We start from the raw sequence: 71,039 nt of genomic DNA, 5'->3' as shown, positions 1-71,039 counted from the left end.
ACAGCCCAGAATCGACCACCAGCAGTAAGTGTTCGACTTCTCGACTTCTTCCCTTGATCTGAAGAGTTAATACTAACTGATTGTCTTAATACAGGATTCATCAGCATTGTATCGGAGTTACCCGCCACACCCCGATCTGCCCCGGCCTTACCATACGCTGCCTAGCGCCGCCGCCAAAGCACAGAAAGAACAAATTGCTGGCAGCGAATCAGCCACGGGCAGCTGGGCGGCTGGGGAGAGGGTGCAAGCCGACGACTCCTCCAGATCATCCGTGGACTGGTCGGACGACGCACCTCTCGTTCCCCGGCGACGTCGGGATATGAGGAAACGCAAAGCCAGCGCCACTGACCTTGCCGGGTAAGTGTTTGTCGAACTATAAAAACTGTCGAGTTGTTTTGCTGAATACTGATGACAGCCCTGTCTTGCAGCCCCTCGTCTTCCTTGCCCGGCTCCCAGCGCCAAAAGGTAGCTGAAGTGCCCCCCACCAGAAAAGGTGCACCAGAAGCCGAGCCCATAGAGGTCGATAGGGCCGATCCGTCACCTTCTGTCGCAGACGATGTAACTATCGCCGTGGCAGGCACAAGGTCGGGGCAGCTCACGCCCTCGACTGAAACAGTGCCGCCGCCGGCAATAAGTGCCCCGGACATCGCCCTGCCAGAGCTGCCAGCCCCCTCATCCTGTATGCCAACTCCTCCAGCCACAAGTACCGTGACAAAAAAGCCGTTGAAGCTGGTGTGGAGGAAACCGACAATGATCCGATCCCAGAGGTAAGTAATGCCTTGGACCTTGCCCTTAGCCATGTGTAAAAATCACAGTAAAAATGTTGTGCTGTTGTCTTGAGCAGATCAACAGCTGCGGTGACACCCGAACTCGAGTTGGCTCCACCAGCCTCCGAGCCGTCTCCTGGGCAACCCAACGCGCTGGAGCCAGCAGGGGGGGCAGATGTAATCATGCTTGATTCGCCACTACCCGAGCTCCAGCACACAGAACCCGAAGCCCCCGGCAATGAGCAAGTCGAGGTCACCACTACCGTACCCGTCGGCGGTGCAGGTAAATGATCCCACTGCCTTCTGCCACAATCATTGCTATATTAATACTCGTCCTTTGCAGGGACCTCGCAGCCGTCAGCCTTGGAGGGTGCGGGTGCTTCTTGCGAGGCGCCCGGGTTGCCGACCCCTGTAGGGGAAAACACCGTTATACTCCAAGAGATGCACCTCCCGGGGGATGATCTGAGCCGCCTGCGCCAAATGATCAAGGCGATCGACTCATTTGCTCTGGTAAATCTTGACTAGACCGCTGGTAACTGTATGATTAAGTCGATATCCTCTGACGCCCAAAAACATGTAGGACATGAACCAAAAAACTTCAACGAAGCTGGAAGAGTCCACCAGGCGTATCGACGAGCTGTTGCAGGAGCGAGCCGGCTTCGAGCAGAATATCATCGAGCTCCAAGGCCGACTCAAGGAACAGCGGAAAACCCATCAAGGTATGTTGAATTCAATTCTCAGAGTCATACCCGTAGTCGATAACTTCATGATCTGAAACCTGCTTATCATCGCAGAACTTAAGCAGCTGTTAAATTATAAAGAAGAATTGCTTACTGATTTGAAGAACATGCTATATCGCCACGCAGATGAAGTCGAGGGTCTGCGGAAGGTGATGGCCGACACAGAGAAGCAACTCGTCGACTGCCTCCAACAGATCAAGACTTTGGGCGAGGAGAAAGAGCAGCGCCAGAAGGAACTCGATGATTTGAAGGTGGCAGCTCAAGAACTCGTAGAGATGGTGGATCCCCGGGAAGACGGTGCTGAAGATGGGCAACCACTACTTGATCGTCTTCGCGGGGCGCCACAAAAGATCCTCAATTTCGTCACCGAGGCTGCCACATCTTACGTGGGCCATGCCCTAGGCCTTGTAAAGTCCTTCTGGCCAAAGGCTCGGCTAGAAGTACTCGCGGAGGGTGCAGCTGCTGATTGTACTGATGAAAGCTTCCGCGAGTATTTGCTAGAGGTCCGGCCTGTAGCTGAAAAAATTGTTGGAAACATGGTCCAGGATTGAACCGCTAGTGCTTAAGACTTTTGGTAATATAAGAAACCACTTTTGTTCCTTTGTAGCCTTATGTGCAGACGAAGAGCCCCATCTGCTTTGGAGCATAGGCGTGCTACCTCTGAGTGCATCGACTCAGAGAGTAGTCGATTTAGCCCTTCACGAGAGCTCATCGGGTGAGCTAAATAAGATCCTGCCAAAAAGGATCCACTCGGACCCGGAACGCGCAGTCTGTGGCGCGACGACTAGGATGCTCATGGCAAACAGTCGAAAACTACCCGTAGGTGTAACCACCGCAGGAGTAGCCAAACGAGTTAGATAGAACCCGAGCCAGACGGGCCTAACCAGTTTGAAAGAGCACGATTAGCATCGCGATGACCCCTGTGCCACTGGCAAGTAGTCGATTTTATATAAAATTTAAGCGTGGCCAACAGCCGCCACCATTATATTCAAGAATTTACATTTCGGGTTGTGTGGCACAAAGCCGCCAAATCGACCCAGAAAAGTAAAACTTGCCATTTGACGCATACAGAAATTGGACACGAGTCTGCTTAGGGGTAGAACTGTCGCAGATGCTGGATGTTCCACGAGTTGGGTACATCCCGACCATCGGGGTGCCGAAGTTGATAAGATCCCGGTCTTGTAACCCTGTTGACAATGAACGGTCCTTCCCATCTTGAGTTAAGCTTATGCAAACCCGACTCGTCCTGAACGCGACGAAGGACAAGGTTGCCAATGCTAAACGACCTTTCCTTAATGTTGCGATCATGATATCGCCGGATTCCCTGTAGGTAACGGGCTGACTGAACGAGAGCAGAGCAGCGAGCCTCTTCGACAGAGTCCAACTCCAGCTGTCGTGCTTCGTCCACCTCGCCTTCTTTATACATCTCAACCCTTGGGGATTTCCACATGATATCTGCTGGGAGAATCGCCTCGGAGCCGTAGACAAGAAAGAACGGGGTCTGCCCTGTGGCTTTTGAAGGTTGAGTCCTGAGCCCCCAGATTACGTGTGGCAACTCGTGAATCCACTTCCCGCCCTTTTTGCTGTTGGCGTCGTAAAGTCTCTTCTTGAGGCCGTCGATAATCAAACCATTCGCCCTCTCGACTTGTCCATTTGCCCTTGGGTGAGCCACTGAAACATATTTGACCTCGATGGATGAGTTTTCACAGAATTCCCAGAATTGGTTGGCCGTGAAATTTGAACCCAAGTCAGTGATAATAGTGTTGGGGAAGCCGAAACGATGTAAGATGTCGGAGATGAAGTCGACCACCCTGTCTGGGGTATGCTTGGCGATCGGCTTGAACTCGATCCACTTGGTGAACTTATCGATAGCCACCAGAACATGAGTAAAACCTCCTGGCGCCATTGTGAAGGGCCCAATCATGTTGAGGCTCCAGCAAGCGAACGGCCAGGAAGGCGGTATAGTGATGAGGGTGTGGGCCGGGACATGAGTTTGCTTACCGAAGAACTGGCAGTTCTGACATCGACGTACCAGATCTTCGGCGTCGGACACGGCGGTAGGCCACCAAAAACCGGCTCTGTATGCTTTGCCAACCAGTGACCTTGAGGCGGCATGGTTACCACACACGCCCTCGTGTATTTCTCGCAATATGTCCAGACCGTCTTCTGTTGTGACGCACTTCATGAGTACTCCGGATCATGCGCCGCGCCGATAAAGTTTGTCTTCGACTAGGACAAACCCCTTGCTCCGTCGCATGAGGCTGGCGGCGGCAGCGCTTTTGGGGTCCATCCCGGTCGGTAAGACGAGATCTCGGATGAAGTCGATGAAAGGTCCTCTCCAGTCCTCACCGACCAGCAGTACCTCCCGTTCTGGCTGTACGGAGCCAGTGGCGGTGGAAACCAGTGGTGAAGGGCTGATGGACGGGTGCGTCAGCTCCTGAACGAATACCCCTGCCGGGACTTGAGCTCGGGTTGATCCCAGCTTGGATAAGGCATCGGCAGCAACATTGTGTTCCCGCAGCACATGGTGAATTTCTAGGCCAGAAAATTTGTTTTCTAGCTTGCGTATTTCTTGTACATAGGCTTCCATGGTCTCCTTGTTGCAGTCCCACTCCTTGTTGACTTGCTGAACGACCAAGAGTGAATCGCCATATACAAGTAGTCGCTTGATCCCTAGTGATATCTCCAAACGGAGCCCGTGAAGCAACGCTTCATACTCGGCTTCATTGTTGGATACCTCCCAGAGAATTTGGAGGACGTATTTGAGTTGTTCGCCTCTTGGGGAAACGAATAAAACTCCAGCGCCACCGCCATCGAGCTTGAGAGAACCATCGAAGTACATGGTCCAATGCTCTGGCTTGTCAACTGGATTTGAGACTTGATTTTCCCTCCACTCAGCCATGAAGTCGACTAGAGCTTGGGACTTGATTGCAGTGCGTGGCTTGAAGTCGATCGACAAAGCCCCCAGTTCCACTGCCCATTTTGAAATACGACCCGTGGCATCTTGGTTGTGTAGGATATCCGCCAACGGGTAGTCTGTGATCACGACGATCTGGTACTCTTCAAAGTAGTGGCGTAATTTCCTCGAAGTAATCAATATGCCATAGAGAAGCTTTTGGACCGCCGGGTAGCGCACCTTAGACTCCGAGAGTACTTCACTGACAAAGTACACGGGCTGCTGCACGCTAAAAGCATGGCCTTCCTCGGAGCGCTCGACAACAATAGCACTGCTAATAACGTGGGTAGTTGCCGCAATGTAAAGTAAAAGGGTCTCACCCGGCAATGGTGCTGTGAGGATCGGGGGCGACTGTAGGTGTTGCTTGAGATCCTGCAGAGCCCGCTCGGCTTCCTCTGTCCAGTGAAACTTGTCCTGACGCTTTAAGAGTTTGAAAAAAGGTAATCCTCTCTCCCCGAGCCGGGAGATGAATCTGTTGAGAGCTGCCATGCACCCTGTAAGTTTCTGTACATCTTTGATTGTGGCAGGTGCCTCCATATCAGTGATGGCGGTAATCTTTTCAGGGTTGGCCTCAATGCCCCGGTTACTGACTATGAACCCGAGCAGTTTTCCTGACGGAACACCAAAAACGCACTTGGTCGGATTAAGCTTCCATCGGTACTTCCTTAGGCTGGCGAAAGTTTCCTCCAGATCCGTGATGAGGCCCTCGGGACTTCGAGTTTTCACGACCACGTCGTCCACGTAGGCCTCCACGTTCCGGTTTAACTGATCAGCGAAGCACATCTCAATTGCCCGCTGATAGGTGGCGCTAGCGTTCTTCAACCCGAAAGACATCATCTTGTAGGCATAAGTCCCAAACGGGGTGATGAACGCGGTCTTGATCTGGTCTTCTTCCTTGAGAGCGATCTGGTGGTAACCTGAGTAACAATCAAGGAAACATAAAAATACGCAACCTGCGGTCGAGTCGACTACCTGATCGATGCGAGGGAGCCCAAAGTGATCCTTTGGGCAATGCTTGTTTAGATCGGTATAGTCGACACACATTCTCCATTCCTTGTTCTTTTTTAATACAAGGACGGGGTTAGCCACCCACTCTGGGTGGATTACTTCTTTAATGAACCCAGCCGCGAGGAGTTTAGCTATTTCCCGTTTGATAGCCTCCCGTTTATCGGGGGCAAAATGACGAAGTCGTTGCTTCTTTGGTACAGCCTGTGGGTACACATTAAGACTATGCTCGATCAGCTCCTTGGGCACCCCTGGCATATCCGATGGCTTCCATGCGAATATGTCTCGGTTAGCCCGCAGGAAACTGACGAGCGCGAGTTCCTATTTGTCACCCAAGCCCGCGCCGATGATGGTTGTCTTAGATGAATCGCCTTCTTGGAGCTGGATCGTCTTGAGAGCCATCTCGCCCGTCGACTTGACGCCCGATTGACTCGCCTTCTTCGTCGGGATGTCCAGCTCAGCTTGAGAGAGTTGCTGTGCGGCCGCGAGTACTTCAGCGGAAGCATCTGGCACGCGGGAAGTCGATGCATACTGGATGGCCTCTTGGTTACAATCATAGGACTTCTTCAAGTCGCCTCGGAGCGTGAGCACACCGTTACGTCCTGGCATCTTGAGAAGCAAGTAGACATAATGTGGCACCGCCATGAACTTGGTGAGCGCCGGCCTCCCCAGTATGGCGTGGTAGGAAGATTCGAAGCTGGCCACCTCGAACTTGATAAACTCGGTACGATAGTTCTCCCTCGTCCCGAAAGTGACTGGAAGAACAACTGTCCCAAGCGGATGCGCGGCATTGCCAGGAACAATACCGTAAAAAGGAGCTTTGCTCGGAGTAAGCTTGTTGGTGAGGTCCAGACCCATCTTCTTTAGTGTACTGGCGAAGATAAGATTGAGTCCGCTCCCGCCATCGATAAGAACCCGAGTAAGCTTGACTTCTGCGACCACGGGATCCAGCACCAGTGGGAACTTCCTAGGCTCGGAAAAGCTAGTCCATTGATCATCACGGGAAAACGATATGGGGGCATCCGACCATCGGAGTGGTCGTTGTACCGCTGGTTCAACTGATAGGATCTCTCGTAGCAGCAACTTCTGTTCCCGCTTGGAGCAAAAATCTTCGTCACCGCCAAAGATAACATTGACGGTCTTGGAGGCATCCTGGAACTTAGGCGTCTCAGATTTGTCTTCCTGTTCCTCGTCTTCGGGCTCTTTGCCCGTCGACTTGTTCTTCTTGCCGTTCCCAGGAGAGCCGAAGGTGCGCTTGAGCTGTAAGCAGTCGATCGCTGCGTGTTTGGAGTTGACACACCACGGGCACTTCTTCTGCAGGAGTTTTTCAAACTGCTCGTGCGTGGTCGACTTCTTGCCCCGCGAAGGACGGTCCACAGCCGCGACGAGATCGTCTGGCTTGCGTTTTCGGGAAGAACCCGAAAAATCCCGCTGGCCTTTGTCAGCCCGGTTGTCGTTGTTGCGCTTCTGGTTGAGGTTGGTATGTCTTTGAAACCTCTCGCGCATCTTTTCTTCTTGTTCAGACCAGTCGTGCATCATGTCGCGTAAACCTGCAACCGTCTTTGGCCTGTTACGCCCAAAATCACGATATATACCTGGGTCAGTGAGGCCGTTGTAGAAGCAGTCGATAATGTCCTCTTCTGAGATGTTGGCGATGGTGGCCCGCACATCGAAGAAATGGCGGGTGTATGATCGGAGGAGTTCATTGTGCTCTTGCTTGCACTGGGCGAGGTCATGCCGGGTTCCTGCTCGAGATATGGCCCCCTGGAAGTTGTCGATGAAGACCTTCTTAAGGCCTTCCCAGGAGTCGATGGAATCGTTGGGGAGACTTTCCAGCCAAGTCAACGGTGCAGGCTCCAAAGCCATTGGAAAGTAGATGACCTTGGTAGTGTTGGAGCCGCCAGCCACCTCAATGGCAGTAGAATAACAGCGGAGCCATTGTTGGGGGGCCTGCTTGCCGTCGTACTTGGTAATGCCAATTGGCTTGAAACCCTCCGGGTACTTGTAGTTGTTGAATCTCGCAGTGAACGTGGGGAAACGATCGCTGCAGTCAGCATCGTCTCGCTCAACTACCTCGCGCTCCCGTCGCCTCGAGTCGAGGACTGACCGGGCATCGCGCCCCTCATTGATCTTCTGGCGAAGATCAGGTTGGTGACGTGGAGGGTTGGGCTGCCTCGGGTTGTTTGCCGGAGGTGGCTGTCGCCTCCCACCGGTGATCTGGCTTCCACCCACGCCATCATTATTGTTGCTGCGTTGGGGTCGCGGGCGATGACCCGTTGTTCGACTTGGGGCCTGGCTTCGGCTGTCTCCGACGTGCTCGTCCCTGACGAGCGATGCCAGAGCCTGCTGGTCCAACTGGACCCACGCCCGTTGGGCGTAGATGAGTGCTTGTCGGACGTTGGGGTCGTTGCTTCGCTCGAGTAGTGCTGTTGCCCGAGCAATGTTGGCCACAGGAGTCCTGAAGCCACGTTCATCTGCCGCGGCGAATTCGGCGTCGAGTTCGCGCTGTGCAGAATGTATGCGCTCGTTGGCGCGCCTTCTGCGAACCGCACGAGCTCTGTTCCTTGCACGTCGCGCGTCGCGCTCGGCGTCGTTCTCGTTCTCGGCTTCTGCGGTGTCTTCATCTTCTGATATGCCGTCAAGTGCGCCAATGGGGATGAGGGCGTCGTCGTCCCCTTCTTCTGCCATCAGGACTTGGCGAGTTGCGAGTTCTTCGGAAGGGGCTTCGACTAGCTCAGTCGAGCCCTCGGATATGGCAGCCAACGCCCTGCCCTCCTGAAAAGGCAAAGGCTCAAGATGGGCTACCAATCGGTCTTCATGTCCGAGCGAGTCGGACAAGTTCATCCCCCTCCAATGAACAATTCGTCCTTCGGAGGTGGTGGTGATCATCAGCCCGCAAGCGGCCAGGTGATCCTCAGCCTCCCGACATGCGGTGGCCCCGGAAACTCCAGCCTGGAGCAAAGAGTCCAAGTCCTTTTCCAACGTGGAAAAAGGAACAGTAGAAACAGACGCTGCCTCGGTCTCCCTGGCAGAGTCAGAAAACGGCAACTCGTCGAGATTATCGACAAAGTCGTCGAGCCTTGCGGCGAGTGTCTTTAGCTTGAAGGTGTCGTCGACGGTGTGCCGACGGAAACCGCCTGCGCCGTTGGCAACGCAGACCCACGAGCCAAAAACAAAGGTTGTGCCCTCAGGGAGCACGAGACTGGGGAACTTAAAAATCGCCATCGAGTTCTCCAGCGGATCTCTGATGCGCACCCCTACCTAGCGCGCTAGCTGTCGGGTTTTATCCGGCTGCCCACCGAGGGGTATACCCAAGGTGGTAGGTTTTGGGTTGGGATGCGCCGAGATCAGGAACTCGAAGGTGCAAACAACACAAGATTTAGACAGGTTCAGGCCGCAATATGCGCAATGCCCTACGTCCTGTATGATGGTTTGTATTGCTTTGGTGTTGATCTGGTGATCTTATATTTTGAGGGGGTCCCTGCCTGCCCTTATATATCCGGGGGGACAGGGTTACATGAATCCTAGTCTGATACTAACATAGAAATCGTACTCAAGTACAACTCGAGTAGTTTCCTTCTGTATCGACTAGTTCTACTCCGCATGCGGGTAGAATACAACATAAATGAGGTACAGGACACGTCCTATCCCCTAGTCCAATACGGACTCCTTGATGTACACAGCCCCGTGGCCCCGGGTCTGACAGTCGTATCTACATGTAATGCAACATTACATTCAAGCGTGCACACAAAACTATTTTATTTCACAGCAAAGTTGCAATCCAGCACTCATATAACATACTATTCACATAACAACCAAAAAGATCTGAACTAAACCTAGACAGAGCTTTAGGGGAATAACTAACTAGAATCGGCTACTCGTTGAAGATTACAACAGAGCCGATTGGAAACAACAGAGGTTTAGCCGATGGAAAGGTGCACCAGGTTCCTAGATGATCGATGAAAGCATCGATTACTTTTGTAGAAGGATGATTCCTAAAGCAGTTGTCTTAACTGAGATGTGCTTAAGTGTTATACTAGGTAACTAAGTGTAGTTGCATCGGCTCGATTACGTCAGCACAAAAATTGGGCGACGTACAGCCGATTGAAATGTGGTTAAGGGTATATGACCGATAGATATATAGATAGCCGATCTTTCAGTCTAAATCGACTGATAGAAGTATGTGGATAAGGATGAGAAAACTAAGGATTGATCGGCCATAACTGATATGGAGAGCAACTAAAATCGGCTTGGGTCGGTCGATAGGAAGAACTCTAAGATCGTGTGTGCATCTCCGATATATCGACTTATGTGCAGTCGATGTAGGACAGAACAAAAGAACTGTATCGGCAGTAGCTGATACTAGAAAGGTAACAATTATATCAGCTAATCAGCCGATGGTAGAAGTATCGACTGACAGCTGTTACACTGGAACATCATAGACTTATGGAAACAGATGCTTAGCGGCTGAGCTAATAGCCGACATTGAAGTATAGCTGCCGAGATGTATTGACTAAGCAGCGGATACACAAGAACTAACAAGGATCTTTACATGACAAGGAACTTAAGGAAACAGCAATCAAGACAAGGACAATGTCTTGATGGTAAGGATATGAGCGTTCGTGTGATGGATTAACTAATTATCACACTTCTCCACTTGAAACATACATCCTATAATCTATACTCAGCTACAACACATGCATATCACAAAAGACACAAATAAAGCATTCATTTCCTAATATTTAACCTAGATTACAAATCAAAGACTTCAATTCAAGATCACAACATAAACTTGTAGATTTTGACTTAGGGTTTTCAAACAAAACTGATTTTACATTTTTATGAACTTCCTACGAAAATCTATGAAATGTAGAAGTGCATTGATTTGAAATAACGAAAGCTCTGGAAAAACTTACAGAAAACACCCTAGAATTTTCTAAACCAAAGCAATCAAGTCCCTGGTCGGGAAAACAGATAACAGGAAGTTAACGATAATTTTTCGGCAAAAGAGTCACCGGCGTTAAGAAGATTCAGTGAATCAGGGCAAACCTTGGTTGTGGAGAAGAACGGGTGAAAAGTGAACTCCCGTGGCGAACAGGATCGGCGAAGAGAAAAGCTCGACGATGATGAGATTTCATGGATGACGAAGGAGTTTGCCGGGAAGGGTTGCCGTGGGTGGAAGATGGCCGAAGGGATAATCTTCGCGGTGACTTGTGGTTTTGCTTGGCGATCGACGAAGAATAGGAGTTGCTGGGTGTCGTGGAAACCTGGAACGAGATGACAGAGCCGAATGAGTTCGCTATACCGACTTCTCCGCGAACCCCAGGATTTTCCTGCTCACGAGCTGAGCCGGCCACCGGTAGAACGCTTCCACTCGCACTCGCGAACGCGCTGGTTCAGTTCCGCTTGGACCTCTGGGTCCTGCAACTTCGCCGTCCTCTCCACCTGTTGCGACGCCATCCGGTTTGACCTATCACCGCCGCCGGTCATGCGTTGCACGTCAAACCCGCGTCGCGTTGCTCCCGCCTCGACTTCCGTATAGATGAAGGGAGCTCGTCGTGCCTGGCTGCACCGCATCTCCTCCGAGCTCGTCACGCCCGACCACTGCCTTCGCTCCGCGGCTTCTCTTTCCGATTCGCCATGCCACGCCCACACCTTCGCCTTCGCGAGGACCGTGGTCTACCTGTAATAGTGCCGTGCCTTCCGCTGCGTTTTCCTTGACGGCCTCTAATGTCCATCACGCGCGACCCTCCTGCACACCAACTCGATCGCGGCCTGAGCTCGCTCAGTGGAAACACCGTCATGCGCTGCACGCCGCCGCTCTGCACGTCGTTGCCCTGCATAGCTCCTCCTCCTTCTTCTGTTGCTAGTCACGCGCTCGCTTCGGCCTTGCCGAATCGCTTCCGCGCACACCCGAACCGCGTGCGTTCTTGGCCCGCGTCATGTCTTGCTTACACTGCCCGTCTTCTGCTTGCGCCGCGCTGCATGCTCCAGCTCCTGTGCTGCGCCAGCTCCCGCATACCACCGCCAGTTACTCCACCCGCGTGCCCGCGTCATCAGCCTCCGCCCCTGCTCGCGCCTCGCTCGAGCAGCCGCGTCACGCCTGCGCCTGGCCCGCACCATCCGAGCCGCATCCGCTCTGGCGCCGCTCGCCCGCTCGCCTTCACGCCCGCCTGCCGCGCGTCTGCACCGCCGGCGTACGCGCCCCGCACGCCTGCGCCGCCCAACGCCCGCGCCGCCTGGGCTCTGGCCGCCCAGCGCCCACGCCTCTGCCCGCAAGCCACCGCGCCGGCCCGCACCGCCCGGCCCTGAGCGCCCGCCAGCCTCCGCGCGCGCTCGCCCGGGCCCGCTCCGCCCGGCGCCTGCCTGCCCGCGCGTGCGCCCGCCTGAGCCGCTGCCGTCCGCGCGCTTGGGCCGCAGCCGTGCGCCCCGCAAGCCGGCCGAGCCGCCCCCGCGTGCCCAGCTGCGCGCCTGCGCCGGGCCCGCTCGCCGCCGGCGGAGCCGCCTGCTCCCATGCCGGCCCAAAGAAACGAGAAAGAGAGAGAAACAGAAGAAAAGGTGCGCCGCCAGTGAAGGATAAAGAAGAGCAGAGAGAGGAAAAACAGAGAGGGAAGGGAACTAGGATTTCCCAAGGACTTATGCGTAATTTCTAAAAAGTGCAAGGGTCTTTTTGTAAAGCATAAATTTCACATTAATCTAAAACCCAAATGAAGAAATGCCCAAAAATGAAAGTTGGAGAGTTTTTCAAACTCTACAACATTGCTTTAGGGCTCAAGTTCAAAAACTCAAAATTTGTATCTTTACACGGGAATCTTCAAACAAAAGTCGGATTTGTATTGCATTTGTTCTAAAGAATGTAACTTTATAAAATTCAGGACCTAAATGTAAGCATTTATGACACGTCATGATGACGGGATAGACTCGTCATAATGGTTGGATAGACATGTCATGATGACTTGCACTTTTACACTTTAGCCCTGAGTAATTTTGAAAGTTACTTTTGTAAATCAATTACTTTGCATAAAAGATCTTGTACTTTTATAAAATTACATAAACACCCTTATTTTCACCACTTTACCCAAAATTTTTACACACTTCAACATACACATTTCCAATGAAACTTTTGGATAAATAAATATATATTTTTACAAGGGATAAAATAAGGAAAACATGTTTACAAAAACACCTTTCACTTATTTTGAAATTACCCTAATCCAAATACATTTTACAAAAACAACCCTAGGTTTTTCTGTAATTACAAAAATTACCCTTTCTATTTGCACTTTTAAGTTTTCAAAAGTTTCACATAACACACACGAGCTTTATACAAACAAACACATACTTCACACTAACAAAATATTTGCCTAGCATTACAAATACACGAACTATCACATTACCCCTTATCTTGTCTACCGAAATATCATCAGGTCCTGTGGAGCCAAAAATAATATTTGGTGTTCTATGTTCAAACATGAACCATGAATAGATATTCAACGGCAAAAAAATAATGATTATTGTTCTCCCATTTGATAATCCAATAGATCCAAGCTTAAGCAATCGACAAAAACAATCAAGATGTCCTCTGACTTGACAACGCCTATGATATGTTCAAATGGTACAATAGATTCCAACATGAACAATTCATAAATAGTGATAGGTCCAATCATAACAATAGGTTCAAACATGAACAAGGTTCAATTAGCGCAATAGATTCCCATTGGCGAGGCTTCCCCTGCATCCTTAGCGAGCCTGCCCTCGCGTCTTGCCCGCTGCTGCAGCCAATCGGGCCTTGCCCACTGCTGCAGCCCTCCACGACCTGCCAGCTGCGGGTCCCCATGCTGACAGCCTGCAAAATGGGTCGCCCCCTATACAGAAATTGTCTTCGACCTTTGACATTTGTCCCGACCACAATTGGATCCGGGACTAATCTAGGCATTAGTCCCGGGTCCAACGGCTAGAGGGCAGGAGGGCTCTTTAGTCCCGGATGGTGGCTCCAACCGGGACTAAAAGTCCAAACCTTTAGTCCCGGTTGGTGTTACCAACCTCGAGTAAAGGATCCTTCAGTCTCGGTTGGTGTTACCAACACGGACTAAAGGATTCTCCACGGGTTAGTTCAAAAGGATAGCACCCTGTTGACATAAAAAAATTGCAGAGTTATTTATAGAAGCCGATAGGATCACAGGAAGGTTTATTCAGGTCAAATCTATCAAGGATCCCGGTCAAAGGTGATGTGGCGGTTAGTCAAAGCTGACATAGACTCGGTCAAGGAGCAGTAAGGAGGAGTTCGAATTGAACTAGAAGATGACATCATCAGAAGTCTGGGAGTCCGATTTCTTTTGAGAAAAATCTTGTAGATATGGTAATTTAAGTTGCTTTCTTTCGGGATAAGTTTGTTAAATCATGAAAAGTTATAAGTTATAGCCTCATGATATAAATAGTGACCTTGGGGTTTTTTAGAGAACAATCATCAATCAATACAACTTTTCTCGACACTTCACCAAAACACTAGGAGTAAGAGTAGAGTACTTTATCAGCGAATTTTTTAGCAAGTAGGACTGCATCAAATCGATCTCTAGCTTGTTGGTAAGTTTATGTTTATCAGATTATCTAGGCTCTAGCTATCGGCGCATCGCTGTTGTTTCGCCTAGTTTAATCTATAAGTTATCAATTTCTATCAAGTTCTTGTAAGGCTGCTGTTCGCGGTCGATTTCCGATGATTTTGACCACCAACATTACTCCAGAATTCATGGTTACAAGGCTTACACTAAGCTAAATTGAGTTAAACTAACGAGTTCCACAAGTTTTGTTGACTATTTGATCTCAGGGACTCGTGGTACAAAATTTGGCTGAAATGGGAGAAATCCTAGGCCGGCCTCCCTTAGTCCTGTCGGCCGGCCTAGCATTGTGGCCAATGAGGCCCATCTTTCACCTGCATGCAGAGAAACACACCCTCAAGTGATCCTCACGGGCAAACTTCAAAGCAACATACCCTACGATCGAAAGGCTTGTACCTTGGATCCTTGGGTCTACATGTAGCGACTCAACGCATCTTCAGGCTCCAAACCACCACCATGGGCAAATCCTACACGTTGATGCATATGACGGTGGAATGAAAGGCCGAGATGAGTCAGGACCAAGCTGACCGGCCTAGTCAAGGCCGGCCGGCCTTGCAACTACCAGCCTTCACATCAACACAACCATAACCGCCATCAGGAGCTGATTAAGAGCGTCCATGCTGAAGTTCATGCCAAGTGGCAACAATCCCAGGCCGGCTGGCCTCCCACTTGCATGCCACGCGTCCTCCTTCGGTTGATAGTTAGCTTAACCACCAAGCCTGCGTCCAAGCCAAGCAACCTCCCAAACACTATTTTCAAAGCCTATAAATACCTTCCCCCTCCCTCATTTCAACACACGAATAATAGAAGCAAGGCCAAGGTGAAGCGTAGCGCTACCCACATATCCTTAGAAAATAGGGAGGACGGCGAGGTGAGAGTCCGGAGAGGAGCCGGAGTGTCGGCCCCTCTCCAACCTTGTAGCTCAGAGGAATGAAGCTTTGGTTCGAGTAATTTCCACCTCTTTCGTCGGTAACATTACTTTCTCTCCTTTACTTTATTAGTACTTGAATACTTGATCTCTCTAGTTGTGGGATCCCTTGACGGCATAAGTAGCAAGTTCTACTTATTTGCGTGTGCTCTCTACCTTTGCACACGACAGGATAAGTAACTCGATAGTTATAGGCGTGGTGCCTAGGCTTGGTTAGTTACCTTAGATTGTGTTCTACCACACAGAACTGTGTGGTAGGTGGCAGGTGGTGACAGCCCTATTCATCCTTCATAGTCCACCACGTTCAGTTGCTTTCATAGCAGTAGTAGCAAGTTGCCATTGGACTCCTCTCTCACTCCTTTCTGAAGTCCTTCCTCTTCCAGCCGCTGAAGCAGCTAGAGTATAAAGTCAAGTATTCTTGATAGGAGTAGTTAGCAAGACGACGTTAGACCATGTCTACCTGTCTTATCTGGACCCCTTCACTCCTGTCATATCACCTGGATAAACAAGAGTCACTACTAGTACACTTCTTGGTCCTCATGGATTCGATACCCTGGAATACTCCAAGGTGAAAGCTACATCAGCATCTGTACGCTTGCAGTTTTATTCTGTTAGGCTAAGGACCGCCAACAAGCTTTCTAGCGCTGTTGCTGGGGAATGGTAGCTGTACTAGTATCAACCTTCCACATGGATTCCATATCTATCCGTAACTTCTCGGCTCCAGGGCCTCATTATTTCGAGCCTTCACCTTCATCTCACCCCATTCTTACACGAGGCTATGAGATCCGCCCTTGTCTCATAGCCATGTTTCGATCACAATCTTTTTCTAGGCACAAGGATGAAATATCCTTACACTCACCTATGAGAAATTGAGCAGAACTGCTCTATCATCTCAATACCAGGCATGCTCCATGAAACTGTTAAATGGAAGCTTTTTTCATTCTCTTTGATGGTTTATGCCAAAGAATGGTATTCCTTGACCGTAGGATGGGTAGAGGGTGATTGGAATATTCTAAAAGAGAAGTTCTATCTCCACTTCTTCCCCTTACGTTGGGTCATGGACCTTTGTATAGAAGTTGTCTCTTTCAAGCAACGAGAGGAAGAACCTCTAGGAGAAGCTTGGGCTTGTTACACCGAGCTGATTTCTTCAGGGCTAGACTTGGGTATGCCCGAGGCTATGCACCTATAGCACTTTGCCGGTAGCCTTAGAACAGATAGTGCAATCTTTTTAGACACGGCCTCCGGGGGGTCCTTCTAGCACAAAACTGTAAGTGAAAGGAAAGCCATCCTTGATAGGATCCTTAATAATACCGTGTATACAGGAATATATGAAGATCTACCTGAAGAATCTCGAGTGCCTGCTGAAAGAGCGAAAACTTTTGTCCAAATTCCAACACCCTGCCCACAAAAGATTGCCAAACCAGAACCTCCCACCTCAGATCCTAACCCTTCAGCGAATATCATCAACCTTTATCCTTGTCCATATTTGACGATGATGAATCGACAGTGGACGGTGATGTCTCATCATTAACAAGGGAAGAAAGTGATATTTATGGAGAATCTGAGGTAGTGACTCCCGATCCCGAGGAAGAATCCTTGTCCGACACTGATCTAGTAAAGGATGATTCATCATTCCACAACATGGAGTTCCAATTCTCGGAGGACGAGTTTGAATTTTCTTAGGAGGAGTTCAAAGCTCCTATCTCTCCAAGTTCATCGAAACTCCAAGAATCATATCAATGCCTTGATCTATTTTGTGATTCTGAGGAAAAAATCTTTTCTTCATGACCCGGAACAATCCAAGGATTTGCATATCGAAGGCATAGATTATGATACGTCTCATGAATACTATAGGCTAGAGCATAATCTTGAAAATTTATACTCTATGGATACTCTTGAGGCAGCAAACTCCATGTCGGGTACGGAAGACAATGATGAGCATGGAAATTTCATCTTGGAAGAGCCACAAGATCCATGCTCCTTCGAAGAGATTCCATCTCCTCCCGCTGTTAGCACACACGTCGAGTCCAGCCATCTCATGCCCCTCTATCAGAAAAAATTCAAAAGGGTGGTTGTGGATGACTTTGTCTATCATAAAATATTGCAAATCTCGTCGTGGTTTCTTGTGCAAGTCCTGCAGGTAGATATCATGAGCTTAATCGGAAGATTGGTGATGGAGGGAGCCACAACACCAAACTAGCTGCAAGGTCAACAAGAGGTTCCAAAGGTCGAGCTTTTGACCATAAACAAGTACTGTCGAGAGGTAACCCGTATTTCTATTTAGTTTACTCAATTTATTTCTCACTTCTATTCGAAAAAAAGGAAAAACAAAAAAATAAAACCTTTGCTTTTCAATAAAATAAAATCGAAAAGAGCTTCAGGACATAATTCTAGGACTTGCTCCCTTCGGATATTTTTGTCACTAACCATTTAGGCTAGGACTCAAATGAACGAAGAGTTGGCACAACTGGATAAAAGACCCACTTCCAGGCTTTAATGGGGAAAGATCAAAGGAGACTACAACCTTAGGCGCTCAATTTTCGGTAACAAGTGTCGCAAAATCTGAGCGTGGGGAGGACATAGTCTGAAAGTTAAGGTGCTTCCATGACTCCACAAGTGAACATGACTCTTGGTACTAATGGCAAAGCTCAAGCAAGTTGTGAACGCTGGTTTGCACTTCTCACTCTCCCTACTCGAGGTTATTTCATAATGTTCATATCTGTTGATGAAGCCTCTTTTGCATGATAAAATTAACTATGTGCAACAAACTTGATCACAACTCCGCATCTCACATGTTGGCAAGCATAAGTTTTATTCCTTAACTAGTACTCAATTCTTGTGGGATCACCAATTTAGGAGGATCTTGCCTAAGTTATTCAGAAGTGTGATATAATAAAATAGAAGTATTTCTTTGTTTCTTGATTGAGCATCGCTTGGAGAGTTTTATTTTGGGCAAAATTCCAAAACCCTTAGTCTCATAATTCCTCAGTGGTTCAAAATTGCTACTACAGCCAAAATGCTTTACATGATCAAACCTATATATATGCCGCCTATATAGTTGTGTTGAGTTTTGTCAAAACTTGTGCCCTTATGGAATAGGGACATCTGAATACTGATCATTTTCTCCTTTGCATTTGTCCTTGATTGCTAGCCTTCCAATGTCTGGTTATGCTAAGTTCCACATTGGATTCTAGCATCCACCTTTGCCAGACATTCCTCCATCAATCCAAACCCACATCACTTCGTTCGCATATCCATGATCTTATCCTATCCACAGATATGGCCTTTCAAAATAAATACTCTAGTCATGTCCCACACATTTCCCCAAATCCTTTAGAGAAAGGAGGCATGGAGCTATCGAGTAAAAAAAAACTGGCCTGCCCACAAGCAGAAGAAAAAAAATGTGAGAGAGAGCTCCATAGTTTCAAGTCTCCAAAGTCCTAAGGGGGATCCATGAGAAAAAAAGGAGTACCACAATAAGGAGTACCACACAAGGCCATATTCTTTTCAAAACCACAATATATGGTTTGTTCATCACATTCCAATGGACTTGTGTTTCTTGATTTCATGGTTTGTCTCTATTTTCTCCCTCATCCTTGATTATCCATTACCTAATGATCGGAATATGAATTGTCACAACTTCCACTAGGACTAATTTTTGACTTAACAAAATACACAGCATAGGTGAGCCTACATTTCCCCTACCCGAGCTCCACATAAGCCTCTAGATTGCAGGGAGAGGCCGGCCAATGGCCTTAGTGAGGAATAAAGTTACCACATGAGCGATTCAAGAGTGCCATTTGAGGATCATATGAGCTAAGGAGTTTATTTGAAAAAAATCATCAAAACTCCAAGTATGGCTGATTAAGAGGGAAGTCATAACTTCAGTCGATTTGTTCCACTTTTCAACCGCCAAAGGCAAGCATCATAGCCACCTCAAACCCCACAGGTATGAGAAGTGTTTTAGAATAAAGTTTATGCCAGCAATTTCTTTTGAGAAGTTGTGCATCAAAGTCTACCTTAGTTCTTGCTCGGCCCGATTTTCTCAATCCTACCCTTTGCTCGGGACGAGCAAAGATCTAAGCGTATGGTTACAAGGCTTACAGTAAGCTAAATTGATTAAACTAATGAGTTCCACAAGTTTTGTTAACTATTTGATCTCAGGGACTCGTGGTACAAAATTTGGCCGAAATGGGAGAAATCCTAGGCCGGCAAGCCTGGCATTGTGGCCAATTAAGGCCATCTTTCACCTGCATGTAGAAAGACACACCATCAAGAGATCCTCACCGGCAAACTTCAAAGCAACACATCCTACGGTCGAAAGGCTTGTACCTTGAATCCTTGGGCCTACATGCAGCGACTCAATGCATCTTCAGGCAACAAACCGCCATCCTAGTCAAATCTTACACGTTGATGCATATGACGGTGGAATGGAAGGCCGAGATGAGCCAGGACCAGGCCGACTGGCCTAGTCAAGGCCGGCCGGCCTTGCAACTACCTTCCTTCACATCAACGCAGCCATAACCACCATCAGGAGCTGATCAGGAAGTCCACGCCGAAGTCGGTGACAAGTGGCAACAATCCCAGGCTGGCCGGCCTAGGAGAGGCCGACTGACCTCCCACTTGCACGCCACGCGTCCTCCTTCGGTTGACAATTAGCTTAACCGCCAGGCCTGCATCCAAGCAAAGAAACCTCCCAAGCACCATCCTCAAAGCCTATAAATACCTTCCCCCTCCTTCATTTTAAGACACAGAGAATTGAAGCAAGGCCAAGGTGAAGCGTAGCACTGCCCACATATCCTTAGAAAATAGGGAGAGAGGTGAGGTGTGTCGGTGTTTTACCGCCACGCCCACTGAGGGATACCCCCGAAGTGATGGTGAGTTTGTAGGTAGGGTGTCGCCGAGATCAGAAACTCGAAGGTGCAAGGAACACAAAGTTTAGACAAGTTCAGGCCGCCGAGAGTGTAATACCCTACATCCTGTGTGTGGTTTGTATTACCTTAGGTGTTGATCGGGGTGATCTTGTGTGATCCTGTTTGGCCTGCCCACCCTTAAATAGTTTGGGGGGACAGGGTTACATGGGAACCCTAGCCGGATACAAGCTCAGGAGTCCTACTCGAGTATTTTTTGGGAGTTTCCTTCTATTCTGACTAGTTCTACTAGGGTAGGAGTAGTTCTACTATGTTACGAGTAGTTACAACTCGTGTAGGGCGTGAGCCATATCCCACCCCTTATCCTATAAGATGTATGCCATGTGCATAGTTCCGTGGGCTCGAGTCTGACAAGGTGAGAGGTCGGAGAGGAGCCGGAGTGTCGACCCCTCTCCAACCTTGTACCTCCAAGGAATGAAGCTTTGGTTCGAGTAATTTCCTTCTCTTTCGTATGTAGCATTGCTTTCTCTCCTTTACTTTATTAGTACTTGAATACTTGATCTCTCTAGTTGCGGGATCCCTTGACAGCGTAAGTAGCAAGTTCTACTTTTTTTAGTGTTCTCTCTACCTTTGTACGCGGTAGGAGTAAGTAACTCGATAGTTATAGGTGTGTGCCTAGGCTTGGTTAGTTACCTTGGGTTGTGTTCCACCCCATGGAACTGTGTGGTAGGTGGCAGGTGGTGACTACCCTATCCGTCCTTTGTAGTACATCATGTTCGGATGCTTTCATAGCAGTAGTAGCAGGTTGCCGTTGGAGTCCCCTCTTACCCCTTTCTGAAGTCCTTCCTCTTCCAGCAGTCGAAGCATCTAGAGTATAAAGTCAAGTATTCTTGATAGGAGTAGTTAGCAAGACGACATTAAACCACCTCTACCTATCTTGATAGTAGTACAAGAGTCACTACTAGTACACTTCTCGTTCCTTGTGGATTCGATACTGTGGAATACTCCGAGGTGAAAGCTACATCGGAATCCGTTCGCTTGCGGTTTTATTTTATTAGGCTAAGGACCACCAACGCTGCATCGTTTGATCTCTTGCTAGCTCTTAATAGACCTCACAATTTATCAAGTGGTAGTCATTGGGTCATCGATTTTGTCTAATCTTTTCAATGCAGTTATTTTATAGCTAATTCACTCTCTGATTATCGCTTCTACTACAAGACGATCTACGAGCTAATCCTTCATTGTGTGTAGGCTGGCCGGATGATTCGCTTGCCTTGTCATCATTATCTCAGGTTGTCTTGGTTAAGTCCGATCCTTGAGTAATGATGCTAAGTCGAGTCTTATCGGCTGGACCTGTTTACTGGTTAGCGGTGGCATGATGATGGTGGTCTGGTAGTATCAATCAGCTTTCTTGGCCGATTTTGAGCTCAATGATAAGCGTAAATTCTAACTAATTAGATGTATTGATTAATTATGTTTGACTTGTTGCCCTGCTGTTAGCGCTGTCTCGGTTTGATCCGATCCGACAAATGGTGACAATAAGTTATGAGGTTTTTATTCTTAATCCTATTTCGTCACGAAATCAGCTTTGTTGCCGATATTCGGTATTATGCTTCGGATGTCCTGGCCGATGCGTTTGTCAGAACTAATCATAATCCCAGCCGATACGTTCCTCATTGTTTTTCTGATTAAATTTTTTTTCCCTTATCAATTGTAGGTCAAATTGACTGGCACGCCATGAACCCGATTTGCAGGACCTGTACTGGAGATAAGCAGAGCTCCCAGGCCTTAGCTTGTCGTGCTCCGCAAGATTCACCGTTCGATTTTTATGGCAACACGCTTTTTGGCACGCCAGTGGGACATGACAACAACAACTTCACCTTGCTAGACAACCATAATGCAGAAGACGCCATGGAGGTCTCCCTGGACGATCTTGATGAGGAGCAGAAGAAGCTTGTCGAGGCTCACAAAGATGCATTCACCAAGCTCTGCTTCGATTAATTCATTAACACCAGGGGCAAGGTGAGCCAAAAGAGCCAGCTGCCGACGCCATCTGTCACGGTGACTCCTACAGATCCATCGGCTAGGACTTCTGGCACAGTGAGCTTTCATGACATGATTGATACGGCCGTACATCATGCTCTGATCAACTAATCTGGAGTTTTGGTCAACATGTTGGTAATCCTGATCTAGCAAGTAGCTGGTGAGCGCCCGAGTTAGCAAATGGGTCCCGCGTACTTCCCAGTGCACTTATCGGCTGCCGATAAAGGCAAGAACCCAGAGGGTGAGACTGTGCTTCTCAAGATGCCACCTCTGATTCCTACACCACAACAGCTGGCGAGTAGGCCACCGTATAGCACTCCTCATTCGATGAGTGGTTACCCTCGTCAACCTCCTCCGCCACAACCGGAGAATACAATGCCTCTCATGCAGGGGGCATCACCAGCAGATGCCAATGCCACACAGACAAGGGCATCACCAATCAGTAGTTCAGGGATGGGTCACTGATGGAGGTAGATCCAGGTACCTCCCTGTCGAGTGGAGTTTGGCTCTTCAAGGAACGACACCGCTTCATGACCCGGCAAACATGCACTCGGCTGGACTGCGGGAAGGGTCCTTTGGAATCAGAATCAGGGCCGAATCGGATAACCTTGATACTCTATATCTAAACCGACCTGATTTCTTATAAACAAACCTGAGTAGATTTTGAACTAACTTGTAATCCACGGCTGCTGGGATATACCAGAGGGCTGTGGGAGTACCCATGAGAACAACGCAACTAGCCTACACATTCCATAAACCCTAAACTAGTCAATACAATCCAGAACACAGGACATAGGGTGTTACACTCTTGGCGGCCCGAACCTGTCTAAAACCCTTGCATCTTTGTGTTACCATCAAGTTCTTGGCTCCGCGATCTTCCTCATCTACAAATCTACTACCTGAGCATACCCTGGGTGGACTTGCCGGAGTACAAATCGAACAGATAGCACGCCAAGTAGGGGAATCTCCAGGGTCCTTTTGGCGAGCTTGATGGCTAGCAGCTCTGGCATCTTCTCCTCCACACAAGTGATGTGCAGATCCAGGCCGCCGCCGGTCACTCCATCGTCTTCGCCGAATTCCCGAAGATCACCGCTCCCAGGAGCCCGCTTCCTGTCATCTCGGTGTCCGAGATAGAAAGCTCTCAGGGTTCCAGATCCGATCTGAATCTCCCCAACTGCATCACTCGCCAGGTCGATGACCTATGCATCAACGATTCACTCTTGCGACGGGTTAGGACACCTGCCGTCCCTCGATCAACATCGATGACATCATCTCCAGGGTAGACCGCGTGGGTCGCTCCATTGCAGAGTGCATTGAATTAGCGAAAACTGCACTCTGTTGCCCGCGTGACTCGACTTGCAAGATCCCACTCGGGCTCCGTAACAACTCTGCAATCTACTCGGATAAAATCCGAGTATCCATGGAGAATCTTCACGTTTCCAATCTGGATCAAACCAGTGTTGACAAGGTCGGATCCGATCTGGTCCTAGGACCAGACGCTGGCTACCAGGAGGCTCTCTTCACTCTCCCACCCAACAGCATCAGCACTCCAGATCGACTCGACAATCGTAGAACACCTCCGACGCTTCTATCCGTAGAAGACTTACAGCTATGTACCCAAATCTTCCTAGATGAATAGAAGTTCATATCCTTGCTCTTGTTTACTCTCTGTTCTATTAAAGCAAACACATACAACTTCCACACTGAGTCGTTTCATACACTTAGGGGCTGCGCCTCGCTCCTACCGACTCATGACAAATCGACTCGCGTCTTTCTGACTCACTTTGACCGACGGGAAACAGATCACAACCTGTTGCATCCTGGGTCCACTCCGTGTCACTCCTACCCATCACGTGCACGATGACCAGCTCTCAACACAATGGGACGGAGCACATCGCGAGCCTTAACCACTTGGCCAAATCGGAAACTACTCAGCTCAGGAATGATAAAAATGAAAACTCAATTATACACATGATAAACATTATTCTTTGTCCTACAGATGGCCACCATTTGTCCAACTCTACTTAATTAAACTACCTATAGGTCAATCTGGGTGATGATGCGGTTAGCCAGAGGCTAGGCGGAGTTCAAGTGTGCTATCCACTCGTCATCGGTGCAGTCCGGCACGACGCCCTCCCCCACCGGACCCAGGTCCGCCTCCGGGATATGGGATTTCATGAGGGCCATCGCAAACTGCACCGAGTCCCCAGCGGTCTTCTTGACAAATGCCTTGAGGCGGTCTCGAGCAGCCTCCATGCTGGCCGGCATCTCCTTAGCAAGGGCAACCCCCTTCGGCTCGAACGCCATCAGAATGGAGTCCACCTGGGCGATGACTTGGTCCATAGCTAACCCCAACTCCGCCAGGCGCGAGTTCAGCTCTACAGAAATAAATGTGTTAGCCTAGCGCTGCATGCATGTACCAACAACTCAGCTCATCCAAGATAGGGCTATTACCTTCGTGGCGCTGCTTCTCCATTCTGAACTTGCCCTCCGTGTTGGCCTCTCAGCCCTCTGCACCCTCGCAGAGCTGATGCAGCTCTTCAATGGCCGCCACGGCCACCATGAGCTCCCGGGCCATCTGGTGGTTCACCTTAAGTAGTTCTGCGACAAGACCGTCGAGTCAGCTCGGCACAATTCCCCAATCAAAAAGCACAAGGACATAAAAATAAACCCACCGTGCTTTCTTCAACATGCTTCCTTGCGGCCTCGAAGCACTCCTACTCCAGCTCCCTCGTTCGGGCCTCCAGCTGTCGCAGTTGGTCGACCGATCATCCTCGACCCGTAGCTAAGCCGCTGCCTCTTGACTCAGGTAGGCTAGGGCCTACCATCATCAAAAATCAAAGGAACACCATGCATCGGAAATGTAGCATATCATCAAACCTTACCAATGTCGCATTGACCTCCAGCTGGGCTGCTACCAGTAGCGCCTCCTTCTTCATCGGGGCCGCCTGCTGATGGGATTCCCCTTCATGAGGCTGCATCCCGGTCAGACGAGCCGATGGCAGAATGCATGGCGCTAGGTTGAAGGTGGAAGTGGAATCCGGCCTTGCCACCTCCTCCTATGGTGGCGCCACTGACTTTGCTTCGATGCTCTAGGGCGTCACCAAGTTCGCCGCCCCCTCCACCTTCTCGCCCGCTGCAGCCTAGTCCTCCTGATGGGCATGAGCAGTGGGCTGCTCATCCGCGTGAGCTGGCCCTTTGGCTGCTTTGGTCGACTCGGCCTCCTCAGCGGACTCCTCCGCCTTCCTCTTGGTGCCGCTAAGTGACGCCTTCCTGTAGCCCGATTCTTCTTCAACAAAATAGATTACACAACAAAGATAATGCAAAAGAAGGACCTCGGCTTACCTCTCACTGCGACGGACACTGCATCTCATCTTCAGTGGCACCGCGGTTGGCAATGACCATGCCAACACCGTGGGCGGCATTCTCTGCTGCATCCGAGACATCTCCTAGGCTGCCTCCTCCTCCTTCACGGTGGCTGACATCCGTACGGCCGCCACCGGCCACCTCCTCGGGGGCATCCCTGTCCCACGCAACTCCAGATATGGAGGCGCGCCCACCTTTCAACTAGGCCGACGCCTTCTGCACTTTAGAGGCGGCCACCTTGTGCACGGGGTCCCGCTGCCTCCTCGTTATGGAGCCAGCTCTGAGAGCCGGCCCTACAACTTCTACAACATCCCCTGACTCACTCCTAATGGAGGAGTCGGAGGAGAAATTCAGAGCCCCATTCACCGGCTGTGCAAGCCCAGCTGGAGTGTCGATCGCCTTGCCCTACTACCCCTCCGGCAACGGCTGAGGGCACCAAAACTCCATCACCCTCTCATGTAAATATCCGGGTAATGTCACAATCCAATGGGTGCTATCTACTACGAGTTTCACAATCAGAAGTACTCCGATGGAGAAATCAACTCGGAAGAAAATTGAATCGACTCGGAAGGAAGCAGACCTTACCTTGGTGGTGGGCAGCCTGAGGCAGTACGCCTTCGGGCAGCCCTTGTCGCAGACCTCCCCACTCACGATGCGGGTGACTCGGCTTAGCACCTCCCTATGGGAGACCTTGCGGTTCCTCACTCGGGTCAGGTCATTACGACCCAAGTACTCATATCCCGGGTGGAACCTGTCCTGGATCGGCTGGGTCAGCCGCTTGGAGAATGATTGGGCCACAGTGGCCCCGATCAGCTTGTCGGCCTTGAGCCTGGTCAGCTCGGCCAATAGTACCCTCACCTGGACCATCTCATCCTCGGAGGGCATCTCCTCCCACTTGTCGTTGAGGACCGGGGGATAGCCGGTATAGGTGGAAGACTTGGGGCGGGGTTCGCCACCACGAACCACTCCTCCGCCCACCGCTTGTTGTTGTCCTTGACGGTGGCCTCCAGGCACTTCGCCCCCTGGCGAAGTTAGAAGGCGGTGCCACCCACCACGCTTGGTGCCTCCTTTGAAGGATACACCCTCAAGTGGTACAACGCCCGCTAGAGATTGAAGTGGATAGGAATACCATAGAACCCCTTGCATAGATGGATGAAGATCGCAATCTGCATAATGGAGTTGGGCTTGAGGTGGATCGCCTCCAGCCCGTAGTAGCTGAGAAGCCTGCAGAAGAATCCCCCCGTGAGAAGGCTGAATCCCTTCTCGTAGAAGGACCGGAAGACAACCGTCTCGGTCTGGTCCTCCGAGGGGAACTCCTGGCGGTAGTAGCACTTCCATCAGGAGATCACCTTCTCCGGGAGGAGGCCGCACACCTCCATGTTCTCCAGCTCCACTTCGGTGAGAGTGCTGGGCTGCCACGACCTATTGGGCGGTGGGGTCATGTCTCCCTAGACGGCGGCCGACGGTGAGGAGAGCGCAGAAGAGTTGCTAGCCATCCCTTGGCTCAGCGTGGATGCGAGAGCTCAATGGAGCGAAGGCAGCGAACACGCAGCAAAGAGGGTGAGAGCTTTTGAGGAATGTCGGTGAGATCTGAAATGGGTCAGCGGTGGAGAAGAAAGCAGAAGAAGGCAGGAGCGAGTAGATAAGGATGGGCTGGGTCAGTTTCTTTTATATTGGCCCAAAACCTAATTGCCCGCTCGGATCTGTGTTTGAAATTTGAATCGCTTCTAACGGCGAATGAGGAGCGTACGTCGGAAGGGATTGGTGAATAAATGAAATCTTGACGGCGTTGTTATTCTCAACGGTAAAAAGCTCTAGTCTATGCAGAGGGAGGCAATGGTAAAAAGGGAAATGAAGTTGGGTGATTGACAGCGAGGAGATCAAACGATGCTCCAGATGTTTCTCCTGAAAAAAGATTTCAGATATGGTAACCGCTGATTTATTGAATTATTTCTCAGGAGGTAAATTCAAATCGACTCAGCGCATCTCCATGAGTCCTCCAGTGACACCGCGCGGAGGCTGGGCACCACTTATTGACTCGATGCATCCCCGTGACTCTACCAGTGACCCCGCACGGGGGCTGGGCACCGCTTATCGACTCGGCGCATCTCCGTGAGTCCAACAGTGACCCGGCTCGAGGGTTGGGTGCCACTTATCGACTCGGTGTGTCTTCGAGACTCCGCCAGTGACCCGGCTCGGGGGCTGGGCACCGCTTATCGACTTGGCGTGTCTCCGTAACTCCGCTAGTGACCTAGCTCGGGGGCTGGGCGCCACTTATTGACTCGATCTGTCTTCGTGACTCTGCTAACGACCCCGCTCGGGGGCTGGGAGCTAAAGAAACCTTGAAAGGTATCGGCAATCGAAGAAGGCGGAGATGGACTCATTCTATTGACCCTCAAAAACACCTTTGCGAGCTCTTCCGAGGCTCGGGGGCTACACCCAACGAGTGCTCCCAGGGGCGCATCCCGCTGAAGATTGAAGAACAGGCAGGTGATCAGTAATGTCAGGACCGCTGCAGGAGCTTCAGAATTCGAAGGAGTGCTTTGATTACAATGAGCATCGACCAGCTTCATCGCTTTGGTGGGAACCCTTTCAGCGATTCAGCGCTCGGGGGCTTGACGGAGGTAGATCCCGGTACCTCCCTTCCGAGTGGAGTCCAGTTCTTCAAGGAACGACTCCGCTTAACGACCCGACGAATAGGGACTCGGCTGGACAGCGGGAAGGGTATTATGCAGTCCAGTTCTACAATCCAGAACACAAGACGTAGGGCATTACGCTCTTGGCAGCCCGAACCATCTAAAACCCTTACGTCTTTGTCTTACCATCAAGTTCTTGGCTCTGCGATCTCCCTTGCCTACAAATCTACTACTTGAGCATACCCCGGGTGGACTTGCCAGAGTACAAATCCGACAGTCGTAGACCCACGCTAACATGCAGTTCTATGCTCAAGACATCCCTGAATCGTACTTTCAGCCTCCGTGTTATCAAGCCGATGGAGGGCCGCCCCCAGGGTATCACATGGCATCAGACTACAGGGAGTATCAGGGTCAGCCACAAGGGACTGCTCAGATGCCAATACTAATCCCAGCATAACCAATTCCTCAACCTACGACGTAGAATGAAGACTGGACCAGCAAGATAGCTGATGTGATCCAGAATCACTTCATCTTGAAGACCAAAGATCAAGCATACATGTATCAGCACCCTTGCCCTGAGGCGTTCGATCGTGTGCCCTGGCCAAGTTGGTACAGGCTGCCGGATTTCTCCAAATTCTCCAGCCGCATATTAGCCGATTCCTAGCACAGTGCGGAGAGGATGCCACAGAAGATGCTCTAAGGGTTTGGTTGTTCCCACTATCTCTGTCTGGATCAGCTTTCACATGATTTGTGTCTCTACCTGCTAACTCTATCCGCAGCTGGGCCAATTTGGAGAAGCAGTTCCATAAATATTTCTTCATTGGCCTTCATGAGATGCGCCTAGAAAATTTGATCGTTGACAAATAAAGAAATGATGCATCGGTCCTAGAGTACATCTAGAGGTTTCGTGACGTGAGGAGCCGATGCTTTAGTTTCAACTTGACCAATGAGCAACCGGTAGAGCTAGCTTTTCAAGGGTTATTACTGGCTATCAAAGACAGATACTCTGCCCAAGAATTCGAGAGCCTTGGGCACATCATCCGGAGGGTATCGGCTCATGAAAGCCGCTATCAAGATTCCAGAGGTGGCCAATACCAAATGAAGGTTGCTTGCATGGGCTCTCTGGAGTCAGATTCTGAGGAGGACAATGAAATCGGCTTGGCTGAGTGGACCAGGAACAAAATCTGGTGTCATGTCCATGGGTCAAGGCCACTATGGAAAAGTACAGCTTTGACATTAATAAAGCCGATCAGATATTTGATTTCTTGCTAAAGGAGAAGCAGATTCAGCTTTTCTCGAATCATAATATCCCATTGGCTGATGAGTTGAAGAACAAAAAGTACTGCAAGTGGCACAATTCCAACTCTCACCGTACGAATGAGTGCAAAGTCTTTGGTCAGCAGATCCAATCGGCTATTGAGCAAGGTAGAATCCAGCTAGAGGAAAACAAGAAGCCGATGAAGATCGATCAGCATCAATTCCCTACAACAAATGTCAACATGGTAGAGCTCGCGGGGAAGACCAAGGTGCTAACGTCAGAAAGGGCAAGAAAATCCGGATCAGTTGACCCTAGGGTTCAGGTATTAGGCGATGAAGCCAAGGGTGCTGATCATCATACCTATCGCATGAAGCAAGGTGAATTTCTAAAGCTACACGCCATCCTAGAGTCACATCATAGATGCTATTGAATAAGTATAGGTGACAGCAGAAGAAGGACCAGAGGCATCGTGAAGCAGAACGACGTGATCAGGAGTCGCACTGGCGCTGCCCTTTCTTCGCTTACTGCTGGAACGAAGGCTTGAGGCTGCCCTCGGTCTAAGATTGCTCGGAATGCAACGGGTGTCAAGGAGATTACCATGGCTATAAGAGGCAACATCATTCCATACATGATCGGATAGAATACCAATCTCGAGAAGGGGAAAGGCTGATGCACGATAGGTGGTCAAAAGAATATGATCATCGTGATCGACCACAACAAAAGGGTTCCGATGCATGAAAGATTAAGATTCTCACAAGAGCAATCGGCCAGGCAAGGCCGAGTTGAAGAATGGATGAATCCTCATACCTCCAAGAGTTTATTCTGGAATTAGACCCGCAATGGTATCCTAGAGACTTGACCAGGTCACAAAAGAGGAGAGTACAATGCTTAAGACATAAGGAACAACTCGAGATAGAGGCTGAGGCCGCCAAAGCCTAGCGCTCGAAGAGGAAGGCCGACGAGCCCAAAACATCGACTGATATAAATATGGTCTTCTTCTTGCCCGTAGAATATCGGAGTCAGCAAGATAAAGAGGATGAAGAAGAAGCCGCTGCATATTTGGTTTTGCACCCTCAGCAACCATGCTTTGACAAGCCAGAAGGAGAGAAGCATCAGCATCTCAAAGCTATGTACCGGAAGGGCTTTGTTGATGAGAAGCCGATGACCAAGATGCTGGTTGATGGAGTGCTGCCATCAACCTCATGCCATACACTACATATCGGAAGCTGGGGAAGACTCAAGAAGACTTAATTAAGATCGATATGATGCTCGAGGGGTTCTGAACATGGAGCTCACCATCGGCAGTAAGACTTTACCAACAACTTTCTTTGTTATCGATGGAAAAGGGTCTTACAGCTTTACTCCTCGAACGCGATTGGATTCACGAAAACTGCTGCATTTCTTCTACCATGCATCAATGTCTCATCCAACAGCAAGGCGATGATATCAAAGTGGTATCGGTCGATACAACTGCCAGCGTTGCTGCGGCCAATGCACCAGCTTGGGAGTTGATGGGATAGAGTGACTATCAGGAAAAACATGGGAAGGAGACTTCTTGCAGATGTCCGAGTTGGGATTGAAGCCGATCCAAGCAATCAGCTCGGATAGCCTATTTTGATGAACAATGAATCCAGTAGAGAAGGCTAGAAAGGGCACAAGATGATACAGGCCAGTGCATTAGAAGAAGAAAAGCATCAGCCTAGTTTGATGTTGCCTCGTGGGGCAAGTCCCAAGTTTGTTGGCTCGATTTGGCCATATTGTGCGGATGATAGCGTAATAGCATTTGATTTTCCTCGAGAGTATGTGAAAAGAGAAAAGCCGATGTAAGCAAGGAAAGCATCGACTAAGAAATAGCTGATACTATAAGTGTCACCTTTAGAGCAAAAAAAAACATTTACATCCATTAGTTGTTCTAGTTGTCACAGGGGGCACAAAGGTGTTGGTTGTTTAAAGCCGGTGCACGGCTGAATGTCTAACAAAATTCCCAGAGCTCTCCGGATTGCTTCCACCGCTCGCAGGCGGATACCATCAACGTCGGCTATGTGCTTTTTATTTTCTTCGTATTATCCAAGGATTGAATTAGAAGCATTATGGGTGAAGATGGAGTATTCATCCTTTGCTTGACTGACAGGAGTTGGGACACAATCTAGCCTGGCCATTTCTGTTGCAATGGCATCCTACATTTTCTGAAGCTCCCTCAGTAGTTCTGCCTCTTTGGTTTTCAGCCGATCAAGCTCTATAGAAATCATGGTGGATAAAGCTTCTATATCAGAGATTTTCTGCTTGATCTTCTTGGCATGAGCTTTGTCCTTATCTTTCTGACTTTGACGGGCGGAATGATCGGCTATGCATCCTTTTGCTTCCAAGATCAGGGGTTGGGAACCTTCAATGTAAGCCTCTGGGGACAGGACCAACGCCAAGTCGGGGGTTAGTGAGTCTTTCACATCGGTGAGGATGGATCAGATCGGCCCTGCATCCTGCACCAAGACATCTAAGTCTTGCTCAAGGAGTTGGAGCATGCCTTGGAGTTTAAATTTGATGCTGTTAGGGATGCTCTGGTACTGTTCAGAACTAATTTTCTCGGTGCCGGGTGCTTCATCCGTGGTGCCGAGTGCTTCATCCGTGTCTGATGAGAACAAGCTGCTTGAAGGGGTGTCTTGCTCCTGGAGAAAAGGAAGTAAAAGTCTAGATCATAAAAGAAATTCTGGAAGAATACGGATGAGTTTTGGAAAATACTTGTTTCCATCAGAGTTCCACCTCGGGGTTGAAGACTGGAGATGGCAGTCTGATGGGCATTATGGCCGATGAAGAAGGGATGTCCGATAAGGTTGCCGCATCGGCTGATGGCTTAGGGGTTCGTTCCTTTCTCTGTGTTATTAGTGGCATATTTCTTGTTGTTGAAAGAGTCAGGGATAGATCGAACACTATCAGGATCATCTGGATAACCAGATGAACAAAATCAAAGAAAAGGATCTCATGCACATAGAAGTGAGTTACACAGGGTTCGGATGACTTACTGCTTCATCGAAAGATAGATTGTCCTCAGGAGTAGCCACGATGTTGTCCTCTATGTTCAATAGTGCATCCTAATCGGCATAAGGGATGTTGCCGAGCGCTAAAGCCGATGCCTGTTCAGTTAATTTAGCATGGAGGTATTTTGCAAAGGCTTGGTGTATTCTTTCTTGGGACTTCTTGAGTTCGGATGCTGTGAATACCTCTCTTTCTGCATGGGACACCGGGGCAGGGGATGGAACACACTCTTCCAAGATCGGTGCAAGGTGCTCCGGTAGGTTAATTGCCAAACTTGGTTGAGGAAGTGCAATGCCCGATTCCTAGAAGAATGAGACGACAATGTATCACTTCAAATGAGTAAAGATTATTGAAATCAGTCAAAGGGATACCTGGACAACTTGAATCAAGTCTACGGCTATGATCACAGTCACACAGAATGCGGATCCTACTCCCGATCCCCGTTCCTGAAACTTTCGTTCCGGATCGTGGATCGGGGACGGCGCGGATCGGACGACGAACCATGGCTGGGATGCCGTTCCAGGCAAACTGGATTGAGAGGAGGATGGGGCATCAGCTGGCTTCTGGCGGCCGGCAGCCGGCGGCAAGCAGCAAGCTGCGACGCAGACATGCAGCATAGGCTGGGGGCACAACGCTCGAGCAGCATGATGTAGCTACCATGGGTGGCGCGAAGCAACGGCGCTAGGTCGAGGAGCATCGCCGCATTGGGGGTTGGTGGTGATGGTGGCGGTGGCAGCGCGTTGGTCTTGATGACGGAATGAATGGATATGCTTTACAATGGAGAGAGGATGCTCATCTTGTGTAAATGGGCCTCCATGCTGGTTCACCTTGTAGGCTGCTGCATTGAGGGAAAACATAGCATAAAAGCTCCTGTCGTGTAAATGGGCCTCCAGGCTGGTCCGCCTTGTCGTCATGCAGGTTGAGGAAGCTCTAGCGGTCCAGCCCAGTTCGTTCTATGTGAATTACTCTAAAAAATGTGTTACAAATTAGGAAAATAGCATAAAAAGATTTGATCTAGGGATCTCCTTCACAAGAGCCGAATAGAATATCCGCGTTCCATAGCTACGTTCCAAGTACATCATCCCAAATATCCGGGGATCATGATCCCATCCTCAAACCAAACGTCCCAAAGAGGTATACCCCCCTACGAACCTTGAACTTAAAATTATCAATCCACATCCCACGTACCACGTTCCTCGTGCCTACGCACCGCGAACATTTGTGACTGTGGCAATGATAGATACGTCTGGGGCAGGGGCAGTGCTGACCGATGGGGAATTATCGGTTGTTCTTTGTCTCTTCTTCTTGGAGGTTGTCTTGGTAGCGAACCTATGTTTTCCTTTCATGAACTTTTGTATTTGATTAGCCTGCCACTAGTGCTCATCAGTGGAGGTGATGTTTCTATCAACAACAAAGAAATAGGTGTATCATGGAAAACATCAATTCAAAGAAGTTAGAAATACCTCGTTGATAGTAGGGTGGTATTCCGAGTTGATCTTGGCACAGTAAAGAGCAATTGGCCAGTTTCTCAAGTGAAGTTTCCATTCAGACCACTAGCAGTTGTATTGCGAAGAAGAAAAGGGGGTTGGGGCAGGAGCCCAGTTAACTGGTTCAGTATAAACTAGGTCATCAGTCAAAGCTTTTAATCGGCTATATTCCATAGCCGAGCTCACGATATTCCTGGACTGAATAAGATATGTGAAGAAGAGATGAATCGGAAATTGTTCGAGTCCAAATTGTCGTGCTGCTACTGAGGGATGATAAAACTCATAAGAATATAATTTGGCCTTTCCTCGGCTAGAGCAGAAATTGGTCGGCAGGAGACACGAGGTGACCGCTATTTGGAAGGTTTTCTTGCTGGCGTCTTTTGGGTCACATACTTTATCAAATTTGAAAAGTATGCCCTCTTGAATTGGTCTGCGTCAGGACTGCCATATGCAAACCAAACTATGGTATTGTCTGCAAGGCTTGTATAAAACAATTTGAAACAATCGGCCACTTTGCTTGGTGATAGTCTCTCAACATGCATCGACGATACTGCTTCGCCGAAGTTGGTGCATCGACAAGTCTTTAGGGTTCCACTTTCCAAATAATCGGCAGGGAATTCTTGCTATGTGATTTCGTGGCCAATGACCTTGTCAGTGCACAGGTTTAGCCAGAGTTGGAGAAACCACCAAGGGCCACCAATGTTACTTAGAGGCTGGTTGGTGGCCAATCTTGTCATAGTTGATGCAGCATGCTGGGACACAAGGCCAATCTTGCCAAAGGGATCTTAACACCAGAGGCTAATCTTTTAGCCATTGAATGCATATTAGTTGTGGGTCCATAGGTTGAACCGCAGAAGATGACTATTTCTAACCACATGTTCAAGAAAGCCGTGTGTGTTCTCTATGGTCGACGGCTCCTGTTCTGACATGCTCTGTAATGTATCCATTCCAGCATTTCACTTCTTTGGTTGCCAGCCGATGAGAAGACTTAATGACAGTATAGAAGGGTTTGTCCGATTCAGATATGTCAGGACCCGTGAGCATGAGAACGTCCAGAAGTGTGCGGGTCATTGGTCCATTGCCAAACAAGAAAGCGTTAAGAGCGACGGACCAAAAGTAAGAGGCAGCTATGAGCCAGTTCTCATGTTTGCCCATATCGGTGAGAGAGAAAGTTATGCACTGGTCAATTTCTACCTTCTCCCATGTCTGTCTGTTGGAATTTATCATTCTCATGTACCAATCCCTCCATCTTGGCACTAGACTAGGCTAAGATCGGAAGCTCTGGGCCCAATTGGATATATCTGGGGAAGCATGTTTGTTAGGGAGCTGACTGCTTTCCAAGTTTATAAATTCGGTGGGGTTAGGATTGCCCAATGGACCTAAGAAAAGTAGTGAAAAGCCCTCTTCTCTAGGGATCAACATTTGGTTCCTCATGTTCTACAAACAGAGAAGGAGAAGATGAAGGAAGATTGAAGGAAGATGAGTAAGAACCCTCTGCAAATCAATCGAATACAAGAAGACAAGAAGGGTTACCTTTAAGATCCTTGAGGCCGCCACTGATGAAGAACCCGAGGCCGCCGCCGCCGATGAAGAACCCGTTGCCGCCATTGAAGGATGCTCTGGCAAATTTGGGAGATGCGTCCGAGTTGGTTGTTCACAGGTTGAAGGAAGTAGATGGGCGAATGGATGCAGAGGCGCTTGGTGATGAGTAGCTCGAACAGCAACCGCCGGCAGAGGTTTTCTTGGCAGAGAGATGGAATGATGAGGGGAAAGAAATAAGATGTGCATGAGTTGGTTTTAAAGATAGAACCTAGCAACAGTCCAAAGATCGAAGAACCGGACGGTGTAATTAGAAAAGACAGATCACTGCGGTGGAACTTGAGGCCCTGTTTGAAGTCAGCTCTCGGTGGAAGATCATCATGACTTACAAGAATTTGGGAACAAATTATTTATTCCAAAATTGGGGGGCATGTGTTGACGCCAAAAATTTGAAGAGTTATTTATGGAAGCCGGTAGGATCAAGGGAAGGTTTATTCGGGTCAAATCTGTCGAGGATCCCGGTCAAAGGTGACATGGTGGTTAGGTAAAGCTGACGCAGACTCGGTCAAGGAGCAGTCAGGAGGAGTTCAAATCGGACAAGAAGATGACATCATCAGAAGATCTGGGAGTCCGATTTTTTTTTGAGAAAAATCTTGTGAATATGGTAGTTTTAGTTGCTTTCTTTCAAGACAAGTTTGTTAAGTCGTGATAAGTTAGAAGTCATAGCCTCAGGCTATAAACAGTGGACCTTAGGGTTTTTGTAGAGAATAATCATCAGTCAATACAAATTTTCTTAGCACTTCACCAAAACCCTAGGAGTAGAAGTAGAGCACTTTATCAGTGAATTCTTCAGCAAGTAGGGCTGCATCAAATCGATCTCCGGCTTCTTGGTAAGTTCATGTTTATCAGATTATCTAGGCTTTAGCTATCGGTGTATCGCTGTAGTTTCGCCTAGTTTAATCTACAAGTTATCGATTTCTATCAAGTTCTTATAAGGCTGCATCGTTTGATCTCTTGCTAGTTCTTAATAGATCTCACAATTTATCAAGTGGTAGTCATCGGGTCATCGGCTTTGTCTAATCTTTTCATGCATTTATTTTATAGCCGATTCATTATGCGATTATCGCTTCTGCTACCAGACCATCTACGATCTAGTCCCTCGCTGCGTGTAGGCTGACCGGTCGATTCGCTTGTGTCACACCCGGTTTAGAAAAGATAACCGAATGCATCCCATATGTGCGCCAGGATCAAGTTCCGCACATACAGTAGACGCACAAGTGAATAACCGAAACAATGCATTAATGAAATAGAGTATAATAGTACTTTATTACATGACCGACAGTTTTAATCTTAATCGAATAAATAAACATCGATAAATAGCAGCGGACTTCAACTTCACAGGCAGATAGATGACTGGGAGACATACGCCTACTATTCTTCGAAATCTTCAGGAAACTCCGGACAATTATCTTGTTCTGAGCAGCATTATTTTAATAAAGCAAGTGTGAGTACACTTATGGTTGGTACTCAGCAAGTGGAGTAAATTATATGATATGCAAGGCCATGATCAAGGAAAAGCTGACATGGTTTGATTGTGATAATCATTTTTAGTTGATCAAGTTTTAATTAAGCAAGTATTAGCTAAATGTAAGTATATACCAACCCTTAAATACATAAAGAGATAAGTTAACAACAACATAGATAAATAAAGAATATCGATTTAGATCATCTTTAAGTTCAATTATCATGTGAGTGTCCAAGCCGCTCTTAACCGTGAGCACGACTGATATATCAGTTTTCACTCTGTAGAGGTTGTACACTTTACCCACAATTCATGTTTCCCTTGATGCCTGGGTTTGCAAGGCGCTTAAACACTTCCAAGGTGAGTGGTAGGGATTCACTACGAGGCCTTTACAAAGATTCCCTAACTTATGACAATCCGCTAAGGTTTCAAGTCAAAGCGGTCATAACCCTCCCTAATGAGATAATGCCTTAGCCAAGGACCACATATATCAATATGTCTCAAGAGGACCGAGCTATACCCCGACGATGCAACCCCTCTTGCCTTTCCGATAAGATTATCATAAGCTAAAGTTTCTAATTAATTAGCCAAGATCAGAGCCATGTAGTATTGTGGTCGTATTGTTTTTCTAGGTGGTTCTCCATGTTCCAATTAATACAATGATCTTAATTATCATCAATAAAGTATTCCATAACATGTGTAAACCAGTGTAACATGATTTCCAGATTATCCAACCAACCTAAGTAAAGCAACTAGCAGGTTTAATCAAGGAAGTTCAATAGAAACTAGGCACATCCTTACTTTGGATTCTATCATATTCTAGACACATGCATGCATATAAAGTAAATGTGTATTTATAATGTTATTGGGACTGGAGTATGATCAAAGACCACTAGCCTTCGTTAACGAACTGCTGCTACTCGGGAACGTCTTCGAAGCTCGGCTCTTGCGGACCCTCGAACTGCGTATCGTCTATCGTAGCACACAAATACATACAAGCAAACAAATATAATAAATAAGAAATAGTACACCAATCAATATAAACAGAGCAAAATAATATAATAAAGCTACTGCATATGTCGTAAGGATCACGTGAGCATAAGAATCGATAAAACGGAGTTAAAATGGAGGAATTAGGGCTAAAACATGATTCTAGGGGCTTATTTGTAGAAGATTTGAAACTAAACGGGCTCTAACAGAGGAAATCGAGGGCTAGATCATAATTAAACCTTAGACCTAGGGGGTTAGATTGTAAAATAGAAGAGTTAAGAACGGCGGGTTCTATTTTAGAAAAAGATAGGGGCCTAAATAGAAGAAAAAGGACCTATTCACGATTACTTTTGAACTGACATGGACTGCGGGTTGATTTCCAGAAAACTTAAGGGCTAAACCACAAAACCACCTCGGGTTGACCGGTATAAGATCTGTTTAACTCAGCCTAGGACTGATCTGGACCGTCGGATCTAGATCTAATGGCGTGGACGGGGCTGGCGGCTCGGGCGGTGGTGCGGGGTGCCGGCGGCGAGGCGAAAGCGGCGGCGGGCAGCGATGGCTCGCCGGAGTTACGTGAAAACGCGATTCTGGCCTCGGGTTTGGCTCGGGTTTGGCCCAGGAGATAGTGCGTTAGAAGGGGAACTCAATTAGGGGGGGTCGAGAAGAGGCACCGGAGGCCGTAGGCGGCGGCTGGCGGCGAGAGGCGGCGCGGAGCAACGGTGAGCGAATTTGCTCACGGGAAGGTGGGGAGAGGAGGGATTAACCGGCTGGGGAGGGTCCTTACCCCACGACGGAGCTCCTGCGGCTCATGGGCGACGGTGGGGAGTGGCGGAGCGACCGCGCGGCGGGCGGCCGAGGCACAGCGGCAGCAACGGCGAAGCGAGCTCTAGGGCGGCTAGGGTTTTAGGCGACGGCGGCTGCGGCTTGAGGGGAAAAACCCTAGGGTACGGGCTGTACTTATAGGGCGGCTGTGGATGCCTAGGTGTGCGGGCCTGGGGCACCGCGTGGCGGGGCCGAGCCGGACTCGGGTGCGAGTCCGAGTCTGGTGCGGAGGAGGAAGACGAGCCTGACAGGCGGGCCCCGCCTATCAGCGCGAGCGGGAGAAGGAAGGAGGGAGCGCACGGGCAGTTTTCGGCCGGGGCGAGCAGCTGGGCCCAGAAGAGAGAGGGGGAGGCGCGGGGGGAGAATGGGCTGCAGGGGGAAGGAAAGGGAGGCCGGGCTAGCTGGGCCGCGCGGGGAGGGGAGAAAAGAGAAGGAAAACGAGAATAAGAAGGTGGGCCGGCCCAAGAGAGAAAGAGAGGGAGAGAGAAAAAAGAATGCAATTCAAATGCTTTTGAATTTGAATTTAAAATTTAAATTCAAATGGAAGACAACCAATAAAACAATGCAAAGGGCATGAAATGCACAAATCCTATAGTTCCTTATATTTCTTTTTATAATTTGTTAAATTCCCATTAATTCATGACAAATGCCCTAAAAATCAAAATGAGAGGTAAAACCTTAGTGACCTAAGAGAACTCTTAGAAAAATTTAATTAAGCTTTCTAACTTCAAAATTAGGGTGTTACAGCTTGCCTTGTCGCCGTTATCTCAGGCTGTCTCGGTTAAGTCCGATCCTTGAGTAATGATGCTAAGTCGAGTCTTATTGGTTTGATCTGTTTACTGGTTAGCGGCATCATGATGATGGTGGTTCGGTAGTATCAATCATCTTTCTTGGCCGATTCTGAGCTCAACGATAAGCGTAAATTCTAAGTAATTAGATGCATCGGTTAATTGTGTTCTACTTGTTGCCCTGCTGTTAGCGCTATCTCAGTTTGGTCCGATTTGACTAATGGTAACAATAAGTTTAGCTTAATTAAACGTATGTGTTCATTTATGTGGTTTTTTTATTCTTAATTCTATTTCGTCACAAAATCGGCTTTGTAGCCGATATTCGGTATTATGCTTCAGACGTGGCTGATGCATTTGTTGGAACTGTTCAAAATCCCAGCCGATACATTCCTCATTATTTTACTGATTTCTTTTCTCTTATCAATTGTAGGTCAAATTGACTGGCACGCCCCGAACCCGATTTGCAGGACCTGCACTGGACATAAGCAAAGCTCCCAGACCTTAGTGTGTCATGCTCCGCAAGATTTACCGTCCAATTTTTGTAGCAACACACCTCAACTAAAGTCATATGTGTTGTGTTGGTGGGGTGGCAAGGAAGCTATACGTGAGGCAAGAGGTCTCATAGCAACAAAGTGTCAAGCGCAGAGTGAGCATGCATTAAGGCAGGGCACAATTGTGGGTTGTGTGCAAGATGATTAGTTGGGTGGTGATGGTGGTGGAGGATCAAGGAACTGACTGGATTAGAATGGCAGTGGTTCCACCAATAACTGGGTTGTCAGAGCGAGAGCATGAGAGAGAACAATTTGAGGTTGAAGAAAGTGCATAAGGCCTCCAAATTGGATGGTTATGTTCGGGGTCTGTCAGGATCCACTCGGATTATGGAACCTAGCTTTTACAATTCAGCTTGTGATCCAAATACCTTGAATTGTGGTCCAGTTCTTTCACAACTCAACGACCCTAAATTGCGGAATCCCACAACCTACCTCACCCCGCTTTTACCAACTTGTGAGACAACCACCCAAAAACCTAGGTGGATCCAAGCCGCCCCGCCATCTTTTAACAATTCACAATCCACAAAATTGAATTATACATTGTTCACCAACTTGTGCTTTGAAATGAGCACCAAATCAAGCAAACCGTTTATCTCAACTAGATTTCCTTGATAAAATTTTTGAGGAATTTTATAAGGATATATTTTATTCCCCAGTCAAATTTCATAATTTTCTGAAAAATATTAGGTATTATTAAATTTTAGAAACTATAGAGTAACTAAGAAAACAAGATTGCAATAAATACAAAAAAAAATTCTGTTCAAAAATTGCCATATGATCTTGAGCTGTATGAATGTAGTTATATATGAATTTATATTAACTTAAAGAACGTATTTACCACACATGTATTTCAATACGAAGTAATTCCAATAAATAGGAAGAAATACATTTAGATTCTAAGGAAATGTATATTAGTAATAATACTGACTTATTGGATCTATTAATTGTGTGAGCTAATTGGAACTAAATTTAAATTCATTTCAAATTAGTATTCCTAAACAATTTACAAAACCCATCTAATAAAAGTTGAATCTTAAATTAGCCGCTAGGCCCCCTAAGACAACCTATCGATCTTGTGAAAGGTAGCTAGCACGTGTAGCTTTAAACCCAACAAGCGGCCCACGTAAGCCCATGACAGCCCACTGATCGTGTTCCTCCGGTCTTATATTGTCCAAAGGCTGGTGTGGGATTTTTCTTCCCCCAACAAGTAGCAAGGCATCACATGCACGCTAACTAGACAGGAGCAGACGCATTGAAAAGCTGCAGGAGGCTCATAGTCTCAGATAGGGTACAAATACCGATTAGCGTGTGTATCTTTCTTCTCTCTGTAGTCCATATAGTGTACTATAATACGTATTTCATGATTAGATGCATTTTAAAAGCATTCAATAATTTTGAAAATTTAAAAACTTGATTCAATAATCCATGAAAGCTAATTCAACATTTTAGGGAAACTAGTTCAACATTTGATATAAAAATGTTGAAGTAGTATATCTAAAATTTTGAACTAGTTCATCCAAGATATTAACTTTTAAATGATAATAAAGTACATTTATATTGGATCTTATTGTATTGGATTAAATCTCAGCAATACAGTGGTTCAAACGGATTCAAAAATAAGATCACGATTTGAAAGGAAAATGTATATTAAGACTGAAATCTAAATGACCACTTGAATGCATAGGACCAACCATATTGGGACACGTAACTGACCCTCAAACATACCTAGCTGGCTAGCTGTATCTTTTGCTCCCGCACGCTGTAGACTAGGCATAATGGAACGGTGTGGAAGGTGTGCACGAATCACGAATATTAGAAGATGTTTAAGCTTTTTTTCTTCCGGAAGATGGATAGAATTTCCGAACACAACCCACGTCAGACCTGGCTCGCGTCCCTCTCATGGCTCTCGTAGCTCGGGCCGCTATTTCCTCCTTTCCTATCCTCTCCCCCTCTCTTCCTTCGAACAGTCCATTTTCTTTTTTGGAAAAAACCACCAGTCCGGCCCAGCTCTCTGCCCACCAACGACTTGGCCAATAGTGGGTTCAACTAATAGTGGGCTGAAAAATACGAGAGCACTAATACAAAAAGGGCTAATGGCGGGTGTTAATACATCTGATTAAATATTGCAGTGGTAAAGCATTGGTAACTTCTGAGCGATGTTTTTATTTCAGCATCCCATTGCACATTGCTCCTCATCTTTTTTTCATGTTTCCCTAGAGAATAGACTACTAAAAAAGAACTTCAATTAACTTTTCTACAAGTACACAATTGTCTTACTGGTAGTAAGCACAGCCAGCAGCTTGTTGTGCACGATTTCATCCCTTGCTTTGCACCATTTTTTTAAAGCGAAACTGATTAGTGTCCACCCTGTCAGATTTTCGTACATAACATTCTTTATCACAATTGTGATTGAGTACGATACGAAATATGTGACAGTTTCTATTTTCATTTATGACTGTTACAAGAGGTTCGTCATAGAATTTGGACCCAAATTAGAGGGTTTGTAGATCTGTGGTGAAAACTAGAAAATCTTCATAGATGTTACCCTATCTGTGATGTTTCTCATAAACGTCATCCGAAATCTGTCATGGATTAAAGGATTTGTTGCAGTGAATGGCTATAGCTATATAGGAAATGATACTTGACCAAGGATAATGTTGCACAGAACATAACCAGAATGGAAGCCTCGAATGCATTTTTTTTGCAAGCACAATAAAAATATGCAACATCTTGTTTTTATTGCCACTTCGCTAAATCAATTTGGTGCATTGTTACCACTGCTTTAGGGGTAAACAAACCAAGAGGCACTACACATGTGTTGAAGGGTTGGCTAATAAGTATCACAGGGGCATTGCAAAAAAAAAGAACATAATTTTGTTAGTGCGGAAGGTCAATTTTAGGTGATTTAGTGATGCCACAATAATGATATTATTTTTGGAAAAATGATATACATGCAAGTCATAAATATTTTGGGTCGTTGAATCGAACCGATAAGCTGATAAAATGAATTAAAAGGGCATTCTATATAATTAATTTGGGATGAAAAATAAACTAGGATGACATGTCATCATAATTAATCAACTGACCCAGAAAATACCAGTGGGTACCACTTGCTTCCCATACCAATATACCACATCTTTAATGCATGTGCTTTTCACATGAAAAACAGATTGCAGAGATTATGAATAATTTGCCACCTCAAGCTTCGCATGTGGTGGCCATGGAAACTATTTCCAAGAATTGATTACGATTTAGGAAGAGGATACATTATGGAGGACTAGAGTTCTTTTCAATCTTATAGCTTGTTCTTCATTTATTTCAGCAAAATGGTGAAGTGGTGTAACAATGAAGTAAGGCTGCATGGGTTGGAGTTTTCTATTTTTTAAAAAAAATAAATATCTGCAAATGCTAGAGGTCCTAGTGTGAAATATTCCTGGCCACATGCAACTGGTTGGAGGTTTGTCATCCGAGCAGCAGTGTCCTACACCACATACAAGAAGCCCTCCGTACATGTGTGCCTGCGGGAGAACATGGCAATGGGGACGCGCTTGCTGCTTTTCTTGCCATGGCTGCTTCTGCTGCTGCTTCCATCACATGCTGTGACAGCGTTCCGGTTCACTGTGGATGACTTCCCTGACGAATTTACCTTTGGAGCTGGGACTGCGGCTTTTCAGGTACCCTAAAGACCATGATCCTGATTTCCATATCTTAATTTGGAAACAGGGTAAAAGAAGTTTCAAGTGACCTCATTTTCCTTTGATATGTCTGGGGCAGTATGAGGGTGCAGTAGCTGAGGATGGGAAGAGCCAAAGCATTTGGAACACCTTTGCTCATTCAGGTAGCCGATTACTTTTCTAGATCTTATCTGGAAAAATCTCAGTAGGAGTTTTATGCGCTGATGTAATTCTTGATTTGTTCCGATCACATACTGGTAGTTGTTGATGCTGCATTCAAGAACTACAAAGTTCACATGCTCCTGATGACATTAATGGTCTTGCTACACTTTTTTTAAAAAAGAATTGCCTTGCTACACTTCACAGTTACAAGAATTTTAAAACAAGTGCTGAACTCATTTTAATTCTCAATTTTGCGTTCCATTTGTCCTGACTGATATTGTACGAATGCAATAGCAAGGAATCCAAATGAGCACAGTGGAGATATGGCTTGTGATGGCTATCACAAGTATAAGGTGTGTTCACTCTTTCAGAAAAAGATTAATTGATACTTTACTTGGTATGTATGGACTGTTCTCTTAGATCTTCTATTGATATTTTCATTTAGGAAGATGTAAAGCTAATAAAAGACATAGGTCTGACGGCTTACAGGTTCAGCATATCTTGGTCAAGACTTATTCCTGGTGTGCAACTAATGTCATTGTTTCAATTTTTCATTTTACATGGTAAAGAAGTCCAGATTTTCCAGTTTTACTAATGTCAATTTTCGGTTCATGTAGATGGGAGAGGAGCGATTAACCCAAAGGGGCTGCAGTTCTACAACGACATGATAAATGAACTAGTGAAACAGGGTGAGTAACACTGCATTTGTTCAGAGCTTATGTCGGTTACTGTCTCGCTGAACCACGGTTTTCCAATTCATGTGCAGGTATTCAGATACATGCTGTCATTTACCATCTAGACCTCCCACAAATTCTCGAAGATGAGTATGGTGGATGGCTGAGCCCCAGAATTGTGTAAGTTGTTTCTTGCTCTAAGTGAATCAGATTAAAAGTCACATTGAGTAGTTTTCTTCGCGAACGTGCTTGAGCACGTATTTCATTAAGAGGAAAGTAATACGAAAATTACAAACCTTAATAGGCAGAGACTATTAAGGCGAATACAGAACACCACCAAGCAAGTAGCAGACGATCTTATCAACAAACAAGAACAGCAAGAAAAATGGGGGAGGAGACTCGCCCGACCACAAACCTAGCCAAAACCAAACAACTGAACCTGCTAAAGGAAACTACAACGTCAAAGGTGCGAAGATCTACAATACAATAAAGGTGGCAAAGCATCCACCCAATCAACCAACTACGGCGGCAAAGCATCCACCCGAAGCGATCTCCAACCAACACGACGGCGGCAGCACAGCATCCGCCAGAGCAGAACGGCGGCAAAGTATCCGCCAGCAAAGAGAGGGGCGGCAAAGCGTTTGCCAACCGACGACCAACGCAACCTGGACGATGTAGAGGAAACTAAGCGACGGCAGACGCAGAAGTGGAAACTCTCCGAGGAGAGTAGACGATCACCACCAGTGAGAGCTTCCAAGACGACACCTCCAGGACGGGAGCGACACCACATGCACCATCGTCGTCCGACCAACGTGGTCTAGGTTTTCACCTAGAATGCTCACCGGAGAGGAGGGAATAGGGGAAAAGAGTGACACTTTCAAGAAGGTAAACAATGCCCAAAGGTGTTGCCGTCACCGGCCCGCAAGCAGACCCTAGGCTTTCGCCTCCACCCCATTCGCATCCCGAGCCGAAGACCGACAAACGCCATCATGCAAGAGAGCCCACAAGCACTGCAAACAGAGCCACCAGCGGGGATAGAAGCCAACCGCCAAACGAGCAACAGGAGGTCGAGACCCCAGGCCGAAGGCTGGCGGCCGGCATCCAGCCTCCACGAGGGCGGCGCAAGACAAATGCCTACCCCAGGCGAGCGGCAGCACGACCCCGGCCACCCGAGGGCGGTGGCATGGCTACAGGTCCCGGCCACCCAAGCCACATGGGGCATAGCACCCTAGGGTGGGCGGCGACGGCGGCGGCGGCCGCGAGCCCACGGCCACCCGAGGACGGCGGCGGCAGCGACGCGACCAAGGGCCCCCGGCCACTCGAGGCACAACAACTCGGGGGCGAGGGCGAGCAGCCAAGGGCCCAAGGGTGGTGGTGGCACGCCCCCCACCAAGCCACCGGGGGCACAACGCCCAGGGGAAAGCGGTGGCGCTGGTGACGCGCCCTCACCCGAGCCCGGCGGCAGATCCGGCTTTGGGAGGCCCAGATCCTGCGAGGAGAAGGCCGAATCCGGCGCCGGCAGGCGGCGGCGGCGAAGGACGACGAGGTTGTAGGCCGGGGGGAGGAGGGAGGTGGGGGTAGAGAGAGGAGAGGGCGTGGGGACGCAGACTGAGCCGACTTTGGCTCAGTCGCAGGCCGCTGCCTCCGTTCGAACGGTCGCCGGCGGCGGCCACCAGAGCCGGCCTGGAGGGGTTAGACGGGCAGCAGCACGGGGCGCCCCCCGGGTCGCCTGGGAGAGCGACGCAGGGGGGGAGTTAAAATTAATCTCCACGTTGAGTGGTGAAAACCATTTCAAATGCGTGCTAAGTCTGGTATGACATTATAGGTTCACCTTTAATGTGTATATCTTGATGCAGAGATGACTTCACAGCATATGCTGATGTGTGTTTTCGCGAGTTTGGCGATAGGGTTGCACACTGGACAACTATCCTGGAACCAAACATCATTGCTCAAGGTTCTTATGACATTGGAATTGCGGCCCCTGGACATTGTTCGTATCCATTTGGCCGTGATTGTACGGTTGGCAACTCTTCTGTGGAGCCTTACTTGTATCTACACTACAGTCTGCTAGCTCACTCATCTGTCGTTAGGCTTTACCGGGAGAAGTATCAAGTAGGTTTGTTCATTCCTTTCAGATTCAGAGCCTTCGATCTGTTTCTGTTGAACTTTCTTGATATCACACACAAACATGATTTTATCACTGAATGTTCGGCTTCAGGCGGTGCAGAAGGGCGTTGTGGGCATAAACCTGTACTCCTTGTGCATTTACGCATTGTCAGATTCAGCTGAAGATATTCAGGCGACTGAAAGAGCCAATGACTTCTTGTTTGGTAGGTATGTTGTGCAATATCTCTTTATGCAATTTGTCAAGTCTTACTGCAAAACTTATTACACGATTTGTAGAGATCTATAGGTCGACGTAAACCAAACAACTAATAGTCTTTCAATCGCAGCATCTTGCACCCTTTCTTGTTTGGAGACTACCCTGAGAGCATGAAGAAGGCCGCTGGTACTCGCCTTCCATCCTTCTCCAGTTATGAATCCAAGCTTGTTACCGGTGCATTTGACTTCATCGGACTGAATCACTACAGCTCCATATACGCGAGCGACAATCCTGATGCATCAAAGATGCCCGTGCGAGACCAAGCAGCTGACGTTGGAGCTTTGTTCAGAGGTTGAAATGCCTGTAAACTTCTATATGTATGTGCTTCAAAATGTTTATGAAGATTGCTCATTTGCATGGATATGCTTTGTGAATTTTCTGCAGAAACCAGGGATGGGCAAACTGTCACGCAGGTACAATTACGGTTGATACCATTGGCTTAAATTGTTGTAGAATATTTTTATCAATTTTCCATGAATATAGATGCTGACATTGATGATTTTAAGAGCAGTATCCACCAGGCAGAATGGTTGATCCTCAAGGACTAGAGCATGTACTCAAATATATCCGTGAAAAGTACGGAAATATCTCAATTTATATCCAGGAAAACGGTAATCCATCTAGTCTGCAACAACATTTCGAATTACAAGTTCAGAAGCAAACAATCTCGCATAACATTTAGCAACATTACTAATTAACCAGGCCTTGCATCATTCAGGACGTGGACAAATTGACAACGACGACGACAACAACGACCTGATGGATGTAGAAAGGATTGACTTCCTGAAGAAATACATTGCAGGCACACTGAAAGCCATCAGGTAATTGTCTAATTTTCTCTCTCTTTTTTCTTTTTTGCACTGATAGGATCATAGGATGGCCCAACGTCTAGAGAAGTCTAAGTTTTGCATCAGGTGCATGCATAATTTTTTCTTGTCAGATGCTTGGTTCTTTGGATGTTTTGACACATGAACTTCATCAAGACATGGTTGTTTCCAGGGATGGAGCCAATGTCAAAGGATACTCTGTATGGTCATTGATGGATATGTATGAGATATTTGGGGGTTACAAGGCGCATTTCGGCCTTATCCGCATCGATTTCAAGAACCCGAGGCGTCAGAGGCAGCCGCGGCTTTCTGCGCACTGGTACTCAGACTTCTTGAAGAATAATGTTACGATTCAGGTGGAGAGTGGTGCAGCAACGGCTACTTCTCATGCACAAATTTAAGCTCTCCATCCAAAGAATGCCATTTTATGCATGAGAGCCGCACTCTGAACATAAATCATCGAAAGGGTAAATTTTCGTGAGAATTTCAGCGTGGTGTTGGGTATGTGGAGCATGCGGTATGTTTTGTAAATTATCTTATTACTATTACTAATAACAAACTATTTTTAAAGCCTTCACACATTCGTCGAGATGAATTAAAAAATTATTCTAAAACCTTCTTAAGAAAATAATATATTTGACCACCTATTTTGTAGAGTCGCTCATTATTTAGGAAACTTCTAAATTACCCACCTACGCCACTTAAAAATAACTAAGATAATAAACTGTCTAAATCTGAATCTAAATTACTTGTCTTTACCATTCCAAAACTATCTCAGTTTGTCACTTTTCATCATAGTCTGTTGGAAGCTTGAGATGCGATTCTAAAGGGAATTTGTTTTTTCCAACAACGGAACGGAAGGAACTTTGCTAAAAACTGGTGTGAATAGGCATATGGAGGCTTTGTTGGTGTAGAAACATTGCTTTGCCATTCCTAGTAGTAAGAATGGGAACAAGTGAATGTGAAGGGCATCGGGGTTCACACCCTTGTTGATGGTACCACAGGCCTCTAGGAACAACAAAAGGTGTGCATTGGTATCCTATGAGACCTCGCTGCAGAATGGGTTTGCTTACACCTTGTTGATCAATCGTGTCTTCAGCTCAATTAAAGATGGCAACGGGTACATAATACCCGCGTAGCCACGGTTAGTAAACCCAACGGACGCGGATACAGGTATGAGTTTGTGCCCGTGGGCACGGATGTGGGTACAACTCTAAACCTTACGGGTATCTTGTAATGGGTCTGAAAAAATAATATCCAAACCCGCAAACCCGTTGACATGTGGGCCTGAGTACCCCTTATTATAAAACATCTGTAGAGTTTCCCTTCATTTTTCTCCTCGTTCCCCATCCTAGCCGCCACCTCAACCCACTCAACCGCCAATGCCCCCCTCGGCCCTCCTTGGGCCCACTCCTCGCTGGCAGTGCCCAGGCGCCTAGGCCACGTGTCGGCCGTGCCTAGGAGTCTGCGCCAGCCACACCTAGGCCCCCGCGCCGGCAATGCCCAGGCCATGCGCCGGCGGCGCCTGACCCCAGCCCAAGTGCTCTTCGTCCTGCACATCCACATGTATGCACTGCACTGGTCTACTTGTTCCATTCTCCAAGAATGCTAGATCTGCTCTTGTATATGCTTGATTTGCATGAGAATGTAATTTTGATAGAAGTTTATAAACTGCAGCTACTAATGTATGTGAAATTTATTTGTAGATGACGGTGATGGAAGGGTCAATAGCTTCTGGTCATATCTTGAAGACATTCAAGAAGAAATGAAGGTAGATTCTTGCATCACTACCGCTGATTCCAACTAATGAGTTATTGAGTTCGAATATTTGCTTGGTTTAGTTGGACTTTTATGTAATAATGGTTTTGAACAATGACTTTTGTATGGTTGTATGCTTTTATTTCTGTTAATGTGTGATGTATCATATATGAGACTGGTTCATTTGTTTGCTCAGACTAATTTGTTTCCTCAAATAAATGGTGTTTACTTGTTGTTGAAATGTGCTTGTGTGCTTGATTTTCTAAAGCTTGCGGGTACACAGACATGCCCGCGGGTATGCGGATATCCGCGGATAGCGGGTACCGTCATCGTTTCCTGCCTGTGGTGGGTTGCAGGCGCAGGTGCGGTTACTGATTTTAGCCTGCGGGTATGGGTTTACGAAATTGATATCCACGCAGATTTTACCTGTTGCCATCTTTAACTCAAATACATCATTCTCCCATGTTAGTGCTGATTTTAGTGTGGATATTCTTACTAGATGGGGCAAAGAAGTCACAAAGGGTTTTCTCGGCTGGGGGGAACAACTCAAGGTCAGATTCTCCTCCCGATACTCTGCGGATAGGATTAAAGTTAATTAGTCGGTAGGTCTAAACCGATCATGCACTGCTCGGCAGATTCCCACAAAACAAAACAGAGCATAGTGAATCCACTACAATTAAGGATAAATAAATATATTGAAAATCAATTGCCTATCCTTTAAAATGAGGGGGATTATCTTTTCTTTAACTTCCAACATGAAAGATTGATCAGAATATTTAGTGATATCTTTGGCCAACTGTCCCCGCAACAGTGCTAGAAATACGGTGACATTTGGACTAGAGTTTTTGGGTTGTGGTTGTGGTTGTGGAGGCATGGGGAGACGCCCCTGATTCGCCCCAAGAGAGCGACGTGGGAGAGAGCCTTTCTAGTGGAAGGAACTTGTTACAAGGAGTAACTGTATCGCAACTCTGTGCCTCTAGAAACCATGATCTTATATTGGCTATTGAAGTAGGTGCTATCTCACTATCAAGGAAAACTGTTTAATCTTCAACTTGCAAGTCCACCAATCAACGAATTCCAAGAAATCAGCGGGGATGGACTAGTCAAACTTAGCAAAGGAATGACGGAATGTGATCAAATCTTCCAAAAACCCTGAGTCTTTAAATCCCTCCATAATATTGGATCATATATCTCTTTCCCTAAGATTGCCTATATGAATTGCAGACCATATCTCAATTCTCATGTCCAAGTTCTAACAAACTTGGGTTCGAGTTCTTGGCACGAGTACTCGCATTTTTCTAGATTTATTTCAGAATTTAACCCACGCAATTCTTTTAGTGGTAGACAACGTGTCCGTCAACAGCGAAACGCCTATGGTGCAATGGTGATTTTGCTCATAGGGATGGAGGTTGCGTGCGTGTTTTTACAAAGATAAGTGTACGTGCGCTGTGTTTCGAAAAAAATTCCAACCAATTAATGTCACATGTAACGCTCCACTTTAAGTGCAAAAAGAGCCGATTCGTTTACATGGATATACTGCCCTAAGCCCTTGAGTGCACATTCACAAATCACAATTCTAGGCCCAACTCAAAAAACCTGAACGGGGCTGTATGTTACTAGTGCACAACTCCAAGCCCATATAAAAATTGGATTCAATATAAAATAGCTTTAGGCTGCAGAAATACTGCAAACTGACGAGCCTGTTCTTTTGGAAGAAATAATGTGAGAGGACCTACTAGGTGGCTGCCTCTTGATTAAGATGCAATAAAATACATGATAACTGATTTCTCGCCTACCTAAATACGTACAGGAGTTCGACATGAACGACCCCCCTTCACCCTCATTGGTGGCTCGGGGGGTGATTCTGCGACCCACCCACCCCTTCCCCTAGGCCGCCTCCGGTGGCCGCCACCACCACAATCGGCGGCGGCAGCAGCCGACGGCTGAGCCGGCCCGGCTTGCCTCCTCCCTCCCTCCCCTCTCCTTTCCCCCGTCCTCGCGAACCTTGGTCATGCGCCACTCCCTTCTCCAGATCTGCGCTCCCTCGTCGGGGATGACCGGGGGGGGGGGGGGGGAGGAGGGGCGGCCCTTCTTCGCCAGGCTTCGCCAGGGCCCGCGGCCACTTGTGGCCTTCCCTCGCCGCACGTGGCCGCTGGTGGCCAGCTCGCGCGGGGCTCACAGCTGCTAGTGGCTCGCCGGGACTCATGCTCTGGTGTTGCGGCCTCTCTCGCATGGACGTCGCTGGGTCTCGCCCTGGTGGCCGTCAGCGACAGTGGGTGGTGTTGTGGCCTCTCTCGCGTGGACGTCGGTGGGGCTCGCCCCAGTGGCCAGCGGCAGTGGTGGCTGGCCCGTCGGTGTCCCCATGGGGAGGCGCTGGGGTGGCCTACAGCAGGACCCTCTGCCGGGTGTCCTCATGCCGGTGTTGTGCCTCCCTGGTGGGCTGGGGCATCCTCACGCTAGGGCGTCCTTGCGCGGGGGCATCCTATGGCCTCCCTAGTGGCTGATTCTGCGTATCCCTCATCCGGGTGTGCGGGCCGCGCATCCTCCGGTGGCCCCTCTGCGGTTCCTTCGGTTCTGGGAGGGAGTGGCGCCAAGGCGAAAGCCAAGGATCTGCTAGGGGGTCAATGACAACGACGTCTTTGGGCGTTGTTTACCTTCTTGAAGGCGTCTTTTTTCCACTTCCCTCCTCTCCGGTGTGCTCTCCGGGCGAAAGCTTTGACCATGTTGGTCGGATGACAACGGCGCCTGTGGCGTCTCCCTCCTTTGAGGTGTCATCCTTGGAAGCTCTGCTGGTTGCCGACGGAATCGTTGCCGAGCTCCGACCCTCTTTCGCCTGGTCCTGGTGGTGGTCGTTTGCTCTCCTTGAAGGGTTTCTGCCTCGATGCCTGCCTTCGCCTTATTTCGCCCACCTCGTCCGGGTTGCACAGGCTGACGTCTGGCGGATGCTTTGCTACCCCTCTTCGCTAGCGGATGCCGCCCCTCTTCACTAGCGGATACTTTGTCGCCGCCGTCATGCTGGTTGTTGATCGCTTCGGGCAGATGGTTTGCCGCCCTGGTTCGTTGGTCGGATGGATGCTTTGCCACCTTCGAGTTTGGAGACCTTTTTCAATCATGACGTCGGTGTATCTTTTAGCAGATCCAATTGCTTGGTCGTGTCTAGGTTCATGGGTTCGTGTGAGTTACTTCCCTGTTGTTCTAGCTGCTTTTTTTAGTGTTGGGATCGCATGCTACTTGCTTAATGGTGCTTTGTAACCGTCTTAATAGCCTCTACCTAATAGCCTCTGCCTATTAAGTTTATTTCAATCCTATGTTTCGATCCTATTGCTTTCTCTTAACGTGCTCATGCATGTTCTCAAAAATAAATACGTACAGGAAGTGGCAAAAAATGTTCGCACCAAGAAAAAAAACTTAAAAATAAAACAATGGTTTGATGGCTATTATAATTCTATTTTACAATTTCGTGATCTACTGTAGCATTGCAGCTGCGATTGCCAATGTATCCGGATTCCAATTTCTTAGTTGAATTGGAACGGGAGCTGTGATAGTACAAAACAAAATAGGGGAGAAATCTTTGTGCGGACATTGCAGACAGCCCGGCCCGGCCCATGTAACCCCCTGAACTGAATAAAACCTGGTCCTTCCCTCGCTCCAGCTCCCTCTTGAGTCAGACGGCGGCGCCCCAAACGAGCAGCCAACAGCGAACTCTCTCGCTCGCCGCCGCCGCCGCCGCCGTAGCAGCCGTCACCTCCGCCAGAAGGTGCGTTCCAGGTACTTCTCAGGCACTCTTATCTCTTCTTCCTCCCGCACTGCCACTCTCTGGAATCCTCTCAGCTCGCGGCGGGCGGTGGTGTCGATCCCTGCTCATTCGGCGCGCGCGCGTACCCGGCTTGACCGCCTGACTCCTCTGTAGCTGCGCCGGCCTTCCAACTCGCCAGTATTGATAGATTATCTCCGTGGATGGTAACAGAGCTCGAGCGATTAGCTGCCGCCGCCACGCCGGGAGCGGCGAAGTTCCGACATGGCTGGCGCGCCGCCACAAGCCCACAATGGCTTTTCGGCGCCGCTCTTCGCTTGCTTGCTGCCATGGTTGATTCGATCATTCCACAGGTCGCTCGTTCCGCCTCTAGAGCTCCGGTGGGTGCATCAATGGAGGATTTGGAACTGCTTGGATTCGGTGTGTAGCGCTAGTGCATGTCGTGTTAGTCATCGTGCACAGGCTGACGCAGGACTTGAGATTGGTTAGGTTCTTTGGCCGGCTCCGCAAGCTTGAGGGTCTCGATTCGTTTCGCGTTCTAGTTCGCGATTGCCTCTTTCTTGATTTGTTCAGTAAACTTGATGCGTGCGGTGGTGCTATCACTCGGCTTACTCGTCGGTTTACAAGACCCTTTTTTTTTGACATTTGAGATTTACCGAGCTAGTCATGCTATGGAGTATTGAGTAGATTTTGCTGTGGTTGAGTGTCCTGGCTATCATGCTCAAGAGCTGCCCTGGGTGAGTATGAGTGCCCTGCTGTGCTGCTGGATTCAGTCGTTATCCTTGGCACTGTTTCAAATCAGTGAATTTCTTCATGAATTTGTTGCGGTAACTAGGATGCGTCTTGTGAACCTGCAAAGGCCGCAAGCCTGAAAATCTGTCCAAGGTAGAGGAGTTTATACTTGCATTTTTTGTATTGCGATTTAAAAAGGCGTTGTGAGAAGGCTCGTGGAAAATGTGACACCGGCCCACTTTGGACGGCCCAACCAGGCCCATCTTAGAAGCCCATTAGGGTTCGATTCCCGTCTCGCTTCGCTGGCCTTCAGTCACTCTGCCTCCCCGTTTTTGTTGGCTTCCTCTTTTGTTTTTCTCCCGCGAGTTGTTAAATTCCTTCGCCATACTCTCAGTCTCAGCTACCGCCGCCGCCGCGCGCTCGCCCTCCATCCGTCCCTCGACTCTCGACTCTCGACTCCTGCGTTCCGCCCAGCTTGGGCGCTGGCTGGGCGCGCCGCTCGCCCGCTCCCGCCGTCGTGCCGCGCGGCCGCGCCCTGACACCGGCGCGGCGGCGCACCTCCGCGCTCGTGTTTGGTACTGCTGGTCTCTACTCCTTTATCTCTCACTCTATTCCGTGATTCCATTCAGTACTGAGAATGCTGTCGCATTATTTTTCTTGAGGATCCTGACTTTTCTTTTATTAGCAGTGTACATGGAGGTTGCTGCCGAGTTCAAAATGGAGTATGCTAATGGAGCGGTGGATTTGGAGGTTGACATTGTTGGTCCCGGCGGTGCTGCTGCTTGCAGCAAGTTGAACACATTTGAGGACCCTGATGCCACTGAGTGTTCAAGTTCCTTTGGGGACACACTTTCGGGATCAGAGGATGATGCAAGGCCTTCAGAGATTAGTGACATTGAGGTGGACTCGCCGTTCTGCCGCTATCCTCATAATGGAGATGCTGCTGCTCTGCTAGATGCAGCTGCTTCCGACAATTTGGATAGATTATTGAAGTAAGTACCTTGGGTTCTTTCCTGCCTTCTTACAAGTATCATGTAACTCTGTTTAATAATTGGTTATCATGTAGTGATTTTTTGGGACATAATGGGAATTCCGGCAATGCAGAGGTTTTACTATTACGCTTTATGGAATCTACTATATTGCCCATATGCTCAAAGGGTTCTGCTAGATTTGCGGATTGACTATCTATCATTCTTATATGAAAGATCATTCGATCTTGGAAGGTTGGGATTTGTGTCCTTTGGTAATTAACCACTATTTCAAAAGGATAATGAGACATGATCCTTTTTGTACGACCTCTGTCCTTGAACATGAAACATATTTTGTTTCGTTAGGACATGACTTGGACAACAATTACTACTAATATAACACTTTGTGATACAAAATTTTAATAAAAAATAAGTACTTCTGAACATGAATCTAACAATACCAATTTTGTATCACACTTACAAAAGTATATAGTAATAGAGTATTTGATGGTCAATGGCTTGTTCTAACGAAACAAAATGCGCCTTACCAAGCACCATTCTGTGCCATGAGCTTAGAAGTTGCTCCAGAGAAGCTATGAGCCTCAGTCTGATGCTCTTGCACTTCATTCTGTGCTGTAGAGGAGCTGGGCTTCTTCAAAGCCTGGCCTTTGAGCCTAGGGCTTGATGGTTTTTTTGGTCTGACAAGAAGCCCAGCTTCAGGTCCGGGTCAAAAAGGACCTTAATATGATATGCCTAACAATTGGTTGGTTCTTGTATCATTTATTAAGACATGTCTAGTGTTAGTCATTGAGAGATTTAAAGGATAGAAAAACATGAAAGCAGCTTCAGAGTGGTAATTTCTGTTTAGAATAGAGGCTAGTAAGTCCCCAATGAGTTCCACAACAATGGGAAGTGTATGATCTGAGATGCAGTTCGCATGCAATTAAATATTTGTTAAGTCTACATGTCATGACTTCCAGATGGTTGAAGTACACGAACAAAAAGGAGTTTCCGGTTGGATCTGTATAAAGTTCTATTGTGTATATTTATAGCTATCAATCCATGGTCAAATTTATCGATTTTAGAACATCCTTTGTGAGTCTGTTTTCCCCTGCTTCTAGACATCCTTCCTGGCTTTGGTACATATTCTCCAGTATGTTCATGATCCATTTTTTACATGCTTAAAAAGAAGACTATTTGGGTATGCACTAGAAATCATTTTTGTGTATGTGGTTTTCCAGTATGCACCTTGTAAATTTTGTTCTTGTAGACCTTTGTATAGATATCTCCTCACTATCTAACCAATAAGTAGACATATCCCTTTACTATTTTTTTTTGCGAGCATTACTATTAATATACATTTATACCCAAAATGGGGTATTCTCCTCAAAATGCCTGCCTGCAAAATGTCTTAGTGATACAGAAATATCTCTAGGATCTGATGGGATTGGTTTGTGAAATAAGAACCTTACAATATGTTAAGTGAAGTGTTGGTTCCTGTATCCAACTAGCACATATATTATCTCCAGTTTGTGATGGATGCTTTGAACAACTGCAAGCAGATGATGCCTTCCAGAATGTGTTTTGGTGACACTGTATCTATCTATTTATAATCAACTACGAACAGAAATCCACTATGAAATCATGGTAACATATGTCTGGACATTAGATTCAAAATATGCCATTACATTTATGTTCTTTTTCAGTTTTTATATTTGCTTGGAGCAATTTCCAGTGCCTTCAGTTCCAATCAATCATATTATGCCAGTTATTTCTTTTTCACTGCTTATGCTATTCATGTTACTTTAGATAAGGCAGATTACATGTAACAACATTGTACCATCTATCACAGGAAGAAAAAGGTGACTGATCATTGGAGAAAGTATATAAGCCCGTTAATGTGGAGATGCCAATGGCTAGAATTGCGGATGAAGGATTTGCAATCGCAAGTTTCCAAATATGACAAGGAGCTTGCAACACTCAAGCATGAGAAGGAGCTGCAGACAAAAATGATCGAGTTAGACTGTTCCTCCTCTCGATCAGTACCATTCTCCTCTCTTTGCTGCAGGAAGACCATGAAGCGGAGGAGAAGAAAAAGAAACGAAGACAAAATGGATGCTTCATCGTATATCTCTAATCACACCGTATTATCTTATTTTGGTAAGTGTTGCATTTTACTTTACAAGCAGAGATACAAATAGCCTTGTTGATATCTCATTTCAATTATCCTGCAGAGAAAACAGAAGCAGATGGCCATTCTATTGAAGACAATGCCAACTTAGGTAATACTGTCAATTGCTTGGCAGTGAAGTAGTGATTACAATATTTGCTTCTTCATACATGTTCCCCTGTTTTGTCATAGCTTTTGATTTATGTTTATTATTACATTTCCTCGAGCAAAAGATTTTTATTGGTTGCATCTTGCATCTGGGGATTACTGCATGCAAAGTAAAAAACTCCATTTGGTGCTTCCCTTAGTAATGCCACCCATTGTCATGATTACACATTGAGGTCAATGTTACAAACTTTGGAATCAGACTTACTGTCAATTATCCTTTATTTTAGTGTTAAGTGGTGCAAATAACTTAATAAAACCTTTTCTTGATCATTCAGCGGATGATAACACAAAAGGGAATAATGATGCTGATTGGCTACTTGGTATTGAAGGAGGTGATACCACTGTCGAGCAGATTCTTTTGAGCATTCAAGCTGCTCAAGACAGGGTATTCAGTCTGAGATCAAATCTGAAGCAAGCAATGGCTAAGAAGAATAAGGTAATAACCCTTAAAGTTAACACATGGGTCAACGGTACACAGAGCTCAAATTGCTCACCTGGAAAGGGGAAAGTTGCTGCATTGCATGAGAGATCTCCCCAGGATACATCTGATTGTGATATGGACGATTCTGCCATGCCTGATAGTGCTCTCTCAAGCTATGGAGAAGCTAGCAACATGGATATATTTGAGAGCACCATGAGCCTATTGTCTGAAGGTCCACATCAGATGGGAGAATTTCGTGAAGTAAGCTTCTACAGCTCTTTGGTTTCACACCGTAACAACTTGGTTCAGCTTCATCACTGATTTGTGTTTTAAGCTTCAAGTTGTACCAATAAAAAGCTATAGCTCTCCGAGACATTATATTTATGGGCAGCGTTCTTTTAAGCAGTTGACATTTTGAGTAGAATGAACCTTTTTAGTTATTTACAGTAATTAGTGATAATGGTTGTGTACTGAACTTTTGTACACGACTTCATTGGTGAGGTGTGATGTATACCAAATCGAAGGAGGCCTGAAAAGTAGCAACTCATGTAAGTGATATGAAATAAAAAAATTTAACCTATATTTATCTAATGAAGTACATGGGAGCATAGCATACCCTTTAATGTTCTTTATGGTCCAATAAGCATTGGATGATCTGGAATATATGTTTTTAGTTTAGATTGTAAACCTTATTAACTTATAAGGAATTTAATACCTAGACTGCAGTGTAAGCCAACTTTTAGAATTATCTCATTCTGCAAAGCATGGATACTATTCCAGTTTTGGCTGCACATCCTTACTAATCTTGTTTCTTTTCTCGCAGAGTTCTGAAGATGTATTGATTGACAACCAAGCAGCAGAGGAAGGATACCAAAACTTTGAGGTGATCAGCCATCCAACCAAACGGCTAAGGGTATCAGTGAAGCGAGAAGCTGGGGCACATTCTGAGGATGAGAGCGTTGGCCCTGTAGCTGCTGTCAAGAAAGAAGAAGCACAGGAAGAAGCCACTACCAGCTTCAGTCTTCATGGGGCTTTCCTGAAGCCCTGCTTCACGGGAAAGAGGCAAGAGCGGAAGCCAAAGAAGCAAATGAAGCGCAGACGCGGCTGTCCAACCGCGGCAGCAGCGGCTCTCATCTCGTGGAGGAGCAAGAGGATCCGGAAGAAGAAGCAATTGTAGCAGTTTAACCAGATGATGAGATGATGACGACAACTGCAGATGTGTCTTTCCCTGTACCCGATCCTTTTCGTTTCCTGGCGACGGCATAATCTGAGGGCAAGACTGAAACAGCACTTGAGCCGAGAGGTGCTTGTGAGGCAGTCTTTCTCCTGTTTCTATTGTTGTCGTTGTTGCTGCTTATATGTTCCTGTCCTGAACAGTATGTCTTGTGATAAGGAGTTTCTTTTATGGATTCAGTTTCCTTTCGGTTCCTTGATTCAGCCTTAGATCGGATTGCTTTGCATTTTGTTCATGCCATCTCAAGTTGCAGGTGGGTCGGCTTTGGTTGACCCAAACACTAACCCATACTACCCAATTATCTATTAATTGGTTCTGGGTTGGCCCGAAAAGATTTAAATCCTACAACCAGTGGAACTGGTTGACCCAGTTAGCCAGCACGTGGGTGTCTGTCTGCTGTCTTCTGTGCTTCTATTGTCTGCTTGCTTTCAGACTACACAAGACACTATATTATCACAGGCTCACAGCGCATACTAATCGATACAGAGAGCAATAAAAAATTTTAAACTGAGATAACTAAGAGACACCATTGAGCCCACGAGGCAACAGGTACAAGTACAGACAATGAAAAATTCATTAAAACTAAGAACTAGTGGATCTTTCATCTGCATAGGTAGATGAAACCAATACACTCTTATGGCTAATAAATAAAAGTTTTGTTCCTTTCTGATACTAATGTCAATCAATGCTCCATTGCTAGCCTGACACTCCTATCATATATACATGAATATTATGAATTTCAAACAAATACCAACTTAAACAAAGTAAGCATCCTCTCCAAAATCATCTTCCATATGATCTGTTGTATCATCACTCACAGGATTGGCAATTGTAAACATGTAACAGCAACGGAACCTATAAGTGATAGGCATTTTGTAACATGAAGCTGTTGTTGCAATCCTAGCATCAAGCAACACATCTAGTCATGATAAAAACATTAGTAATTGTGAACTCATGGGTGCCTACTGGAATGACATCTCTCACTCACTCACTGCTACACTCATGAAACCCCTCAATCACTCTACTTAGTCAATCAAAATTTGGCAAGAAAAATATAGAGTAAACAAACAGCAAATTAAACTTTGTACAAAGATGCCTCCAAGCATTCTCAGAAGGTTAATGGGTAATTCTTACTCCCCGGTGGTGCCACAACTTGAACCAGAAGCTTCTCAGGAGAAGTAGCTGCAAAAAAAATAGAGTTTGTTATATTGTTTGGACACAAACATAAAATAGCAAACCAGTATACAAGCACTATATATATACTAATTCTACATATTGCCTACCTACTGCTCGCAGTCAGTCTTGGAGGCAAATAAGTGCCTCAATTGTGTCTGTGGTTAGCCTGCTCCGAAAGTCACTAACAACCCTCTGACCCATGCTAAAAGCAGATTCAGATGCAACTGCTGATGCCGGTGCTGATAATACATCACATGCCATGCGTGCAATGACTAAGTAAGCTGCATAATTTGCCTTCCACCAGTTTAGAATATCAAAACGGTCAATTCTAGGGACCGTGTCATCTGCCAAGTATGCATCTAGTTCACTGTAACTCTGAGTCCTCCTTCGAACACTTTGGTGTCTATCCTAATCATCAAATGAGTCATCCTTCTTAGCATTGACTTCAACAGAACTTGTTTCTTGTATCAAGCCTGTGTTTGGTACTTGCAAAGATTACTCACGGAACAGCATTCTAAGTGTGTTTTTGACTATCTCCAGTTTTGAAAGTGCTTCAGCCCCAAAAAATTGTGTCAAGCGAAAATCCACAAATTCATGCTTAAATCTAGGATCAAGAACAACGGGGATACAAAAGGATAGATATGATATCTCCCAATACTTCATGAATTTCTTTTTGCATCTTCTTGACCATTGCAGCAATGTCTTGATCCTCATGAGAAGATTCCACATCCATCACTAACTTAATCTTCCAAAGTTCATGGAAATAAAGATTTGCTGTGGGATAGGAGGACCCAGATAACAACTCAGTGGCATCAGCAAATGTCTCTAGTAAGGTGCAAACAAGTTTAGATCTTTCCCATTCCACCGATGTTGGTGTATTAGTGTAACTTTTATCTTGCTTTCCCAGTTCATCAAATACTCTCCTATATGGATATGCAGATTGAAGCATAAAAAATGTTGAATTCCATCTTGTAGAGACATCAAGGGTGGGCTGCTTTCCAAGAGATACTCCAAGATACTCCAACTTGTACAACTACTTCAAACTTCTCTTTCCCAGCTTGTGAGCTTTTGATATATTTTACACTCTCTCTGATGTTGTGCATAATACTACTGATTTTCTTAAAACTTGAACTACTAGGTTTATAATATGTGCACCACACCGAATATGAAAAATGTTTCCTTCACATGGTAACATTTTCTTCATCAACAAGTTGGTTCTCAGCAGCACCATCATTGAATTGTTAACTGTGGCATTGTCTAATGTTATACCAAACAACTTGTCCTCAATATTCCACTCATGAATGCCTTTCAGTAAAGCATTAAACATGGATGGTGCATTGTGTGGTGATTCCATCGTCAAGAAAACGATAATCCTTTTATGAATCTTCCACTCACTAGAGATCCAGTGACAAGTGACACATAAATACCCTAATGTCTGATTGGATGTCCACATATCAGCCGTTAGTGAAACTTTTGAAGTGGAATTCTTAAACACCTCCCTCAATTCTAACTTTGCATTTTCAAAAGCCCATGCAGTCTAACTTTATAGTTGTTCTTGATACAATTTTGAACAAAGGATTCAAACTATAAACAAACTCATTAAATCCATCATACTCAACTATAAAGAATGGGAGTTCATGTAACACTACCATACGAACAAGTGCTCTATGTGCTAGATCCGAATCATAAATCCAATTTTCCAAACGCTCAATATCAGAAGGAGTTGCACCAGCACATAATTTATCAACAAACTCAGGGACTCTTGACCTTAATTTGCAGCGCTCCAAATGTTTTTTCGGGTGACTGGTTCCTACGCTTTGTTTGCCACTAAGATACTCATGACAATGCATACATTTGGCATAAATAATCTCACCGTTCTGAATGATAGGTTCGAAGTCCTTCCAATAAATAGACCTCAACTGCCTAGAAGTACTTTTAGTTATAGGGTCTATAATAATTGAAAACAGAAATCAATACAACTGCAGTTCGATATCGTACATAGTACAAGTTTCAAAACTATATGATATTGTTACCAACCATAGAAATTGTTGTCTTACCACATGAATTTCGAGTTGTAGAATTTTTGGGAGACCTTGTTGTCGGTGTAGACAATTGAATTTGATTGATTATCCTTATACTTGGAGAACCAACTGCACACCTTGCTCACTTCAACCGGTTGATTCTTGCCAAATCTGTTGTAGAAACTCTAGTCCGATTAGTTGGAGAAATTCTAGGAAGCGGCATAAGGACCTCCACCCTTGGAGTTCTCGCTGACGGAGAACCACTAGAGAGCCCTTCCTCAATTTCCGGAGGGGTAGCCACAGGAGATCTCTCCATGATGTGCTCAGCCTACAAGTTAGATGAACAATTGTACTTGTATGGTTAAATGAAGTAGCAGTAGAAGCACCATGTAAACTATTAGCTGCAGCACATAGAACAGGCCTGCAGCTAAATAAGAAAGTCATTTTTCACTCCTATAACTAAATAGGAGAGGCCTGTAGGTTGTAGCGTGTGATTCTTTCAATTACCATCTCCAGTGATTTGGGCCAACCAATGCAATGCGTCTGATTCTTTCACGCGTGCGTGCAGATCAGAGAGAGAGATCAAATTTATGCTTGGTGTGGACAGACAGATACCTCTATGAGGACAGACAAATTCGTGCCCCAACGAGGGGACGCCTACTTGCCCTTTTCCCACCACCCCACCTCGCGTAACCCAATCTCACTAGGTGCTGTTGTTGGACTTCCGCAGATGCGGCAGCTCAAGGGTGAGGTCGGCACAGATGTGGCAACCCAATCTGAAAGAGAGAGAGAGAGAGAGCTGCATCACCTGGATACGGTCATGACTAGGTCCGGCGGCGCCTTGGATGCCTGCGTCTGGCCACAGCCTGGACCGTGGCCCGGCGGGGAGGAAGGGCGCGGCCGGCAATGCCTGGGCGGATGAGCTCGGAGATGGCTGCAGAGGCACGCGATCGACGAACGGCCTGGAGAGGGGCACGGACGGCGCGGGATCGATGGCGTCAGGTGGCTCACGACCGGTGCGCTCGGGCGGCACGAGGCAGGCGACGGCGTCGCCGCCGCATCGACCCGGACGATTCCTCATGGGGAAAATTGGCTGCCGGACACCATTGAACTGTGGCTTTTGCCACATGACGTTAAGGGGGCTGCTTGGAGTGCCGCCTAACCCGTCACGCCGCGCCATACTTTCTCCGTTGTAGGTGTGGCGGTCGTTTTGAGCGCCACAAGTTAGGCACACTGTGGCGGGTTAGACGGCACTCCAAACAGCCCCTAAGAAAGAAGAGTTTTGCCAAAACACACTGCTAAGACATAATAATTTGTTGCTGGACATTATAGCTATTATAATAACATATTTCACTCAAACAGGTAAGAAAACAATATTTTTGGACAAGAATACCCAAGCCCCTTCGAATAAACATTTGAACACCATAACAGGAGAATATTTGAACAACAAACAGGGCAATATGATAAAGCAATTCAATAGCATTTTATCTTAGAATAATATGACAGGTTAATGGAAGTAGCAGGTCCAACAAAATATCATGCTCCAGTCATATTAGGCTATCTAGTACAGTACCAGATCCAAACATTACAAGGCCACATATTACAAGGTCATGCTTTGAACAATAACACTACATAAATATATCACTACATAGCTTATGTTTTCTTGAATCTGACAACCTTCATCTTTTTTGGCTTTTCCTTGTCGTTGATAGGAACCGGAGATAAAGCAAGACATTGAACAGGCTCTATAGTGTCTCTATAGTATCTTCAAGTTCAAGTATCTTCTTACGGCTGTAAATGTAAATAGAGTTGTGTGAAATAAATATAGACAAAAAACATAAACATAAAGGTATAGAGAATAAAGCTGCAGTACCTTCTTGTGACAGGGCTTGGTAGAAACTAGTGTCATGGCTCTAGTTGGTATAGATAAGTCATATTCCAGCATTTTTCTTGACATACTACATATAGGTAGAAATCATGTAAAATTGTAGCTATGACAGTAATACCAACGATCAGGAAAATGCAATACCTCCTCGTCACTGGACTTGGTGTAGAAACAGTAGAGATTGCTCTAAATGGTGTAGCACTGTGAATATATATATATATATATATATATATATATATGAGATATGTGCAAGCTAAGTCAAACACCATAAAGTTTGAGTGAAAAAATCTTACAATGGGTCAGAAAATGATGGTTGTTGCTGTGTTGGTTCAGCAGTAGTAGATGGCACTACTGTGACATTTTTCTTGTCTTTCTTTCTCTTTGGTTTTGGAGGGGCAGGCGGTGGTGCATCAGATTCATACATACTTGTTACATGTTTTTTCCATGTGTCCAAGCTGCTTGCACCTTTTACATCTTGTGGTTCTTTTTCCAGAGCCCCCTTCCGCTACTGATTTGTATCTTCTCACTCTTGGTCTCCCTGCTGCCCTTTTGAGAATTGGAGGCCACAACTTGAACCCTGGGTTAACTTGAGGCCGTTGTTTCCTATATGTCGTTGGCTTTACAGATTTTCCATAAGCTTTCTTGAACTTTGCCACAGAATAATATTCATGAACATAGTCTTCAATATTATAACCTCGAATTGAGGTTATAATACACAAAGCGTGTGTGCATGGCAGACCGGTGATTTGCCAACGCCTAGAGGTGCACTTCCCCTCATGGAGATCAACAGTATGCCTCCAATGAACTAGATTCTTTGTAACACCTTCAACTTCACCTAACATCTCACCTTCTTTACCACCTTCTTTGTGTGAATACCTCCAGATTTATTTCAAGCCTCGACTCCTTGCAAAGAGGTCCTTCATGACATTAGGCAGTATCTTATCTTTAAGCTTCATAGCAATTTTTCTTCTCAAGAACATTTTTTGCATGCATAATTGTCTTATCCTATCCATAAGATCAACCACATGCAAGGATTTTTCATTCCTAATCCAGCTATTAAATGTCTCAGCTATATTATTTGTGATATAATCACACTTGCTTGCTTCGGAAAACAAGTGCCTTGTCCAGAGGTGCTTGTGGTTATCATGTATCCACTTCATTGCTTCGGGGCAAGCTTCATACATCAAATTATAGTGCTCTTCAAATCTATGTATCTGGTAAGCTCTACATGCTGACCATAAGTGCTTCTCAAAGACCTCAACTGGATATCGCTTCTGAAAGTTTGCAACTAAGTGTCTCATGCACTCTCTATGCTCAACCCCATTTTTGAAGATGTGAGTAACAACAGAATCAATTCCTTTTCCTGCATCTGTTGAGATCACTAGGCCTCGAGGTGAGCCAATAGCTTGATGAAGTCTGCTAAAAAATCATGACTAATTTTCAGTTGTCTCTGATCCAAATACCCTATAACACACAGGAAACATCCAATTATGCCCATCAATAGCAGTAGCCGATGCAAGTTGACCATTCCATTTTCCAGTCAAGTGGGTGGAGTCCACACCAAGAAAAGGCCTACAACCATGTAGAAAACCATCCACACATGCACTTAGGGCAACAAACATTCTAGTAAATCTCTTCTTCTTCCCAACTTACTCAAATTCAACGTTCACCAAACTCTCAGGATTTGTCTTCTCAACCTCTGCCTTGAAACTGAAAATGTGCTCGAAACTGTCATCCCACTTTCCTTTGAGTTGTTCCAAAGCCATATTTCTTCCATCCCACACTATCCAGTATGACAACTGCAGGTGATACTGCTCTTCTAATCTTATCTTTAGTGCTTTAGCTCCAATTGTAGAGTCCTTTGCAAGCCAATCGAAAACCCTATCCCTCACCCAATGATTGCTTGCCATGCTGTTTTTTTCAACTTTCCCTGTGCTTTGACAAGTGTGTGGATAAGATATTTTTTTATCTGCAGAAAAGGAACAAAAAAATCAGTGCACAAACAAAATACAATTTGTTCATGCAAATTAATCAAATTTCTGCAATACCTTCCATGTCCTTTCATCCTGCAATCATGAAGCATGTATCCGCCACTTGCACCATTCAGCTTTGCAATACCCTCTATACCTTGTTGACTCAGAATAGGGAGCTGCAATTTCAAATTCACCCTTAATTGCATATTGCCTAATTGCTTTCTTAAAAGTATCACCATCCCTAAAAGTTACACCAACTGCTATTGTCGGATTCTCTAAATCCGTTGCATGTATAAATATTTCACAACCCAATGCATCATCCACAACTAATTCATCGTCCAAGCCAACACACTCGACATCATCCTCCAAGTCAACACACTCTAAAACATCATCCAACCCATCACATTCAGAATCAGAAAGTAAAGTTCTGAAAGGATCCTCATCATCCAGACCAACATACTCTACATCATCGTTCACCCAAGCTACTTCAACACTTTCCTGCACTAGAGGCTCCAAAAGAGATGGTGTAGTTTCAGATGAAGGTACTGCAATAATCTGGACATCTGAGGTCTCGGTGCTTCCCTGCAACACACAAGGAATGTTTTACTTCCGCCCAATTTCATGCACAGAATCTGAATCATCCTTTTTCATAACACAAACTTGCAATGAAAGCCTTCTTATCTCCCAATACATGTCAATTGCATCAATTAATTTCTGGTCAGAACTAATCTCCTCATAGCTACGATTTATTTTGTCCCAATATATGACACGCAACTTGTTGTTAGGTCCTAGATTAATTTCTGTAGCAATATCAACTACCAAATCTTTCCAATTGGTGCGATCCCTATCTAAAACCTTTGGAATATTATAGGCATCACAATAAACACGGTTGCCATCATCAGTCAATTTCACATAAGCACCGACACGCACAGCAAGCCTGTAGGATGAATTGGGATCCATCCTATACACAAATATTGACACAAATTGAAGCAGAATCAACACATGTATGGTCTACTGCGTAAAATCGAGGTCAAAGTTAAAACTAACCCTAGGGAAAATTGGAAGAAGACTTACCCATCGGGAACCCATGAAAGATCGGTCTGATCCTGCGGGAAAATCTCGCTGAGAAATCATGGGACCTCCATCTTCTACTGACTGCCACTGGAGGGGCCGCGCCGTGGCTCTGGTTGGCCAAGATCGCACCCTAGGAGGTGCTTCCCCCGGGTGCCGTCGCCCGTTGGGCACGACCCCACGCCGCGAGTGGGGTGGGTAGGGGGAGGAGAGCCGCCGGAGGAGCTGCGCGCCGGCGTCGAGGGCGGCGCAGCCTGGGATGCAGCGGCGTGCTACCACCGCCGCTTGTATAGCCGATGCAGCCAGCCACCGAGAAAGCAAGAAGCGATTGAGTTGGGAGAGGAACGATGCGTGCGTCTCGATCTGAAAAGGCAACAGGGGTAAAACTGTCATTTCAGGTGCCTTTACAATTTAATTGAGTAAAATATAGAGTCCGGTGTCTAGCAGCAAAAGGCGCGTTTGAGGAGTGTGTCCAGGCCAAACTGTTTTTTTTATTAGTGGGCTGCAGCAAAAGCTCCCATCGAACGGTGTCCACGGGCTAATTTTGCCTTCCTCGTGCTAGTGATTGGGTCAACAGAACGACCCACAGCACCTGGCACTACTTGACACCAAAACTAAAATGGGCTGGATGAATGGGCAGTAACATCAAGCGTTAAAACCTGCATGGTGAGTGCCATCTGGTTCCAGCGCAGGTCACATGAAAACTAGAAGTACCAGCTCAAGAGCAGAACCAAAGACACCCTACAGGTGATCAGGGGTGGAGGCAGGAATGGTCCAGGCTTCTTTCTCGGGGGTCATAGATGACTAGCGTACCTCTAATTTGAAGGTTACGGTGTTGTGTTTGACCGTATTGGAATTTTGCCTCAAGTCGGTTTCTTGATTTTTTCTACCATGAAGTGTTGCTCCACGTGCTATATGTATTTCAGGCTCGTCTTGTCCAATTGAAAGTACTATTTGGACCTGTCGAAAAGTTTCAAGCTCAGGCCTTGAATTTTGGGCGATGAACCTTGAATGCCGCCGGCAAGCTTCTTCGGGTTCCATTCGTGGATTACAGTAGTGCGTCTACTGTTTATCGACCAATAAAAGAAGAAAAAAAAGGCCTGAAATTTGGAGAATATCATGTCCCTCCCTGTGTTCCTTGGACGAGAAAGGCGCACTTGATGTGGTGCATGGGCATCGTTGGCGTGGCGAGAGGACGAAGGATGGGGAGCGTATGCTGCCACATTATCTCAAGTCCAAGGGCCGGGTCGCACGAATTTTCCAAGCGCAGGTCGTGGCTAGGAAATTCGAGCGAGGTTCACCAATACGTAAGCTGGAACCGCATACACACGAGCGATTTGGGGGGGGGGGGGGGGGGCAAGTCAGGTTGAACTTTGATTTCTGTCTACGTGGAATGCTTTCCAGCGTCGAATTTTGTCTGCGTTTGGTGTGTCGTGTGGCGATTTCCGAGATGGAGATCCTCTGCTAAGTGCAATTAACGTTGATAGTACATCCAGAACATATGCAGATGCATAGTAAAAATTATAAATTTTAAAAGAAATAAAATTATCTACAATTTAGAATGTACGGAGTATGGCACCCTTCAACTTCCAAACTCCTACCGGAATCCTCTACATTGTTTAGCAGTTGAATACCAGTTTGTTTCCATTTACGTGCTATTCCTTGCATTTCAATTTCTCATTTAGTTATGGTTTGAGATTAACTATCCTTCTTCTTAGTGAAACGCTTGTCTAGACAAATTCTCAGGAAAAAATCTTAGAGAAGGGACCGGAGGTACCTCGTGTTCCAATTCTGCAAGATACATCTTCATCCTTTTTCGTGATTCGTCAATTTCATATCTCAGCGTTCCAAGCATGGCCCATCAAAATCAGCCGGCAGAGGATTGACGACGGACGGACGACCAGCTGATGATCTTGGAGTCGTCTTGGAGTCGCAGACGTCGACGACGCTTCCGATCCTGCTGGCCTCTCCTTATTCGCCTAGTCTCGTGAAGTTGCAGCAATGTACCGTAACATCACTAGCAGGCGACCAGACAAGAAGCATCCATCGTCGTCTTAACACAGCAGCACTGGCGTGGCACCTTTGGCGCTTTGCCGCCAGCGAGCTCCTTTACACCAGTTGCATCTTGCATTTGGCACTGGAGACTTCCACACCTCTCCAACTCCTCTTCTCCACTGGACTGGAACTTCAATTCCAGGAGCACCTTCTTTGTTGCAAATGGGAAAATTTCGTCTCATGACGCGATTAAGACGTTCCTCAACTTCAAAAGAAAATGACCAAATGAAAGATATGTAACTTTCCTGCTGTCACACCCTAAAATTTCAATTTTGGTATGTGAATACTTTTTTTAATAAACTTATCTATTCTGAGAATTATCCAGATTTTGCTAGCTTTTATTCTCGATTTTCAAGAGAAAATCCAATTATCGGAAGCTTCTATAATTCTTTCGTGAGTTCTGAATATTTTAGTTGAGCTTCTTGCGCCTTAAATATTCTCTGGGAACTTTTTCCTAAAATTTTTGGGATTAAATTTCTTTTTTTTCCTTTCATTTCTCCTCTCTTTTTCCCTTTTCTTTCTTTTCCTAATTTCCCTATCCTTTTTCCCTTCCGAGCGAAATTCCATCTCTCTTCTCTCTCCGTTAACAACAGGCCAAGCCAGCCCACCTTCCGCTAACCACGGCCTGGCCCAGCTGCTACGTACTGCAGCTTCCCGAGCTGCACCTGCTGCTGCACTATCCCTGAAAGTTAAATCTTACCCTAGACCATGATAAGGAATCTGAAGTCCTTATTTTTAGCTCACACCAAATGATGACAGCTGGAATATCTTTTTTATTAGAAAATAGATTCTAGAAGATTATCGGTAAACCATTTTTAGGCACATCCACAAGACTTGTCATGAGACCCAAGCTACTCCAAGTGAGGGATTTGCATTATTCTAGCCGGCTACGTAGTCATCTTAATGTTACTAATTGGAGGTTTCTTTTAAAGTCTTCATGTTAATCCTCACTTGAGATGCGCTAGAGAAAATATAAAACATTGAAATTCTCACAAAATTAGAAACATCTACCCATCAATCCTGTAAACTCTAATCATCACTGATAATAATAGCCACTAGATAAATCATCTTTTCAAAAAAAAATTACTCATCCAGGTCATTATGAAAATAGTATAAAGTAATCCCTAATCTTTATCTAAATTATCCAACTATGCCATTATAAATTAAAATATAGAGTAACCCTCTAAACTTACATATAATTGCCTCTTTCTTTCTATATATATACTATTATTAAAATAAAATTAACATATAGCAATTCCTAATAAAACCCGCACGTCTAAGTTAGCAATATATGAGTTTAAATTACTTATGTCATTGTTAGTATAAAAAACTACATTAAGGTATAAATGCATAAAGTGTGTTGTCATGTAGACCACATATACATGTGTGCACGAAGTGATGAGAATACCGATCATATGTAACACGTTTTCTGCTGCTAAAGAACTGATGGCATTGATGAGTATCAACTATCAAGGTTATACATAGCATACAGGATATTGTGCAATGTGCCAAGACAGTGAGGGTTCTTGTTATGAGTTTATCTAAAAAAATCATCTCATTTAACAAATGTCCCTGCAACCTTGGTATATTATATTATATACCTTAGCTAACTTATTAGGCTCCTGCTGATGCCAATGATAATTGTTCTTATGAACTGATTCCTGTATATCAATGTCAACATTCCCTGACCTTAATTAGCATGCTAATATCCATGCCGCCGTGGTTTCACCACCGATTGGGATACTTCATTAATTATCCATGTAGGGTCTCAACAATCATCTTCAAAGATAAATGTTTATTCATAGCAGCATCGATGACCTCATTTGAATCAGATTTGTTGTGCCCGTCCAATAACCAGCACCGATGAGACATCTTCTCGTGATGTCTCATCTATCCATCCATCTATGTTGGTTGTATAGTAGACTGAAAAGGTTCATAAATAAGCCGCGCAGCGAAGAGGCCACGCCTCACCGGAGACGACTCGAGAGACATGGGAGCCCCTCCCGTCTTCGTCCT

The 71,039-nt window shown here is 46.5% G+C and overlaps 3 protein-coding genes and 1 long non-coding RNA gene across 14 annotated transcripts in view; 3 read left to right on the top strand and 1 right to left on the bottom strand.

The window, feature by feature from the left end:
* The first annotated feature begins 43,377 nt into the window (after positions 1-43,377).
* On the top strand, positions 43,378-48,214 carry LOC112886691 (beta-glucosidase 20-like). 4 transcript variants are annotated; one of them, XR_003227415.1, is made up of 13 exons: positions 43,378-43,591; positions 43,692-43,755; positions 44,048-44,106; positions 44,199-44,274; positions 44,371-44,442; positions 44,520-44,607; positions 46,284-46,539; positions 46,646-46,761; positions 46,881-46,936; positions 47,019-47,101; positions 47,195-47,223; positions 47,322-47,421; positions 47,529-47,631. XR_003227415.1 is itself a non-coding variant. In XM_025952660.1 (13 exons), the coding sequence occupies exons 1-13, from the start codon at positions 43,448-43,450 to the stop codon at positions 48,036-48,038; spliced, it is 1,506 nt and encodes a 501-aa protein (XP_025808445.1). In that variant the 5' UTR covers positions 43,380-43,447; the 3' UTR covers positions 48,039-48,214. The 4 variants fall into 4 exon arrangements, 2 of the variants coding, with proteins under 2 accessions (XP_025808445.1, XP_025808444.1); XR_003227416.1 differs by having other exon boundaries at positions 47,513-47,630; XM_025952660.1 differs by adding an exon at positions 47,810-48,214 and having other exon boundaries at positions 43,380-43,591; positions 46,335-46,539; positions 46,881-47,101.
* Positions 48,215-53,065: 4,851 nt separating this feature from the next.
* LOC112886077 lies at positions 53,066-59,036 on the top strand. 6 transcript variants are annotated; one of them, XM_025951854.1, is made up of 6 exons: positions 53,066-53,152; positions 54,570-54,873; positions 56,702-57,009; positions 57,084-57,131; positions 57,463-57,869; positions 58,432-59,036. In XM_025951854.1, exons 2-6 carry the CDS (start codon positions 54,575-54,577, stop codon positions 58,783-58,785), a joined length of 1,416 nt encoding a protein of 471 aa, XP_025807639.1. In that variant the 5' UTR covers positions 53,066-53,152; positions 54,570-54,574; the 3' UTR covers positions 58,786-59,036. The 6 variants fall into 6 exon arrangements, with proteins under 6 accessions (XP_025807639.1, XP_025807635.1, XP_025807638.1 ...); XM_025951850.1 differs by having other exon boundaries at positions 53,068-53,163; XM_025951853.1 differs by having other exon boundaries at positions 53,094-53,163; positions 54,567-54,873.
* Positions 59,037-59,483: 447 nt separating this feature from the next.
* LOC112886078 lies at positions 59,484-63,121 on the bottom strand. Of its 3 annotated transcripts, XR_003227328.1 has the most exons (4): positions 62,655-63,121; positions 62,076-62,367; positions 60,126-61,966; positions 59,484-60,024 (listed from the first exon to the last, which is right to left on the bottom strand). It is a non-coding gene; the product is annotated as an uncharacterized LOC112886078 (long non-coding RNA). The 3 variants fall into 3 exon arrangements; XR_003227326.1 differs by having other exon boundaries at positions 60,126-62,367; XR_003227327.1 differs by having other exon boundaries at positions 60,126-62,367; positions 62,848-63,121.
* Positions 63,122-71,013: 7,892 nt separating this feature from the next.
* The window catches only part of LOC112886519 (beta-glucosidase 22-like), a 4,746-nt gene continuing 4,720 nt past the window's right edge, over positions 71,014-71,039 (top strand). Inside the window, exon 1 of the mRNA XM_025952439.1 lies at positions 71,014-71,039. This exon is cut by the window's right edge and continues 124 nt beyond it. Coding sequence (XP_025808224.1) covers positions 71,014-71,039 — 26 coding nt within the window.

This window comes from Panicum hallii, chromosome 3 (genome assembly GCF_002211085.1).
Source record: "Panicum hallii strain FIL2 chromosome 3, PHallii_v3.1, whole genome shotgun sequence".
Lineage (NCBI taxonomy): Eukaryota > Viridiplantae > Streptophyta > Magnoliopsida > Poales > Poaceae > Panicum > Panicum hallii.
Note: the sequence above shows the minus strand (reverse complement) of the source record. Positions and strands in the feature narration are given on the sequence as shown.

Bases quoted from the DNA above. Each gene is read 5' to 3' on its own strand.
- LOC112886691 (XM_025952659.1), top strand. From the start codon at position 43,448: ATGGCAATGGGGACGCGCTTGCTGCTTTTCTTGCCATGGCTGCTTCTG. The intron at 46,540-46,645 runs GTAGGTTTGTTC...GTTCGGCTTCAG, and splicing joins TTTACCGGGAGAAGTATCAA to GCGGTGCAGAAGGGCGTTGT. The intron at 47,102-47,194 runs GTTGAAATGCCT...AATTTTCTGCAG, and splicing joins CGTTGGAGCTTTGTTCAGAG to AAACCAGGGATGGGCAAACT.
- LOC112886077 (XM_025951854.1), top strand. From the start codon at position 54,575: ATGGAGGTTGCTGCCGAGTTCAAAATGGAGTATGCTAATGGAGCGGTG. The intron at 57,010-57,083 runs GTAAGTGTTGCA...ATTATCCTGCAG, and splicing joins CACCGTATTATCTTATTTTG to AGAAAACAGAAGCAGATGGC. The intron at 57,870-58,431 runs GTAAGCTTCTAC...CTTTTCTCGCAG, and splicing joins AGATGGGAGAATTTCGTGAA to AGTTCTGAAGATGTATTGAT.